At 38.3% G+C, this 58,272-nt stretch overlaps 3 protein-coding genes and 1 long non-coding RNA gene across 7 annotated transcripts; 2 read left to right on the top strand and 2 right to left on the bottom strand.

Moving 5' to 3' along the window:
• The first annotated feature begins 7,742 nt into the window (after positions 1 to 7,742).
• On the top strand, positions 7,743 to 9,640 carry LOC106399655. 2 transcript variants are annotated; one of them, XR_007327618.1, is made up of 5 exons: positions 7,743 to 8,043; positions 8,249 to 8,323; positions 8,429 to 8,560; positions 9,057 to 9,242; positions 9,356 to 9,640. It is a non-coding gene; the product is annotated as an uncharacterized LOC106399655 (long non-coding RNA). The 2 variants fall into 2 exon arrangements; XR_007327617.1 differs by having other exon boundaries at positions 8,429 to 9,242.
• Positions 9,641 to 22,424: 12,784 nt separating this feature from the next.
• On the top strand, positions 22,425 to 23,117 carry LOC106366791. The gene has a single exon (XM_013806456.2). The coding sequence runs from the start codon at positions 22,425 to 22,427 to the stop codon at positions 23,115 to 23,117; it is 693 nt and encodes a 230-aa protein (XP_013661910.2).
• Positions 23,118 to 24,788: 1,671 nt separating this feature from the next.
• Positions 24,789 to 27,149, bottom strand: LOC106397682 (ATP-dependent DNA helicase 2 subunit KU80-like). Of its 2 annotated transcripts, XM_013838303.3 has the most exons (5): positions 26,933 to 27,147; positions 25,602 to 26,518; positions 25,436 to 25,519; positions 25,148 to 25,291; positions 24,789 to 25,085 (listed from the first exon to the last, which is right to left on the bottom strand). In XM_013838303.3, exons 2-5 carry the CDS (start codon positions 25,614 to 25,616, stop codon positions 25,038 to 25,040), a joined length of 291 nt encoding a protein of 96 aa, XP_013693757.1. In that variant the 5' UTR covers positions 25,617 to 26,518; positions 26,933 to 27,147; the 3' UTR covers positions 24,789 to 25,037. The 2 variants fall into 2 exon arrangements, 1 of the variants encoding a protein (XP_013693757.1); XR_001279789.3 differs by lacking the exon at positions 25,148 to 25,291 and having other exon boundaries at positions 26,933 to 27,149.
• Positions 27,150 to 42,732: 15,583 nt separating this feature from the next.
• On the bottom strand, positions 42,733 to 50,320 carry LOC106433903 (glutamate--cysteine ligase, chloroplastic-like). Of its 2 annotated transcripts, none has more exons than XR_007327323.1 (13): positions 50,186 to 50,317; positions 49,666 to 49,989; positions 49,428 to 49,578; positions 49,232 to 49,339; positions 49,044 to 49,136; positions 48,836 to 48,919; positions 48,686 to 48,754; positions 48,529 to 48,599; positions 47,181 to 47,220; positions 43,617 to 47,036; positions 43,430 to 43,528; positions 43,103 to 43,342; positions 42,733 to 43,019 (listed from the first exon to the last, which is right to left on the bottom strand). XR_007327323.1 is itself a non-coding variant. In XM_048765494.1 (13 exons), the coding sequence occupies exons 2-13, from the start codon at positions 49,860 to 49,862 to the stop codon at positions 43,165 to 43,167; spliced, it is 1,317 nt and encodes a 438-aa protein (XP_048621451.1). In that variant the 5' UTR covers positions 49,863 to 49,989; positions 50,186 to 50,320; the 3' UTR covers positions 42,733 to 43,164. The 2 variants fall into 2 exon arrangements, 1 of the variants encoding a protein (XP_048621451.1); XM_048765494.1 differs by having other exon boundaries at positions 42,733 to 43,342; positions 43,617 to 43,707; positions 46,901 to 47,036; positions 50,186 to 50,320.
• Between the last annotated feature and the right edge of the window lie 7,952 nt (positions 50,321 to 58,272).

The raw sequence follows: 58,272 nt of genomic DNA, 5'->3' as shown, positions 1-58,272 counted from the left end.
ATCCAGTCTCTGTAAGGAGATCAAGAATATACTTTCGTTGACACAAAGTAATGCCAGCAGATGAACGAGCTATTTCCAGACCAAGAAAGTAACGGAGTTGCCCCAAATCTCTGAGCTTGAAAGATGCTTGCAGAGCACTCTTGAGAAGTTCTGTAGCACGATCACAACTGCTTGCGATAATAATGTCGTCAACATAAACCAGTACAGCCATGTAGACATTACCAGCGTGTTTGGTGAAGAGCGTATGATCACCGGAAGAAGTAGTAAAACCCAACTGGAGTAGAGACTCAGAAAATTTTAAGAACCATTGACGAGAAGCTTGTTTCAAACCATAGAGTGATTTCTTCAGTTTGCAAACGGCGTTAGGTGGAAATGATTCCCCCTGTTTTGGTGAGTATCCAGGTGGTAGAGTCATATAGATTTCTTCCTCTAGATCCCCGTTAAGGAATGCATTAGAAATGTCTAGTTGAGTTAAAGACCAACCTTTGGCAGCTGCAACCGCAAGAAGAAGCTTCACAGTAGCTGCCTTTGCAACAGGAGAGAAAGTCTCAACATAATCCAAGCCTTCTTGTTGAGTGTACCCCTTTGCTACAAGGCGTGCTTTACAGCGTTCGATTGTTCCATCAGCGTTTAGTTTGATCTTGAATACCCATTTGCAACCTACTGCTTGCTTTCCTTCAGGTAAAGAGCAAATGATCCAAGTTTCATTGTCTTCAAGAGCTGTAATCTCAATCCCCATTGCATCACACCATTCTTTGAACTTGACAGCCTGGGCATAAGAGGAAGGTTCAGGGATGCTGTTAAGCGCGTTGATGAAGATCATATAAGGATCTGATAAAGCAGCATAAGACAGAACGTTTGAGATAGGGTGTTCTGTAGAAGATATTGCAGAAGAGCAATGATAGTCTTGACGATGACTTGGTGGTCGTGAAACTCGTTTAGCCGGAAGAGAGACCTCGTCTGGAATTACTTGAGGAATAGAGGCAACATGGGAGCTGGGGGAGGGTACAGAGGTCGTTGAAGGCGAAGGACTGTACAACCGAGGAAAGAAATCCTCATATCCAGTAGGAGGAGACGCTTGGAGATAAGGAAATAACTCCTCATGAAAGACCACATTCCGAGAAAAAAAGACAGAGTTGCTCTGAAGATCAATCAGTTTATAACCTTTATAGCCAGAGGGATAGCCAAGAAAGACACAAGCACGAGCTCTATCTTGAAATTTGTGACGTTGTTTGGGAGAAGTGCTCGCATAACAGAGACAACCAAATGTCTTCAGATGTGTGTAGTCAGGGAGCTTGCCAGTTAATAACTCATATGGGGTCTTGTTTGAGATCACTGGAGAGGGTGTCCGATTGATAAGAAACACCGAAGTAAGAATGCAATCGCCCCAAAAGGTTAAAGGAACTCCAGACTGGAACATCAACGCACGTGCAACGTTGAGGATATGTTGATGTTTCCTCTCGACGACTGAGTTCTGTTCAGGAGTCTCAGGGCAAGAGTGATAAGAAACAATTCCTTTGGCTTTATAAAGCGCATCAAAACGAAGTTCAGGTGCGTTATCTGAGCGTACTGACTTCACTTGAGCAGAATACTGTCTCTCCACCATTTGAATAAACTCTGGGAATACCGTAAGAACATCACTTTTCAGCTTTAACAAGTAGATCCAAGTGGCTCGTGTATGATCATCCACTATCGTGAGGAAGTAGCGATATCCCTCTTGTGTTGGCTCAGAAAATGCCCCCCAAACATCGATATGTAGTAACTCAAAAGGATGAGAGCGAAGCTTAGGATTTAAAGAATAAGATAACTTCTTTTGTTTAGCTCTATGGCAAATGTCACAGTGTAACAATCCTTTATTCTTAGCTTTAGAAATCCCAAGTACATCTTGTAGAAGCTCAAGTCTTTTAAAAGAAGAATGACCAAAACGTTGGTGCCATATAGAAGCATCAACAACAGCATTAGAAATAACAGAAGAAACAGCTGAATCCGTATGTCCTGCAGCATCCAGATCCAATACATATAAGTTTGCTGTCCGTCTACCCTTTCCAATCATCAACCCCTTGGAAGGATCCTGTATTTCAAAACAGCCAGAATCAAATGTCACTCTAGCTCCAAGATCAGATGTCAAACAACTGATGCTCATGAGATTTAATCTGAATTCTGGTATAAAGAGAACATTCTGCAAAGCCAGAGTTGTAGTGAGCTTTATCTGTCCAATACCACCAACTTTAATCGTTGAACCATTAGGAAGGTTCACAAAGTGATTAACAGAGGTATCAAGACTAAGAAAAGCGCCTCTATCATGTGAAACATGGTGTGTTGCACCGGAGTCAATGATCCAGGTATGTAAGTCAGTAACGCAGTTAGCGAGACTTAAAAGACCAACAAAACTGAAGGTAGAGGAGGAAAACGTTATACCAGAAGAATCATGACGTTGAGAGACATTAATAGAACCAGACTCAGTAGGTTTAATTTGAAGTTGGGAGCTGAAGTAGGCAATGAAGTTCTGAATCTGATCTTTGTTTAACTGACCAACAAGATTGTCCAGACCAGAAACAGGGGAGGGACGGTCCTGAGAAGAGACATTTGCTGCCACTGCAGATGATTTAGACTTATCTGAACCCCATTTACCTTTCTTCCAACCAACTGGGTAACCATGGAGTTTGTAGCAACGATCCACAACATGACCGGTGTTGTTACAATGAGAGCAGATTGGTCCTGGCTTCTTGTGAAAAGCATTCAAAGCTCCAGACTGAGAGACATTGACGTCACTAGAAACCACACCAGGAGGCTGAGCTGAGTTAGGTGGCTGAAGCATCGCAGAGGACGAAGCTGAGTCATGACTAACGTGAAAAGCAGCAGGAGCAACAACCGAGTTAAACTGTCGTTGGCTATCGTCTTGATCAAGGATGTTGCAAATCTCAGCAAGGTCAGGAAGGGGCTTTTTCATTAAGATTTGGCTACGAATGATGGAGTATTTTTCACTCAAACCAGAGAGAAACTTAATGATACGGCTCCGCTCGACCTTTGCCTTGGCAGAACGTTGACTGGCACAGTTGAAAGTGTTGCAACACAAGCACATCTCAGCGGGCTCGGCACCATCTAGATTGTCCCAAAGAGTCTTCAGTGTCGTGTAGTAACTGGAGAGATCCATAGAGCCCTGGCGGAGGTCTTGGATCTGCTGTATCAGCTGAAAGGTTCTAGGCAAGTTTGTCTTGTGAAAACGATTATGCAAATCATCCCAGATCTCAGTTGCATCATTAAACGATAAAATACTGCCATAGATCTGTTTAGTAACAGAGTTTAGAAGCCAAGATTTGACCATGCTATTGCAGCGTGACCAGATCCTGAACAGAGGGTTACCTGAGTCAGGACGAGGTAAAGAACCATCGACAAAAGCGATTTTGTTCTTAGCGTCAAGAGCGATCTTCATGGCTGAACACCACTGGGTGTAGTTGGATCCATCCAGCTGTACGGAAACGATCTGCAAGCCTGGATGATCCGCGTGATGAAGAAACAGCGGAGAGTGAACGTTGTCAGGGTTCATAACGGCGGCAAGAGCGAACGAATCTTCAAAAGACGGAGCTGCAACGGCTTCAGGAATAGAAGGGGAGCTACCAGGAAGAGGATTCGAGCTACCAGCACGTGTGGAACGACCGGAACGGCGACCGCGACGGAGATGAACAACCATCGTGAGATAACCGACGATCGGAGAAAGAAAAAAAAAAAACAGAAAACGAAGATCGAGCGAAACAGAAAACAGAGGAGAAAACCTCGAAATTGAGCACGATCGAACCAGAAAACGATGTTGAGCTGTGCTCAACGCTCTGATACCATTTTAGTAAAACAAACGAACAGAAATTGGAGCTTCTTGCTCAAGCTATCATGGAGAAAACGAAGATCGCATGACAGAGAGAAGAAGACAAAATAAGGAAACTTTTCTGTTAACCTTTATGTGTGACCAAATGGTCACGTATATACACTTGATGCTACTCAGCTAACCGGGACAGACCGGATGTAATATATACATTTAACTAAACCAATAAATAATGATAAACCAAAATAAACCAAAATACTAAATTGGAAGCGTCCGATTCCCTGAAGACGACGTCGGCGGCGACAGCCCTCTACCATGTCTAGAAATCAACTTACCAAGCAAGAATTCAAACCAAGGCAGCCAATTCCTATCAATCTAGCATAAACAATGAAGAACAAGGGAACATATACAAAAAGAAGTAAGAATCAAGAGGAAACATGGTGTGGTGGTGGTGGTGGCGGTGGGACGGCGAGCGTGATATCGAAAGGAGGAGGAGGATTCGTCAAAAGACAGAGAAGCTGCTCGTTCGATTCTTCTTTCATCGAGTTCATCGACTGATTTCTCGTAATGTGACAGAGGAGAGAATTATTTTTTTATTTTTTTGTGTATAGCCTGGTCAAAGGTTAAAGTATTTTTTTTTACTAAAATTTGATATATTTAACATTTAGCATAACGTTTAATTTTGGATTTGCAATGGTAAGACGGTTGCACTTAGCAAATTAACACAACTAAATTTTTTTATTTTCCGCGATATCAAATATAGCGTTTTAAATTTATAAACGCTATTAAAAAAAAGTGTTGGTATACAATAGCAGAACTGTCATAAACGCTATAATCTGATGCTATTAATACCCACATTTCCTGTAGTGTGCTGTTTGCTAGATTTTCTATCAGTCTCAAAGCTTCCACCGGATTCCTGGTGTTGAAGTTTTCCTCGCTAGCTGTATCAAGAGCCATCTGATACGTCAAGGTGATACCTCTGAAGAAAGTGCTCAGCAGTTGCACTTCGTTGAATTCGTGGTGTGGACAGTCTCGCTGGAAGAACTTGAATCTGATCCACGCATCTTTGAAAGACTCTCCAGTCTCTTGCGAGAATGTATCAATTTTGCTCCTCAAGTCTTCAGCGCGTGCCTCATCGAAGAAGTTTCGCAAGAAAGCATTCTTGATGTCAGCCCAGGATGTTAGAGATCCTGTGGGTAGCTGCTTAAGCCAGTGCATCGCTTCTCCAGTCTGAGAATACTTGAAGAGCTTGCACAATAGGTAGTCCTCGGGGACTCCATCCATACGAATAGCAGCGATAAGATCCTCGAACCTCTCTAGATGGTCCATAGGATGCTCGTGCGGTAACCCATAGTAGGGTATCTGCGACACGAGTGTGTAGTACTGAGGCTTCAGCTCGAAATTCTGCTTCTGAATCTCTGGAAGTCGAATAGCTGATCTGTTGGCGTAGTACTCATCTGGACGATTGTAGTCAGCCAGTGCCCTTGGTCGAGCAGCCTCTTCTACAGGTTGAGCAGCTCCTGTAGCATCATTATCAGGGATTACATTCCCCTGAGCGTCTAGTTTCTGACCTGTTGCATTATGCAGATGACCATCCTGGTCATACAGATTTCCATTCTCGTCATGTCTGAGAATAACAATCGCAACCATGTTTCGCGACTGATGATCGATCGATGTACGTGCTGTAGTATCGATAGATGTCGAACGATGTAGATCGGTCGACGATGAAGGTCGGGTGTCGGTCGACGGTTGGGTGTGAGAATCGGTCGACGTGAAAGCTGCTGCGTCGAGCGATGTGGAACGTTGGTCTTTGTGGATCGTTCGTTCCAAGTGAGCAGGATCTTCTGAGAATAGCAGGTGTTTGTCCTTGTTGCTTCTGGTACTGATGGGCATGAACCTGAAAAGACAAGAAAAAATTTTGTGTCAGAATGGGGGTAGAGAAAAGAATAAGAATTAATAACACTAAATCTAATGGCGATCAAAACTCTCCGGCAACAGCGCCAAATTTGATACTACTCAAATTACCCTAAGGAGTGAATTACTCTCTCAAATAAGAGGTTCAATTGCAGTACTTAGAGATCAAATCCACAAGGAGCTAGGGAACCTATTAAATCTAGTCAAGTTATTAATTCTAAGTGTTGGTTGTTTTATGGTTTAAAAGTAAATACCAATCATAATTGAGCAAGTCTATTGCTCAACTAACAAGATGATTGGGGGTGTAACTTATTGGAAGATATTAGAAGCAGGGTTTCTATACAGGTGTTGGAGATTATAATCCTATAGATGCCTAACAGTTGCATGCATGATATATTAGAGCTCAACTCCTTAATCACAGAGATCAGCGATGGCAAAACTAACTAGATCTTGGATCTCAACTGTCTTCTTTTGATCACAAGAAAGTGTCGATCGATGATCCTATAGGGATATCGATCGATACACCTTTCGCAATATTGCTCGATTGTCAGAAGACAATATCGATCGATGCTTCTAGCTAAGCCCTAGGCACAGGTTGATAATGCTCACTAGTCTCCTAGATCAGCGGTTAGCATCTCTCTAGCAGTCCTAGCATGACAGATTAGATTCAGAACATGATGGTCAAGGATGCTTGACTCATGCTAATTCCTAGGTTCATGTTCTAGTTAGCAAGGCTAAAACAAGCATTAATGAACAATCAATCAATGAATATCACAACTTAGCAAATCTATAGTTGGGGCTAATCCCTCTAACCTATTTGAACCCTGAATCTAACAAGTGAACTACTCAGACATAGCTAAGTAATTCATGACACAAAATATAGATAAAAACTGCATAGAATAGAATAGATGAATAAATGGAGTTCCAATCACAAATCTCTCTATGATTTTTTCTCCTAAAACTCTCTGCTGAAAATAAGAATACAATGGTGGCCAAAAGCTCTATTGCCTCCTAACACTTAGGCAAGTATATAACTATTAGGTTAAAAACTCTTCAGGGGTAATCTTGTAATTTGGTGAAGCCTTGGGTTTAAAGTCGGTTGGAACCAAGTCGCGCATCTCGCGTCTCGACATCGATCGATGGTACAGGATGTACATCGATCGATCCTAATCTTCAATCGTCGAGGCTTCTCTTCTGTATCGATCGACGGCACTGGATGTGCATCGAACAATTGCTTCTTCTTCGTATCGACCTCTAATGGCCAGCTCGGATGAAATCTCTTTTAAGCTCCTAAATGCTCCATAATCATCACTTTACTCCAAGATACTCCTGAACCTGAAAACATACCTAATAGGATAGAATATATAATATATAGATAGTAAAACACTTATATACCATGGATGAAAATGGGTCAAATCCATGGTATATCATTAAGTTATTCTAATTAAATAAATGTAGAATGTATTTTAAATATTTATGTCAAGGATTCTAAAAATAACTATAAACATAGATCCACAACTGTGTAAAAATAAAATATATAGTCATATAGTCGAATAAAAGACACACGATATAAAATAATGTAATTGAATAAATAAAACTAGATAACTTCAAATTAAACAAATAAATCAACAATACTACACCATCAAAATTAAAACAAAACAAAATTTCAAATAAACAATCTTATTAATCGTAAGAAAAATTTTAGTTAATTGTAATAAGAATAAAACTGAATAAAGAATAACAATCAATAAAATAATGATTCATACTAATATAGAACAAAACATTTTAAAATAAAAAAAATTATTAAACAAAATCAAAAATATTTACTATAACTATTTATATTATTTTTAAATTATCATCCGCCCGTAGGACGGCCGACCCTAATATATATATCTATCTAGTTATATAAAATAGAGTTTGCTCTCTCCTGATGCTGTCACATAGGATTCCAGCTAGATAAGTAGACACTTCTTATTGCGACACGTGTCAATAGAGTTTGCTCTCTCCTGATGCTGTCACATAGGGTTCGTGTTTTACTTAGATCGTCAAGACCAGTTACGTTCTTCTTCCTTCTTTGACACCAAAGCGTGGTTCTGTAGCACCAACGATTCGTCTATGTGATCCCGACTCTTATATCCGCTCAGTCTGCATTGCGGCTGTCAGCGATCTCTTCTCAATGCACAGATCATAGTGGCGTTGTGTCTTGCAGCGGCGATTGATGCTGTGGAGGATCCGGTTCGGTTAAGGCATGTGTTTCTTTCTAGGCTGAAGAGAGGTGATGAATCAGAAGATGAACAGACCTGACTTTGTAGGTATCATAATTTTTCAAGATCTGTAATCGTATTATATTTTTTCTGGATTCGTAGTTCACTAAACAACTTACTAGATCATTGGCCCAGCGTTAATTGGAAAGGTGAGTGTTACCTTGATTTATGTTTAACGCTTCAAGTTTGCTCCTAAAGCTGTGTTTTTTCTCCCTCACATTCATGTGTTTTTTGTTGTTGTTGTTTCTTGCAGTATCCAACTCAGCATACTTTGATTGGTTGGTTCCCCTCTCATATTCATCATCAAATTGCTTTCTGCAGTCTCCAAGTAAGCTATGAACATCTTTCAAGAATAGTACGTTACTTTTACTTTGAAATTTTTTAATCCTTTGTATCAGAAAGTAGTTACTAATTTGCATCTTTTGTTTTCAAGTCAAATAGTCCTAAGGAGAAGAAGAGATACAGCCATAAACAAGCATTGGATATTGACGAGGCAAACACCGTCTCTATCACCATCAATCATCTGCCACCTCGAATCAGTTTAGGACTTTATTAGGATTCTGGAGTTAAGTTTTTGGTTAGACCATTTTTTTTTGTTGCTTGCTATGTGATACTTGATGTAATCTTTGCTTGAGACTGCTCCTACTTACGAATTATATGATTCCAGTCACTGTGATGTGTTTGCCTGAGTGTGTTAAACACGTCCTGTCTATTTCTATAGCAATGTGATACTTGAGAAGAAACGTTCTATGTTTTATGTTACTAAAGTGATCTTGAAGCTTTGTTTCTTTTCTTTATTTCAACCTTATATTTAAGTCTCTCTCTCTCTCTCTCTCTCTCTCTCTCTCTCTTGTTCTGCTCAGTTATTTTAGATGAATATAGCGTATGTATCCCTTCCTTCTTTATGCTTAGAGTGTTTTCATCTTTACTTGGGCAACTATCTGCAGTTTCATGTTAGAATATCTTTATACACCTTGGAGAGAATCCTTTTTGATTTGCTGTTTCCTTCAAAATGATAACATAACATTCTTCTATTTACTTCATTACTTGTGGTGTTACAGGCTCAGCTTCTTAAAGCTTGCGGCACAACACCAGCTACACCGACCTGGAAACTCCTCAACGTGAAAACAATTTACATCTTCCCAGTTTGATTCTTGGATCTCCAGTTACTCTGATGCAGTGTTTCACTTGGATGAGAAAACACCTGAAGCCTATGGAGAGGAGGTTTCAGAGCAAACTCCTAGCAGGTGAAGACGTGCCAGATGTTACTTTTCTCAGCTAGATTCTTACATAACTTAATAAGTTCTGAAGGTTTCATAGATCTTGAATTTACTCTTCTTCTTTTTTTTTCCAATATCAGTTGCATAACGTATTCCCAAAACAATGCAAAGATCTCCACTGGATTTAGCCATGCTGGTGAAGAAAGCTAAGGAAGCATTGGTGCTGCATTCAGGGATGGGGTGGATATAACCACCAAGTTGCCACTGACAGCAACGGGAAAGAGAAAGTCAGTGCGGTTTGAATGTGATTTTGATCAGTTTTACTTATATATAGGTTTGGGGTGTCATTATTATGGAAACGAAAGGGCGCAAGTAAGGATTTTAGTCATACATCATTTTTCTCATAAGTCCATTTTCCACACACCCTATGGGCTCTTATTAGCGGAGGTTCTATTCGTTCTGTTCGCTACACACCATCCAAAATGAACCTAGAATTTATTTATATATGCTGAATTATCATCTAAAAAAAAGTTTGACGATAATTTCGTTTGATAAAATATGTGTAGTACAGTGGTTATTAAAATATGAATTTTGTATATATTGTAACATATGTATAACGTTTGATTTAAAAATATTCAATAGATACATAGTAGGGCAATTTTTTAAAATAGCTATTTTTTAAGTTTTTGTCACAAAAATAGCATTCAAAAAATAAAATGACCAAAATAGATTTTTTTTTTATTTTGAAACTTTAAATATTTATTTTTTATTTTTTTTTAAATTTGAAATTCTATCTCCAAAACTCCACTTCTTGACTTTAAACCTTAAATCTAGATTATTAATCCTTGGATATAAGTGCATATTTAATTTTTAATAAAACTTATTTTGGTCATTTTCCTACTTGAAGTTTATTTTTGTGAAAATAAAATGAAAAGGCTATTCAAGGAAATTTTTCATAAAAAAACCACGTAAAACTTCAACATATATAATATATTATACGCAACCACTTCTAAACACAAACATTAAAATAAATTTTAATAAATTTAATCTACATAATCTCTCCACACCTAAAGATTTTTAACAGCTATAAAAATTCCAATACATTTCTGTTGCAAATGCTAACACAAAACACATGCAATCAAAATACACAATAAAATTTTCATACAAATCACACCTAAGTTATATTCTGTGCGAAGCGCGGATCGATCCTAGAACGTTTATAGTTGGTTCAACCATGAACCGGTCAAGTAGTCTGATTGGATCCATGCTAGGTAAAGTTTACTGTTTTACATAATTAAAAAATATATTTCAAAGAGAGTAAGAAATAAAATAAATATTAAAAATAAATATATTTCAAAGAGAGTAAGAAATAAAATAAATATTAAAAATATATAAAACATAAAAAAACTTATATGTTAAATCTCAACCGCAATTCTGAATAATACCACTACCAGTATTGAAAAATGTAAAATAATGACATAATAAAATGTTTTTATTTAGATAAACATATGTTTTTTAATAAAATTAACAAAACTAAATAATAAATAAATTTTAAAATTATTTATACATTATTAAAATAAATAAACATATATTTTTATAGCATAATTATTATTTTTAAGAGAAAGTAAAATATTTTTTATTTATTAATTATTAGTTATATTCAAAATTGTTAACATAATGAAAAGTTATTAGTTATATTTAAAATTGTAAAGACTTTTAAAATATATTAGAAATATGCATCGATGTAAGAAAAGTAAAATATAGTTTCATTTATACAATTTCAATAAACCTATTAAAAAAGTTAGTCAACAAAAAAAAGGAAGCTGAAAATTAACACAAAAACTACATAAATAATATTAATGATTAATATATATATTATTAAACTAAACATTTAAAAATTTAAACAAATATTAAAAAGTATAATAAAAGTCCCGCCCGTAGGGCGGGCCGACCCTAGTATACTATATTATGATTATAAATGGAATAATATATTACACAAAACTAATGTTTATCTTTTCCAATTCAATCAATTATCTGACTATATATCTTCTTAAACTCATAAACTGACAAATGCACTATTTGTTCAAAATGGGGACACTTGAACAAGGCTTGCAAAGCTAAGATTAAGTTACTCACGAGAACAGATACAGTTGTGGTGGAGAAAGATACTACAGAGAATAATGAAGTTCGGGTTGTGGAGGAAACAGACGCAGTTGTGGTGGAGAACGGTGCATTGAGTAGTGATGCTAGCAGTGGGAAAGGCATTACACCAGAGAAACAAACTGAAAATGTGAAGAATGTAGAAGCAGGAAAAACTGTAGAGTGGAACAATCGAGATGAGACTCTTGCCCCAACTACTAATGACTTGGTGGAAAAGATAAAAGAGAAAGAAGATATAGAAGAGGAAGAAGATAAGTGGTTGGATGTCTCACCAACTAAACAATGAAGATCAGGGAGTAAATCCTTATCTTCACCAGAGATGGTGGTTTCACCATCAAGATTTGCAGTGTTAACAGATGAGGAAAACAGAGAGGACCAAACAGAACCAATTGGAACTAACCTGAAAATTAACAAAGAGAAAGAAGAAGGAGAAATTTTAGAAGAATCCGCAGAGGCATCTATTGATAACTCAGAGGATGAAACTAAAGTAAGCGAATCACGCAACCACAAGGCAGAAGAACAAGTTAAGCAAGGTGAGAGAGCCCTTCGTTCAACTCTACATCGACTTACAAAAACTCAAATCAAGCAAGCTAAAGACACCGTGGCAACTAAGGAATCTATTCCTAATGCTACTGGTAGAAAACGTCCCTCCAAGAAGAAATAATGTCGGGATTCTTCTGGAATATCCGTGGTTTCAACAAACCAATTAAACATACGGTTGCCAAGAGATGGATTCATAATCAAGGGTTTCAATTTGGTGCTATATTGGAAACCCGTGTAAAGGAAGGAAAAAGCGAGAGGGTATTAAACTCAGCATTCAAGGATTGGTACATGATGTCAAATTATGAACATAATCCTTTGGGGAGAATATGGCTATTATGGAGGCAAGAAGTTCGGGTTACTCCGTTCTACAAGAGTGATCAACTGATCACAGTTTCAGTACAGTTGCAAGAGAATGCTGAAGAGTTTTCACTACAAGAAAACACATGCTTAACGACGAAATTTAACGAGGAAAAACAATCCTCGTAAATTTGCGTCGAGTTTACGAGGAATTTACGTGAAAAACTAAAGTCATCGTTATTTCCTCATAACGTAACGACAAAACTGTTTCGTCGTAAAGTGGATGTAACTTTATGAGTATTTTACGAGGAAAAACTATTTCCTCGTAAATACGACGTAAACTTTGCGTGTTATTTACGAGGAAATAGTTTACGTGTATTTAGCGAGGAAATTTTTGAATCCACCAACTTTATAGGTGTTACACGTTTTTTTTGCCCACCTAATAAATTTTCGTCGTAACTTCATAGGAAAATTACAACTACCAGATTCGAATTTTCCTATAAATATGGATGTTTGAACATCATTTTAAACACACCAACAACAAAAAACGTGAAAGAAAAAAAATGGCTGGCTCCCGGACTATTTACGAGTTGCGGAAGTGGATGTATATGCATAGAGATGCTAACAGGAGAGTGACGAAAGAATACCTTGCGGGTCTGGAGACATTTATGCATCTAGCAGATTCAACACCGCTCGCCCAAGAAAGTGGTAAGATGTTCTGTCCTTGTCGGAAATGCAACAATTCGAAACTGGCAAACCGTGAAAATGTTTGGAAGCATTTAATAAATAAAGGTTTCACGGCAAATTACTATATCTGGTTTCAACATGGAGAAGGTTTTAATTATGATCAGAACGAAGCTAGTAGTAGTAATAGCAATTTTCAGGAAAAAGAACCGGTTGATCATCATTTGCATAATGAACATAGTTACCATCAGGAGGAGATGGTAGATTATGATAGGGTTCATGATATGGTAGCTGATGCATTCGTAGCTCATGATGAAGATGAAGAACCTAATATAGATGCAAAAAAGTTTTACGAAATGTTAAACGCGGCGAATCAACCACTTTACAGTGGTTGTAGAGAAGGTCTCTCTAAATTGTCGTTAGCTGCTAGAATGATGAATATTAAAACTGATCATAATCTACCTGAAAGTTGCATGAACGAATGGGCGGACTTGTTTAAAGAGTATTTGCCAGAAGACAATGTGTCTGCTGATTCTTATTATGAGATTCAGAAACTGGTTTATAGTCTTGGGTTGCCTTCGGAGATGATAGATGTTTGCATCGACAACTGCATGATCTATTGGAGTGATGATGAGAAGTTAGAAGAATGTCGATTCTGCAAGAAGCCACGATTCAAGCCGCAAGGACGGGGACGTAATAGGGTACCGTACCAAAGGATGTGGTACCTACCAATTACAGACAGATTGAAAAGATTGTATCAATCAGAGCAGACTGCTGGAAAGATGAGATGGCATGCCGAGCATACTCAGACGGATGGTGAGATGACTCATCCATCAGATGCAAGAGCCTGGAAACATTTCAACAAAGTACATCCAGATTTCGCTAGCAATATCCGGAATGTGTATCTCGGATTATGCACAGATGGATTTAGTCCGTTCGGAATGTCAGGGAGACAATATTCATTGTGGCCAGTCTTTCTTACTCCATACAACCTGCCACCGGAGATGTGCATGCAACGGGAGTTACTATTCTTGACCATATTAATACCTGGTCCGAACCATCCAAAAAGGTCCCTGGATGTTTTCCTACAACCACTGATAAAAGAGTTGAAGGATTTGTGGTCAACAGGGGTGAGGACGTATGACTGTTCAACGAAGACGAATTTTACGATGCGAGCGATGCTTTTGTGGACCATAAGTGATTTTCCTGCCTATGGGATGTTGTCTGGATGGACTACACATGGGAGATTAGCTTGTCCATATTGTAATGGAACGACAGATGCGTTTCAACTGAAGAATGGTAGGAAGACAAGTTGGTTTGATTGTCACCGTCGATTTCTTCCCATTGGCCATCCTTACCGAAGAAACAAGAATTTGTTTAGGCACAAAAGGGTTGTGAGAGACACTCCTCCTCCATATCTAACTGGAGAACAAATTGAAGCGCAAATCGACTACTACGGAGCTAACGAAACAGTTCGTTGGGGTGGTAATTGGCATGTCCCTCGTAATATGCCAGATTCTTACGGTGTTCATCACAACTGGCACAAGAAGAGTATATTTTGGGAGTTGCCATATTGGAAGGATCTTCTTCTGCGCCACAACCTCGATGTGATGCATATAGAGAAGAATTTCTTTGAGAACATCATGAATACAATATTGAATGTCCCAGGGAAGACAAAAGACAACATAAAATCGAGGTTGGACTTGCCGGATATTTGCTCAAGAAGCGAGTTACATATTAAAAGCAATGGACAAGTTCCCGTTCCGATATTCAGATTATCTTCAGAAAAAAAGTCGGTGTTGTTCAACTGGGTGGCATCAGAAGTGAAGTTCCCCGATGGGTATGTTTCGAATCTCTCTAGATGTGTTGAAAAGGGTCAAAAGTTCTCCGGGATGAAGAGTCATGATTGTCATGTATTTATGCAACGACTACTGCCCTTTGCATTTGCGGAGCTACTTCCAACAAACGTACATGAAGCACTTGCAGGTACGTAGTGTATTATATCACAATAATTTACAAAATAATATATGACTAACAATGTGTTTAATTTTTTTTTTAATATAAAAGGCATTGGAGCATTTTTCAGGGATCTGAGCACACGCACTCTTAAAGAAGAAGTTGTGGAACAGCTTCAGGAGAACATTCCCATCTTATTGTGCAACTTGGAGAAGATATTTCCTCCCGGATTTTTTGACGTCATGGAGCATCTAGCTGTCCACCTCCCATATGAGGCATTGCTTCGTGGACCTGTACATTACGGATGGATGTATCAGTATGAGCGAGCCATGAAATATTTGAAGGGAAAAGCAAAGAACCTCGCCAAAGTTGAAGGTTCTATAATTGCTGGAAGTTTGACGGAAGAAGTTTCTCACTTCACATCGTACTACTTTGCGTCAAAAGTACGTACACGGAGAAGAGCTCCAAGAAGATATGATGATGGTGGTGTTGCGCCAACATATGCAGTTGCTGGTGTTCCAGACATCTTTAGCCAGATTGGGCGACTCGGTGGGAAGTCTAAAGAGGTTTGGTGGTCGAGTGAACAAGACGCTCATAGTGCACACACCTATATTCTACTCAATTGCGAAGATCCATTGATGCGTTATTTTGAAAGGTAACATATATTGACACTTCGAAACACATATAAGTATAATTAATTGTATAATTGCGAGAGATTCATTCCTATAAAATGTGATTTTACAGCCTATTTGTTTCTCAAGTCGAAGAAACATTTCCTGGTATATCCACAAGTGACGTAGACAAAAGGAAAGATCAACACTTCATTAAGTGGTTGCGGAATCAGGTATTAACTAAAACTTTTTTTTCATACATTATCTGTATTTCATTAACATTCTCTTTATTTTTGCAGGTTGATTATGACGACGACGATGCAGATTATCTTAAGTGGTTACACGAAGTAATTCAATCTCCACTTGTAAAGGTCACCACATCACAGATGTATTTCACACGAGGCTATACTTTTCATACATATGACTATGGTAGACAGCGGGCGACCAGTAACTATGGAATATGTGTGAAAGGGGAAACAGATTTCTACGGGATCTTGACGAAGATTATTGAAGTCGAATTTCCAGGGATACTGAAGCTTAAATGCGTCCTCTTCAAATGTGAATGGTTCGACCCCGTCGTCAACAGAGGTGTTCGGTCTAACAAATTTGGTGTAGTTGATGTCAACGGTGGACGAAGGTACAACAAATTCGAGCCTTGCATCTTAGCTTCACAAGCAGACCAAGTTAGCTTCCTTCCATACCCTCGGATGAGAGATTCAGGTATAAATTGGTTAGCAGTAATCAAAGTTACACCTCGAGGACGAATCATCAGTGGAGAAGAACCACCATTGCAAGAAGAACAGATAAATGAAGTTGAGGAACCTGAACAAGAAATTGATGACATCCTTCTCATTGATCCGCATAATCACGAGTACGAAGATCTTACCGATGATGCCACAAACGAAGCTGTTGAAGACGAGTTTAATGAAAATGATGATGTTTCTAGTGATGACGAAAATGTCGATGTATCCGATTGATGTATTTGTTTTATGAATAAGATGAGGGAGTTTGTTTTATGAATAAGATAATGTGGGGTTTGTTTTATGAATAAGGTAATGTGGGAGTTTGTTTTATGAATAAGCAAATGTGGGAATTGTGGTTTGGAATGGAAATAAAGATGGGGTTTGGAATATATGAAGTAGAAAATAAGGAATATGGGGTTTGGGGTTTCGGGTTTCGGGTTTCGGGTTTCGGGTTTGGGGTTTCGGGTTTCGGGTTTTGGGGTTTCGGGTTTTGGATTTCGGGTTTCGGGTTTCGGGTTTTTGGTTTCGGGTTTGGGGTTTCGGGTTTAGGGGTTCGGGGTTTGGGGTTTCGGGTTTTGGATTCCACGTAAGTACAAATCGTCGTAAATATCTCGTAGTGTACAAACTTGAAAAAAAAAGGAAAAGGAGAGAAATACCAGATTAACATGTGGCAAGACTTCCAGCAATTATAATACGTAAGTCTCGCCCACATGAATTCTAATATCTTCTCCTTTTCCTATTTTTTTCAAATATTTATAATTTGAATAGGATTTTTTTGAGGATTGTGATTTGAGATAAGGTGTGATTTGGGAGTTTGTGTGTGGTTTGAGAGTGAGAGTTGTGGGTATATTTATAGGAAAGCAAGCCTCGTTAATTCCTCGTAAGGTAAATCGTCGTTAATACCTCGTATGAAAAAACACGGGCCTTTGTGATTCCTCGCAATTTCCTCGTAAAAAAAAAGACGGGCCTTTGTAACTGCTCGCTATTTCGTCGTAAACTTACAAGGAATTTGCGACGATATGTAATCTTATATATACACCTGAGCGCTCACTCTTTCTTTCCTCTCTACTTCCTCTCTACTTCCTCTCCATTTCGTAGCAATGGTAAGCCTCTCTGATTCCTCTCTAATTTGGTTAGTTTAGGATAGATTAGGTGGTTAGTATAGGGAATTTAGATAGGTTTGCGGATTTTATGTTGTTTAGTGTTGATTATGTGGATAATGTTGGGAAATATATTGTTGATGTTAATTTTAAAAATTTCATTTTTTTCCCAGGTTCGAAAAGGAAGACTTACTGCCCATTACAGAGAGATCTTCGGTGAGCCGGGTAGTCGTTTAGACCCGGCCTCTTCTTCCGCTCCCCGTTCTTCGGGCCAGGAGACTGTTCCCGAGACTCAGTACACTCAGAGAGTCTCTGGGTCTACTTCTTCTACTGCACCATCGGCTCCTCATGTGCCTCCTCCGATGCCTCCTCCTGTGCCTCCTCCGATGGCACCTCCGATGGCCGCCGATATTCATCCTGATTTGATGGTGCCTCCGAGTGCTCCTTACTCGCAGTACACTGTAGAGGACATTCTCAGTCTGCCAGGCAGAGAAGGTTTACCAGTCATCGACCCAGACCGACCGGACGGAACTTTGTGGTATGTTGCATTAATTTTTTTTTAATTCGTTTAAATTTCTTTTATAACATTAAAAAATAATTTATATTTTAAATTTGTATTTTCCAGGTGGGGGGTTGACGGATGTCTTGCATCGGACGTAACCGACACGATCAAGGGTTACTTCTCCATGCCACATCCAAACTGGAGTAAGACGCCTCACTACGTCAGAAAGACGTGGTTCAAAATTTACGCTGTAAGTTTCTATTAATTAATTATATATACTTTAATTTTTTCATGATTTATATATATACTTTCTAAAAAACTAATTGTTAATTTATTTTTCCAACAGCAAAAATATACTTGGGCCTTGGGGATCACTGAGAGGGTGAGGAAGAAGTTTAACGCGAAGGCGAAAGTTCGCTTGTTGGACACGGTCTCCAACTGGAAGGGTGACTGGATCGTGAAGGGGTATGAGCGTGGCAAACCCGCTGAGCTCACCACGGATGTGTGGGATGGCCTCATCCGTTATTGGCGCCTTCCTGATTCCATTAGAATCGCCCAGGCTTGCTCTAACTCCCGTAACACGGTCGATGAGCACGGGAACGGGCCGATGCTTCACACTACGGGCCAAAAACCCCACGCCGGTGTCCGTTTGGAAATGGTAATTAAATATTTTATTAAATAATTTTTTTAATATATATATTAATTTATTCTAACTTTCTTAACTGTTTTTTAGGCCAAAGAGACGGGACATCTCCCGTCTCTTATGGAACTTTACGAGAGGACCCACAAGAACAAGGCGGGCGTATTTGTAGATGGCAAGTCCGAGCAAATCTACAACGACGTAGTTGCTCGGGTTGAAGACCGCCAGACTCAGCTGACCCAACAGTCTACCAACGGATTACCCGTCACCTTATCCACACTTGACGTGGATAAGATTTACGAGGAGGTAAATTTTCAAAAAAAATTAATTTTTATTATTCATTTAATTTAACTTTAAATTTTTACATACAATATTTATTTTTTGTTTTTAAGGTTGTCCCTAAAAAAAGGGACGGACGTTGGGTATTGGTTCCGTCAATGATGTTCCGAGAGCGACATCGTCTTATGGTCAGCGATGGGATGATGAAGTCACTAAGCTGCGTAGAGAGTCCGCTCAGCTGCGTAACGAGTTGACCGCGACAAAATCTCGTATGGGTGGAGTCGAGGGCTTCTTGGACGTTATTGCGGCCACAAATCCGGAATGGGAGTCCATGTTGAGGAACATGCGACAACAACATCCCATTCAAGGCGAGTCATCCGACGTACATAACGAGGCGGATGTTACGAGGAGGAGTGATGAATTCTACCGGGCGATGAACGACCCTTAGTTTTTTTTTTGGTTGTTGTATTATATAAATTCAAAACTTATTTATATATAAAATATTTTCATATTGATTTATTTTTATTTTAAATTTTAATTTATTATTAAATTAAATAATTTTAATTATTTTTTAATTATATTTTTAAATTCTGTAAAAATAATAAAAACGAAGTAAATTCGTAGCTAATGTACGACCTCTTTACGTGGAAACCTTACGAGGAAATGACGAGAAACAGTTAACGACTATTTTACGAGGAAACATTTGCGAGGAAATAACGAGGAAAAGTTTACGAGTATTTTACGAGGAAATCGTTTCGTGGTTGTTACGTGTATTTTGCGAGGAAACTCTTTCAAGGTATTTACGTGTAGGTTACGAGGAACTCATTTCGAGGTATTTACGAGGAATTGTAGCGACGTCCTTGCGTGGAATATTGACGTGGTCTTTACAACGAATTGCCCTACTTCGTCTTTACGACGAAATATATTCCTCGCTAAGTTACGACGAATTAGCGAGGAAATATGTGTTACGACGGACGAGTAACGAGCAAACGCGCTTCCTCGCTATTTCGTCGTAAAACCTCTTTTACGACGAAATAACGAGGAAAACCGCCCTCGTTAAGGTTATGTTTTCTTGTAGTGTTTTCTACACAGTTGTATACGCTCACAACACAGAACAGGAAAGAAAGGAGCTCTGGAGTGATTTAAAAACCACCAGAACTCGCCAATCATCAGAAACCAAGCATGGATAGTTGTAGGAGATTTCAATGAAATCCTTGACGTAGAAGAACATTCAATGCACGATCAGAGATCCACAATAACCTCAGGGATGCATGACTTTCAGAGCGCAACTCATCATTGTAATCTGTTGGATCTTACGTCCCATGGCCCTCCATACACATGGACAAACAAAAGAACTGAGGGGCTAATCTCTAAGAAGCTAGATCGTGTGCTGGTAAATGACAAATGGTTTCAGTTATTTCCTCAGTCTTACAATGTTTTTGAGGAAGGTGGATGCTCTGACCATCTGAGAAGTCGGTTTCATCTTACTGAAACAAACCGACCGAAAAGACCATTCAAATTCGTGAATGCTATTGCTGAGCTAGAAGGGTTCCGACCTCTTGTCGCACAACACTGGCAGGAAACAGAACCTATCTTTCTATCTACCTCATCTCTATTCAGGTTCTCAAAAAAGCTAAAGGCTCTGAAACCAAAAATCAGAGTGTTAGCGAAGGAACGCATGGGTAATTTATCTCTAAAAGCAAAGGAGGCATATGATGATCTTTGTGTGAAGCAAGAAGAGAATGTAAGAAATCCATCACCTCAAACTCTTGAAAGAGAGAACACAGCTCATGCTCGCTGGGAACATGTCTCTAGACTAGAGGAAGGTTTCCTGAAACAAAAATCTAAGTTGCACTGGTTGAAGGTGGGGGATAGAAATAACAAAACATTCCACAGAGCTGCTACAGCTCGAGAGGTGCAGAATTCGATAAAAGAAATCACATGTGGAGATGGGCGTGTAGTGAAGGAACCGGATGAAATAAAGCATGAGGCTGAATCTTTTTTCCGTGAATTTCTTCAGCACAAACCAGAGAACCTTGAAGATATTGAGGTAAACACCTTGAAATCTATCCTATCATTCAGATGTTCCAAAGCTACGCAAACTATGCTGACCACAGCAGTAACGGCAGAGGAGATTACTAAAGTGTTATTTAGTATGCCGAATGATAAGTCACCAGGACCAGATGGGTACACAGTTGAGTTCTTTAAATCTGCATGGTCTATCATTGGAGCAGAGTTCATTACCTCGGTTCAATCTTTCTTTGTCAAAGGTTTTCTCCCCAAAGGAATCAATTCCACCATTCTAGCTCTGATACCGAAGGAAACAGTCTCTCGGGAGATGAAGGACTATCGCCCTATATCATGCTGCAATGTTATCTATAAAGTGATTGCAAAGATCATTGCTAATAGATTGAAAGCTACTCTCCCAGAGTTCATTGCTCTAAACCAGTCAGCTTTTGTGAAAGGTCGTTTGCTCATTGAAAACCTGCTACTTGCTACCGAATTGGTGAAAGACTATCACAAGGATAGCATCTCATCCAGATGTGCTCTGAAGATAGACATATCCAAGGCTTTTGATACAGTTCAATGGAGTTTTCTTCTGAAGACACTTGAAGCAATGGACTTTCCTGATACATTCATACAATGGATCTCACTATGTGTAAACAGCATCTTTTTCAGTTCAAGTGAACGGTGAGTTGGCGGGTTATTTTCAAAGCGCGAGAGGGTTGAGGCAAGGATGCGCTCTATCACCATATCTTTTCATCATCTGTATGAATGTGCTATCGAAGTTATTGGATAAATCAGCAAGTGATCACAACCTCGGTTACCACCCAAAATGTAAGAATATTGGTCTTACTCATCTGAGTTTGGTGATGACATAATGATCTTAACAGATGGAAGAACAAGATCAATTGACAGCATCATTGAGGATTTTGATTACTTCGGGAAGATTTCTGGCCTAAAGATTAATATGGAGAAGAGTACTATCTATTATGCTGGGATGCAGGAAAATGTAAGACAGCAGCTAGAGCAGAGATACAGGTTTAGCTCGGGCACCTTACCTGTAAGATATCTGGGACTACCATTGATGACACGAAGAATGAGCAAGTCAGATTATGCTATTTTGATAGAGAAGATCAGGAACCGTATCAACCATTGGACAAATCGATCCTTATCACTTGCCGGTAGATATCAACTCATTTGTTCAGTGATTCTCAGCATGGTAAACTTCTGGATGTCTAGTTTCATTCTGCCAGGAGCTTGCATTAAAGAAATCAATAGTATATGCTCTGCTTTCGTATGGTCAGGGCCAAGTCTGAGTACTTCTAAAGCTAAGGCTTCGTGGGAAGTGATTACAAGAGAGAAGAGTAAAGGGGGTTTGGGATTTCGATCTCTAAAGGAGTTGAATCAAGTCTGCTGTCTAAAGTTAATGTGGCGATTACTATCCTTTCAACCATCTTTATGGACTCAATGGATTCAATCCTATTTGATGAAGAGAAAATCATTCTGGTCAATAAAGGAAACAACAACAACAGGCTCATGGATGTGGCATAAACGGTTGAAACTTAGGGATAAGGCAAAAGACCTACAAAGAATGAAGATAGGTGATGGAAGAAAAACCTCGTTTTGGTATGATTCTTGGTCAACAATGGGCAGACTTTATGATCTTTTTGGATCACGAGGATGTATAGATATGGGCATTCCTTCGGAGTCTACGGTAGCAATGGTCATGACCACGCAGAGACGCAGACGTCACAGAGCTGACATACTGAATGAAGTGGAAACCATTATTGAAGATCAAAGGAGTAAACTGCTGAATGAGGATGATATATCTCTTTGGAAGCAACCAGATGGTAAGTACAGACCGGTTTTTAAAACTAAATTCACTTGGGAAGTGATTCGAAGGAAAGAACAGAGGGTTTCATGGTGGAAAGGAATCTGGTTCAAGCACCATACACCAAAGTACGCTTTCTTCCACTGGATAGCAATCCACAATAGACTTGCTACTGGTGATAGAATGCAAACTTGGAATAGAGGAGTCAACTCAGCTTGTATTCTCTGTCGTGCGTCGCAAGAAACAAGGGATCATTTGTTTTTTGAGTGTAGCTACTCGTCTGAGGTGTGGTCTCTTCTTATGAGTGGACTATTACAGACCTCTTTCACTTCGAAATGGTCTGAGCTCTTGGTTTTAATCATGGATAACATCGGTGATTTTCTCACGAACTTCCTCACTCGTTATACACTGCAAGCCGCCATTCACTCAGTTTGGAGAGAAAGAAATGAAAGAAGACATGGTGCAATAGCCACTCCGGCAAGGGAACTTGGAAAACTCTTGGATCGTCATGTAAGGAACCGATGCTGCTCTATTCAACAATTGGGAGATTAAAACTATGCTGAAAGCTTATCCCGGTGGTTTGCCACTAGATGATTTTCCTTTGAGTTCTTTATAAACAATGTTGAAAGTGTGCCAACTTTAAAAAATGATGCACTTGTTGTAAAAAAACTATTTTCTTTTGAATAAATTTAACATATATTCAAAAAAAAAAAAGATAAGATGATTCCAGAGATTTCATATGAATCAAAAACCATAAACCAACTACTTCCTGTATAAGTCAAATAACGGCTTCCTATGGCTTCCTACGTCACTTTTTATTAATAAATCCAACTTAAAGGTAACTGTTTTTTTATCAAAGATAAACATAACATGATTTTAGACACAGTTATAATAGTCAGTTTTTTAAAAGTAGGTCCAGTGGTTAAGAGTGATTCTATTTTAATAATATTGATATCTAACTACGTAAAGTATATGTTATGCATGATAACATCCATCAACGTAGTTAATATCACGAATTAAATTTCATTCATCCAAAAGCTGATGTAGATATCAGATACCGTTTAAATATCTTTTTTCATCAGTTAAAATATGATCGACCCGACCATAATTTAACTAAAATTAGAGGACCGGTACCGAACCCGGTCCAAACCGTGATATTTTAGGTATCCGAATATATCTGAACAAGATTTAAATACTTAAATATATTAGTTATTTTCAAAATTAATATCTAAAAAAATATACAAAATATATAAGACGTTTTTAGGTTGTCAAAAATACTTGGAAATATAATACAAATAGTTATAAATACATGTTTAAAATAGCTAAACAATACTTATAATACCTAAATACTTAAAATATCTATTAATTTCATAACCAAATATTTAAGTTAAACCAATTTTTATGTTAAGTTTAAGTATTTTGGCATACATTATTAAAATTTATATGTTATATATTATTTTGTTTTTATATTTTTTAAAATTTAAGTATATATGAACTTTAATTTAAAAAAAAAATTAAATAGGTTATTCGAACTCAAATCCGAACCAAACCTTCATAGATCTGAATCGAACTAAATGGTACTCGAATGTCCACCTCTAATCAACTGTAAAAAAGGTTATTGATAACAAAATATATATTGTTTATAATATTTAAGTACAATATATTTTGAAAAAAATTACTCCCCGCAGGACGCATGTCATAATCTAATCAGATATGTAATTTTGATTAATTGAATATATAATCATGTTTTATTACGTTAGTAATTTTGCCAACAATTTTAAACAATTGCCGACGCTTTTGAGTCCTTTATGGATGCCTTCCACTTTCTTTTCCAACTCACTGATTCTCTTCTCCGTAGTCGATGCCGTGCCTTGGTGTCGAAGGGCCAAAGGCGAAAATATTTTTTTTTTCTCCAGAAATTAGTAATAAACATTTCACATATATTTAATATATATAAATATCTATGAAGAACCAAACATAAAATTTCTTAAAAATTATATAAGCTATTAAGTTTTCTCAACAAAAAGTAAAAACATATATACAAATATTCAGAATTATCTAAGACGATTTGTAATATTTAATTAAATATATAGTATGTTGATTTAGATAGGCTAAACTAAAAGGCAACTTAAAAATGTATTATAAAAGGATTGCAAATAAAACTACATGAGCTAAGATTGATATACCTCTAAACTCCTCCGTAATCAACCTCAACTTCTTCCAATGAATCCAACTCTTGTATTATTGATTAACCAAGCAATCACAACCAGGAAACTAGTCTCAAGAGCTATTGAAATCAGTCACCAGAATGACATATACGATCAACTGTCTAATACAAATCTTCCATAGGTTGCACACTAATTTCTCAGTTCTAAATGCATAAGACGACAAGAGAGAAGAAACAATCTATTCAAAACTTCCGCTTCCTCTAACAGCAAACCTTCTGATTCAACTTTACATGTCAGCATTTTCTCACTTCTTCCTTTGACCCGCGTGGCCGAACGCATCATCTTCTTCAACCTGGAATGGTTAAGAACATTAGTTCATGTAAGTGCACCAAGTCAAGATAGATAGAGGGAGACCTGTTCCAAGACCAAGCCTTTAAGTACTATCTCCATGTCACTGAATGCTCTATCGTTCCAAGCATTGCCAACTCTACGGGATATCATGCCTTCAAAATCTTGAATTGGGTTTGCATATCCAGATATCGTAGAAGCCTTTCTCAACTGCATTTAAAGTCACATGTGAAAGCATTAAGAATGATAGATTAAGTCAGGTTCTTTGCTGAATTCAAGATAAAAAAAAAAGAAGAAGTTAAACATGTGATGCAGATTTCTATTATACTATAACCAGATTAGGTTGTTGATTACCTGAGCGAGCTTACACCATCCGCTATTAATGTCACTCACAGAGAAAGCCTTGTCTTCCAAAACGGGGTCTACCACAAAGATGTTCTGCAGGGTGATGTTAAGATAGATTAGAAACTGAGAAACAGAGTAAAAAAACAGATATCTATGTAGAATAAGAACATCAAACCTTGGTAAGAATCATTACTGCACCATCTGGTGTGAAAGTTTTGACGTTTGACAAGAATTGAGAACCGAGATTGTGGTTTGCAACATTTGATGTGGTAGTTGTAGACGTGGTGGACTCTTTGCCTTGATTCTTATCCCTTCTCCACTGCCTTCACCTTCCCCTTGAGCATCATCACTAGAGTCGGGAGCCTTTGTCTTTGTCGTTTTTGAAGATGGTCGAGCAGGTTTTGGTTCTTTGGGGGTGACTATGTGTGAAAGGCAGTACAAGGAAAGGCCTTTGTACAGAAACTGATATAACCTCCACTCACCATGTCTTTCTTTCTCCTATTTCTGATTCGTACGGAGGTTATGAGTAGTGGATCTAATATACTGCTGGTCAAAGGGTATCAGTTTGTGATGCTGTGCATGCCACTGGCAGTCCATACCAGACTCAGAGGTCAATCTCTTGTGAGTTGGAGGAGGTTTAGCAAAGAAGAACCAATCCCGGCTTGTGTAAGTTGGTACGTAGCTTTGCCGGAAGACATCTCCCGTCTCCCAAGGAACCTTGGAGAAAACAAGGTCTGTATCCAGAGTTGGAATCCCAGAATCAACTCCATCAAGTTTGAGAAGGAGGCAAGCAAACGACAAGGGTTCTCTTCTGTCCTTTTCCAAGCCATCGTAAACTTGGTATGCCTTTGTTTCAGAGGAGGACCATAGTTCAGAGAACTGGAGATGGTTGCTACAGCAGTAATAGACCTCTTCTTGAGGAGACTGAAGAGCTACTTCACAACCAAACAGGGCACACCTGTCTCTGAAGTTACTAGGACATGTGTATTGCCCGTTGATGGTCTCTTGTGGTTGAGGTTCCACAGCTTGTGGTGGATCTTGTATTGCTTCAGCAGCTGCTAATAGTTCTGCAGGCTGATTTAGATCAAACAGCTGCAAAGAAAAATGAATGAAACTAGCTCAATCAATCCTTAAAGCTTGCGACGAGGAAGAGGAGACATAACAAAGTAACCTAATTCAGGTCTGAACCGGGTCAATGACCGACCGAACCAGTTTTTCGACCATTGATTAAACCGGAACAAACCGCAATTTAATTGTCAAAACCTGTCGAAATCAATAACCGGAACAAAGAATCTACGCGCCAAACTCCATCGATATCATATTCACAACCTTAACGAATCCCTCACCAACAAATCCTAATCGAATCCTTGTCCACTCTAAAACCTAATCGAACAATTCAACATTCAAATCTTGGCTACAAAAACCTAATCGAACAATTCAAGATTCAAATCCTTAGCTACAAAAACCTAATCGAATGAACATCTATGAATCGATCGATAAACTCACCAAACACCTCCTCTTCTTTGGAGTAGCTGAATCCATGGCTTGGATTAGAAGTAGATTGAGGGAAAAATCGTGGTGGCTCTGAGGAGAAAATCTGCAGAGAGTACAACGATTTGTGAAGTAAGTAACCGTTTTGTTTCGGTGCGTCTAATGGCGAGGGAGATACAAGAGGGAATGATTTTGTATCTTTGGAAATTTCCTAGTGTTTTTTTTTTTTTTTTTAAGAAATTAAATGGATGATCGTAACATATTGCCAATCCTACAAAGTTAAACCATACCATCAGTGGTTTTAACTAAACCGATTCTAACCATTTAAACCAAATAATTGCATAACAAATTAAACGTTATTGCAAATATATATAATACCTTGCATTCTGATATAAAATATTAAAATAATCGAAAACAACTTAAAATTTAGATTTGATTTGGTTTATTCTTAACAATTTTAACTCTAAAAGATTTTTAGGTAATATCAAGTTTTCATTAATTAAAATTATATACCCTACTCTTAATAAACAAAACAAATAAACCGCAAATACATGAAAAATCTATATTTCAACATAAAATAAAGAGAAATGGTCTTAGATAACCATTTATCAACTTTTTTTCCCATTTTAGACCCCAAGGCCCAAAATCACAAAAATGTTTCATTTAATATGGATATTTACCATTTTACCCTCTTCTTTTCTAATTACCCAATACATTTTTTTTTTGAAAACTTACAAACACGACGGATCCGCCGTTTCTCATCTCCTCCATCATCATCTCCGGCATTGCTCATCTCCGGCGTCGCTAATCTCCGTTGTCATTATCTCTACAGTCATCATCTGCGTATGTCTCCCTCAGCCCCAATCGTTGCGCCGTTATAGCTTTTTACGTTGTTTTTATCAAAGGTATTTCGTAGGCACGACAAAACTGATATCGCCATCTGCGATGATGTCGTCTCCAAGGTCTTTTCATTTATTTGCTGCTGCTAAATCTAAATATGTGATTTCTCTATTCTCAAATCACTCATATGTAGGGTTTCTTCTCACTAATATTGTAATCTGTCTAAATTGATTGTGGAACATCATCATATTGTTTCTTGCATTGTATTGAATCTCAATGGTCTAAACTCAGAAATTCTGGATCATGGATTCATTTATGATGTTTAATGAGGAGAATTGGGTATTACTTCATCTTGACACTGTCATTGCATCTCTGTTTTTTCTGGAATAATTAAATCAATCTATGATTCAGTCATTGTTAGTTTTTTTTATGGCTACTTCATCTTGAGATTATATTGGATCCTCAATCACATATAAGGATTGGTGCCTAAGCTGTGTGAAATTGGTTGCGGGGCTTGATGCTTAAAATGCAATCGTCTAATTCAGTTTAAGTGTTTATGGTTCACACTGTAGGACTCTTAAAATATTTAAAATGTTTTTGCATTTTATTTGTCGATAGAAGATATTAACAACATGTATTGTTTGCTTGGTTTCTTACAATTTTTCAATCACGCCATGGGAAAGCTTACCTCTTTAGGTGTAAATCAATCTACTTTCAAGTTTTATTTGGGCTTTAGTCATCCTCCTCATTGAACATTGCCTTATTTTGTGGTTAAAGCTCGATAGGACTAGTTATTTGCTAGTAGTCCTTTGAGTTTTGTGTGGACAGAGCCAATTTGTATGCTGAGAAGAAAGAAAATAGAATGATGATGACTGGACTGCACACTGTTGCCGATATTTACTTCGTTAAATGCGGTTCTTATGTTGGATGGAGATATGTAAGAAGAAAACATTCAATGCTCCTGTTTTTGTTTTTAGCTTTTGCCTTTGCTTATCTAAATGTTTTTTGGCATCAACCTTTTGTTTGTAAATCAGGAGTTTGGTTTTGAGAAGAACCAACAGTACAAGGAAGGAAAATCTATTCTTGAAAGGTAAGTAACTGACTAATCCCAATCCATGGTTTTATCTTGTTTTGTTTTAATAAAGTTTTTTCTGAGTTGAGATGTGAATGCGTTTCATATTCTTGACATGTACAAGATTTGGTGCCCAGATGGGAACAACTGGCTAATGACATTTGTTTATAGTCAATGACATGTGTTTGTTTATAGCTAATTACATTTGTTCGTTTGTAGATCAATGTTCTCTACTTGTAGAAAATGAACTCTATTTAGTGACTTTTGTACCCAGTGAATTTGTTCATAGAGTTTGATTGTACCCAATTAACTATGTTTGTTTGTAGATTAATGGTTTTTGTTTAATATGTGTTCTCTGTTTTGTAGACAATGAAGTATATTTTGTTACCTCTATAGCCAATGAATTTTCTTATAGATTTTGATTATGTTTTTTTGCCTTGCTTGTTTTGGAAGATTTAGTTCCAATTAAGGATAGCCGTCCAGAACAAGGATTGCCTTATACATTCCCTTACACGCTTTTTGAACTATTTTGGAAGATTTATTTCAAATTCAGGATAGCCATCCAGAACAAGGATTGCCTTAAAATTGTCTTACATGTTTTTTTGAATTGTTTTGGAAGATTTAGTTCAAATGTCTCTCATTTACAGTTGGTTAACATATCACATCCTTTCTAACATTCATCATATATAACTTAGGTTAAAATAAATTTATGGGTTTACTATAACCGACGATTCACCATAGCTTAGCGGGTAAATTATTACTCTTACTATAAACGACGATTCACCATAGCTTAGCGGCTAAATTTATGGGTTTACTATAACCGACGATTCACCATTACTCTTCTTGCATGGAAACTCATCAAGAATATATAACATGCTTTCTTATTACATTCAAAAACCTTAAAATGTTCAGTAAGCTACTTAAACTTAGGCAGTGCTAGCCTTGTAGGGAATGAATTTCCCATCGTATTCCTATCATGTGTAACCAAGCAAAAAATATTAATATCAGATCTTTTGGAGTGCTTTCCTAAAACTTTACAAGAAGTAGATATCAAATTCTTAGTTTTTGATCTCATTTCATTTTTACTTAAAACTTTGCTTAAAACACACTAATATATTGTTTAAAAAACCCATCCAGAACTTATCACTTCCTTTCCAAAACATACATCATATATAATTTAAGTTTAAACAAATTTATGTTTTGATTATAATAGACAAATCATCGTAACCTAGCGGCTAAACCACTAGTCTTACTAAACTTGGTTGGCACTTGCATCTGTCTCGATTCCCCTCGGAATCATTAATTTTTTGTTCTTGGCCCTACTGGAAACTAGATGCAGAGGAAACTACCAGAGATGAAACTGGAAAAGAAGACGAAGAAGCTAGATACTACGGATTCACCAACACAACACTTAAGCAAAAGAAAACCCAAAAAAGGAAGAAGCTTTCTATTGCTCAGGCTTGCTCTCAAGGAATAATAATGAGCAGAACTGTTGATGCAGAAACTTCTTTATTGATTAAGACACATGGTTAATGGCATGTAAGGGCAATGGTGATCGTTAACCCCAGAAACCCGACTGGTCAGTGTCTCAGTGAAGCTATCTTAAGAGAGATATTGCGATTCTGTTGTGATGAGAGATGTTGGGGTCAAAAACGGTTACGACGGAATTACCATCCGAAAATCCTCGGAGATCGTATTTCCGAAAAAGATAGTAAAAAGAAGGATACAGCTTTCGTAAAATATAACCAATACGAAGTTTTTACGAAGAAGTATCCTTGAAGATTCAAACCAAACAAACCAGGCTCGGTCGTTGCGTAATTACTGCGCATACACGCCGTCCGGTCGCTACGATGTTTGCTTAGATTAATTGTGGGCCATGTCTGCTTAGTTTGTTAAAATTCATGTCTTGTGGGTTGCTCATTATGGTTCTCAATCCCCGAAATCCTCGTCCGAGTATTGGACCGTTTCGAGGTTGCGATAAGATTGGGGCTGCGCCTTATGACGGCTGCCTACATACCCTTGTTGAAGGGATCAAGCCTTTCGTAGTTCGTCTTGGAGTTAAGGTTCTTATGACTAGTTTTCCAGTAGGACCTTTAAGGTCTAGTTTTTATGTAGCGGTTATAAGGCGTGTTGCTGCCGATGGCATTTTGTATGGGTGTAGAGGGAAGACTACGAGTTCTCGTAATCTAACTCTGTGTGAATTGCCATATCCATAATCTGTTCGAGAGTTTTCCGCAGTGTGTAAACTTGCGGGATTTTCTGAAGACGTTCGAATATTGGCAAAGAGACAAATTTTGGGATCTCGTATCAGGGTGTTTGATACTATGCCTAGAGATGTTAAAGACCAGTGCGCTAGGTTTAGGGCAAGACCTAGGTTTACTTTCGGTTTAAGGATTGTGCGGTGACTGGCCGGCTATCGTTTTTCCTGTTGCGATTTCTTCCTGATTCGTATCGATTTAAAGTCCGCGATAGGTTCTCGGCTTATACGACTTGTTTGATACGAATCGAGCATCTCTCCGGAGACCGGAACTGCTGGACCAAAATTTCGGATTTCTTTTAGAGCGCTATTACCCTTGTGTCGGATGTAAGAGAGTCATCTTCGTGAGATGGCTATGTCTGTTTAGGACGTTGAGAGTTTGTTGTGATCAGCAACAAAATTAATGGTAAAAAATACCGTTTCGAGTCTTCGCGAAGAATATTTTTTGAGAAGATGTTAGTGCGTATGACTGTCTGGTCTTCCAAGAAAGTGTTTTTATCGAGGAAGGAAATTTCGTCGAAGAACGAATCTTCAGGCGTCTGCGACGTCTCGCGATGCTGAAGATTTGTTATTCTTTCGTATGCCGCGTTTCGTGCTTGAAATGTTCGCGGGCTTGAAGATGTTTCGCGATGTTGCAAGGGATTAGTCTTAGCCCTGCGTTTGGGAAACATTCTGGTTTGACTACGGATGTTGGCAGCCAGAATTGTTGTTCCTGTTTGGATTTGATTTGCGATCGAGGAGTTAGGACCAAGGGGTCGCGTAGATTTGTCCCCAGAAAGAGGCATCCTCCTATACCGTGCTTTGTGTGGTGTTGGCCTTCCGAGATTTCTTTCGTGTCTATTTGAGGATGTTCCGTATAGCTATAGGAGCTCTGTTACGAGTTTTCCTTACATGCCGCATTTTGCGAGTAATACACAGCGGGCTTAAAATGTTTCGTAGTAAATGGAACTTGGTCGATTTTTGACAAGTGGAACATTTCCGTTAACTGTTTGGTTGTTAGGACTAAGTTTCGTTATGACGAATTTACCGTATGATTCCCATTTTTGGGTGGTACGATAATTGTTTGTGGGCTCGAAGATGTTGCGTGGTGTTGCAAAGGTTTTGTCTTAACCCTGCTTTGCAGGAACACTTCGATTTGTTTGCAGACATTCGCAGCCAAAACTTATGTTCTTGTTTGGATGTCAAGTAGTTTAATTCATGCTAGAGCAGTTCGGAAATAGAGTGAATTGTGAGAATGTAAAACTTAGTCGATTTTCGACATGTTTACATTGTCCGTCGAATGTTTTGGCTTGGCGTGAAGGTTGTATTCAGCCGCAACTTCTTCTTTCAGTAAAGGTTCTCTTAGCAAATATTGACTTGGTGGCGTAACTCCCGAGCCAAACTGTCCTACAGCTTCAAGCATCAACTTAAATTCATCGTTTGCAGTAGCATGGAAGGGGACACCAGAAGCAAAGACCCATCTGCCAATATATTGGTGAACTTTATGTAATCTATCTTTACAAAGAGCATCACTGATATTTTGTTGTCTAGTCTCCACGGAAGAGAGTCGTGGGTTGATATCTGATGCACATTTATCCATGGGACCAAGTGTCCGAGGAATTTTTTTTGACCTCAACTCTTCAAGTTCAGCACCAGCCTCATCATCTTCATCTCCAACATCACATATCTTCACAGAATTTCGCAAGTCAGCATCTGAGCTCCTCTTGCTCTTCTTTTTCTTCTTAGCTTCATCAATAGCATTTTTGCACTTTTCTTGATCATCTTTTGTTGATAGTGGACAAGCAGAAACATTTCCTGGAATCTTGGCAATATGCTCTTTAATCCTAAATGCACCACCAGAAAATAATTTTCCACATAGTTTACACTTCACCTTATCTGGATTACTTGGGTTACACAACATCCCATATTCCCAAGCAACATCCTTTGAATTTCTTTTCAAAGCTGGTGTTTCTGAAGTTCCTGTTTGGTTCATATTTGAATTTGCAGATGATCCAGCCATACCAAAATGGAAAAATCTCTTGAATGATTTTCTGCAGTTTTTTTGGAAAAAAGTCAAAAACAAATCTTTAGTAACTAGTAAGAAAAACTGATCGTACTTTAGAACTATTGCAAACTTCAAAATAAAATAAAAACATGTGCAGAGAAACAAAAAAGACGAGAACATAAATCAAAACAAAAACCTTTGGTAGATAAGAAAGCGATAAAGAGGCAAAGTGAAGGTGGCAGCCTAGCAGGGCTCTGTGGTATAGACTTTAGAAGACAATGAATTGAACGTGAATTGCTAATTAGGGTTAACAACTTAAAACTTTAGCTAAACTACGTAGTTTTTTTTTAGCAAAAAAAAAAAAAAAACTACGTAGTTTTATGTTTTTCAGTTTTTACTTTTTTTAATTCAACTTCATTTAATTACGTAACTTTATCTTTTCAAACAAAACAATGTCTAACGCCTAGACGCCACCACCGTATAAACGTCCGCGTAAACCGTATGTACGCCCGTTTTTTAACAAACCGCATATAATGCCGTATACGATGAATTTCGTACGTTACATAGCCGCATAGCGTATAGTGACCGTATCGGCGGCCGCGTAAGCCGTATTTTTGAACACTGCTTAACTTACTAGGTGTGCTTTGTATATCGTTGAAAAATCCATCTGATGTTTATCATTAGATATTTTCGACTCAACGAGGCAGAAGTTTATCAAAACCGGATTGCGTTTAGAGAGTTCAAATTTCTCGTATAGTTTAGGCGACTTTGGCGTTTAAGTCGACCGTTGCCGTTTTAGACGATCGATTCGATCTTATACGAAAAACAAGTCTTTGCGGTTTTAATCGTAAAATCGAGACGAAACAAAAATTTGCGCGATGGAGACTTGAGAGAGAAGCTCGAGGAGTGGTCCAGCTCGCCATTGGGCGAGCTGTGTGAGCTCTCTCAGCTCGCCACACGGCAAGCTGATTCGGACAGTCTCGATTCGTCGAGCTGGCTTGTTTTCGTCGTAAAATCTCAACGGAAATTCTAATTGAGACGAAACAAAAAGCTGTACGATCGAGACTGGAGAGAGAAGCTCGAGGGGTGATCCAGGTTGCCATAGGGCGAGCTGAATGAGCCCTCTCAGCTTGCCACACGGCGAGCTGATGCGGACAGTCTCGATTCGTTGAGCTGACTTGTTTTCGTCGTAAAATCTCAACGGAGACCGACGTAGCGACCGAGCTGTTCGTGCTCGGTCGCTACGTAGTGACCGAGAAGGGTGTGCGTGCTCGGTCACTATGTAGCGACCGAGCAGTGTGCGTGCTCGGTCGCCACGTAGCGACCGAGCAGCGTGTGCGGGTTCGGTCGCTACGTATCGACCGAGCCGTGTGCGTGCTCGGTCGCTACATAGCGACCGAGCAGCGTGCGCGTGCTCGGTCGCTACGTAGCGACCGAGTAGTGTGCGTGCTCGGTCGCTACGTAGCGACCGAGCAGCGTGTGCGGGCTCGGTCGCTACGTAGCGACCGAGCCGTGTGCGTGCTCGGTCGCTATGTAGCGACCGATCAGCGTGTGCGTGCTCGGTCGCTACGTAGCGACCGAGCAGCGTGTGCGTTCTCGGTCGCTAAGTAGCGACCGAGCAGTGTGTATGATCGGTCGCTACGTAGCGACCGAGCCGTGTGCGTGCTCGGTCACTACGTAGCGACCGAGCAGTGTGCGTGCTCGGTCGCTACGTAGCGACCGAGCTGTGTAATCGTTTTGTTGTGTTTCCTTTTTCTGCGATTAACGTGGGGGTTTTTCAGCGGTTTTTTTGGGAGAACAAGTTTTATCCTTCCGAAATGTTTTCGGAAAACGTGTTTTGGTAAAATTCTTATGCATCGAGATTTCTTTTGTTCGGTAGTGAGCCAAACTTACGGGGTTTTGATAAGATTAATCGTTTCCCTTCGTGTTTGCAGGGAGAAATCGCGAGCTTGTTTTAGTGCTCTTCTTGTGGCGGAAGGTCGCGACTAAGTTTTCGATTTTGTTGAAAACTACAGCGTTTGCGTAAGCGTTGGCCATAGGAGCAGTCAGTGCTGCGAGTTTGTCTTTCATATATCCAGACATCGTTTCGATCAAGCGTTTTGTGGCCATGAGTAAGAGTAATCCGTTACCCCCCCCCCTCCTTCTAGCGCCAAACTGTGGGAACCGAAATTTGCACTGTCGATTTCCGTTTAAATAAGGAAACTAGGAAAACCCTAATTTTCCAGAGGTCCCGGATCTCTGCGAGAGCCAACGACAAGTGACCAAATATATGCGGAAATCATGAAAAGATAACAAACGAGTTTAGAGAAAATAGTAGATCTTATTTCGAGTCCGCGTAAGAGCGTTGCGATCATTACAAGAGATCATAAAAGCTTTGGCTGCAAAGACTGTCAGCAAGTTACTTAGTTCTAGCGGCCTAAAAGCTCAAACCTAGTTGAGTCACAGCTCGATAACAAAAAACAAAAAAGATACATAAAAGGTTTTTGATTGATTTCGGACTGAACCTTGTTAAAGGCTGCCTACGTACCCCTTTCGAGGATCAAGCCGAACGTAGTTCAATTGATAGAGCTGGACAAGAGACCAAACTGCCTGGGCCGAGTTCGTCTAGTAATTGAGTGCCAGTCATAGAAACCTAACTTGTCGAGAATAAAGCCTAAAGTTTCTAAGTGCAGAGAATTCCGAGTCTAAAAAGTCCTCCCCCATGCTCCTCGCCTAGGACTTCTTATATACTAGCTCCAAGGTCGGTTTACGCTTTTACTCTTCTGCCCTTAAGCCGTCATAGCATAAAATGGAAATATTCCATTTTCCCGATCTTCACAATTATCTTCAAAACTTCCATATTTATCCGCGGAAACTTGACATTTAACCTTCCTTGTGGGCCAAGCGTAAACCATGCTGTGGTTTACGGGCTTTTGGTTAGAAAATCGTAGGATGGGCCTCGAGTCGTGTTTTAGGTACTTTTGGGCCGTCTACCGACTCGACACGTTTACTACGAATTTTCCGCGGTTTCTAATCCGCGAAGTTTGATCGATGAGTTAGAATAGCGGAAAACATGGACTGAGCTTGCTACGGTCTTCGGGAGATAGCATTCGAAGGTTTGACGAGAATGCATGGATTGGTGTCGTATCGATGTTCGGAAGGGTTCAATCGCTACACAGCGACCAAACTTTGGCTTGAGCCCGATCGCTACGTAGCGACCAAGCGGGACGAGCGCTCGGTCGCTACGTAGTGACCGAGCTTTGGCTCGAGCTCGGTCGCTATGTAGCGATCGAGCGGGACGAACGCTCGAGCTCAGTCGCTACGTAGCGACCGAGCTTGGCTCGAGCTCGGTCGCTACGTAGCGACCGAGCTTTGGCTCGAGCTCAGTCGCTACGTAAGCTCGGTCGCTACGTAGCGACCGAGCGGGACGAGCGCTCGGTCGCTACGTAGCGACCGAGCTTGGCTGAGCTCGATCGCTACGTAGCGACCGAGCGGGACGAGCGCTCGGTCGCTACGTAGCGACCGAGCTTTGGTAGATGCTAAATTGTTTAATATTATGGATTATACTTGCATGTTGACTATTATTGTCATGCAAATCAGTAAGTGGATGTCGGTAATATGTTAAAAGAAATTGAATCCCTTAAAAAAATTATTATTTTAAAATGGAGAGGGTGAAGCCAATATTTGCCCATAGCTTAACGCTTTAGTTTACTTTTCGTATTAGTGATAAAGTCAAGCTATTCTTTGGTTTTTCTAGAACCCTTGGTTTATTAATGTATTAAAATTTATAAATTAGTTTTAATTAGTTTTAATAGTTTTAATGGTTCATAAATGATAATAAATATTTTAAAATATTTAATGACTTTTAGTGATAAAATTCTTTAACTATTTTTGAATCGTAAAAAAAAAAACTTTCAACTAAATTTTTAACATTATAAACCATCAACTTATAAACTGTTAACGTATGTCACCCTCCGTCACGGTTTTTTAGACGGAGGGTAAAATATGTTAACGAAATTAAAGTTGAGGGTTTATTTCACATGATTTTTAGTTGATGTTTTTTTTTACGATTCATCTTTAGTTGAGAAGTTTAATTATTAAAACCTTTATTATAAATTGCTAAAGTAAAAAATCTTAGATCAAAAGAATTAGTTTCAGAAATATCGCTAGTCATCAGAATTTATTTATTAATCACAGGTCAAAGTGGATTCTTATAACTCCTACCAAAAGATGTATAACTTTTCAATTAACTTGAAATGCCAAGCTAACAAAAATTTCATTTATTGTATATATAGAATAATTTTCTGTCATCAAAATTGTACATTTTTTTTGGCAAAATAATTTATTCATCTGAAAAAAATATTTTACAAGGATGAATTAGTAGAATAACTACTATGTAAAACAAATTAACTACTCTTTCCCTCACTGCGTTTGAATGGGAGTGTGAGTGTGCTTTACTCTCAACCACATACTATTCTACTTTTAATGTACATATAGAACAAATTTAAACACATACTATAAATCTTACTAGGGCTGGACACGGATCGGATATCCGGATTTTTGAAGGTATTTGTGATTTGCTTCGTATGTTACGGATATCTAATTTTTCGATTTGCTTTGTGTTGTAGCCCTAAAATCCGTGGTTCAACCAGAGTCTCACCAAACCTCCCAAACCGACCACCTAGGAGACACCAGCGACAGACGTTCAGTCCAAGGAGCCTATCTCGACAACCAGAAGGAGTTTATCTATGAAACCAATTTTCCAAGAAGACTAACTCATGAAGGAGTCATTGAAGCTTTGAATTTCAAGAGAAGCTTCACGGACCAAAGAGTTATGAATTTTAAAAGTCAGAGGTTTCTCAGCCCATCCATCTGTGAGTACCCGACTTTAGAAGGAGATTCAAGCCCAAGGAAGGAGCGGCCTGAACCAAATCCCATCATAGGATTCAAGAGGGAGCTCTCATATTTCCAACAAGCCCAATTTGAGGAGAAATGGACACGGAAATCAGAAGTTATGATCCATTCTCCAGAACCGGCCAAACCAGTTTTACACTTGCCTCAATTGGAAGCTAACCGGTTCAATCAGCTTCAAACCAGACATTGGCGACAAAGAGATCATTTCAACCAATCAGGAGACATCATACACGCCCAAGAGGAGTTCTACAAGTTCATACCATACACCAGACAACATAGGATCAAAAGGATCTTTATTAACTCCAACTTGCCTTATTTGGAAGCTCTTGCATTCAAACTCCAACAGTTCTTTTTCTTTGAGTTTATGCACGACATCAGAACCTTCCAAACCATCCAGAAGATCCCAAGGAAGCTCTCTTATCCCTTTAAACCGTTCAGGTTCAAGAAAGATCATATTCTTTACTTGGAGCCAAAATCCCACAAAAGGCTCCAACGACTAGTTTTCGATTACTTTCTTAGTTTTGATTTGTTTCCTTTCTATTTTGTTTTAGAACGTTAGAAACTTTGTCTCTGAGCATTATATAAGCTCCTAGACGTCCATTGTAAAGAATACCCTTAATCATCAAGTTAATAAAAAGTTTATTCAGTTTTTATCAAAGATTGTTCTTTGTATAAAATATCGGTCTTTAGGATTCAAAGAGAGATTTTTTGTTGTTCTATTGATTTCGTGAGTCTAGTTTGTTAAAATTCATGTCTTGATCCAATTAGATTAAAATTATTCATTGCTTTGATGTCACCAGAAGCAACAACCATTAATAAAGGAGACTTTTCTCCCACCTAAACCCTCCACATCAGCAAACAGCACGGGGCTTTTACTGACACATGTCTGAAACTGAATTTTGTTTTCGTAAATCAAATTTATACGGGCCGTGTATGTTACTTTTGTTTTATTTGGTTAGGCCATGTTATTACATAAACTCGGCCCGACATTTGTCTTAGGGTTTTCTAAACTTCATCATCTTTGATGCTCAGCTATGGCAATGGTTTCAGATAATTTTTTTTGAAACGTTTGTACCTCCTTTAACTTCACCATAAATCCAATCATTAGACTACACTCACCTACCCTCCCACTCCGTCTTATTAATTCGGTCTCATTATTGGCAAAGGTAACGACTTGAAGCTCGACCTTCCTCTTCTTCTTTGATTTTCTCTTTCACCCAAATCAGGCAAACCAATTTTTCAGAGAAATCGATAGTATCCAGAATGGCGAAATCTATATTCAAATCTTTTGCTTTACATTTGTGTGTAGGTGGAGCAAACAGTAGGTGAGATCATGCTCCCTAAATTTAAAAGCTCTCTCAGCAATTTAATTTAGAAGGGAATCATTTATCGTTTCTCTAAATTGACTCCTTTGATAACTCATTTTGACAGGTTCAAAATCTTGGACGTAAGACACATCTTCAAGATGCAGAACTGAAAATAACAACCAAACAACTAAAATAGACGCTGGAAATTTCTAGCGAGATGCAAGACATCGAAATAAATTATTAAATAAATCACCGCTCAGGTAAATTTGTCATCTCTGGTATTTAAGTGTGTGCAAGAAAAACAATGATGTATGCAACTTACTGGTTGTTTCAATGAAACTAGGAAGTTAAAAGAGATGGCTGAAGGACACCTTTTAAATCAGCTCCGGCTATCAAGTGTCCTTGTCATAACTCATTTGGTTTCGTTCATGATTACGTCGCCCCTTCTTCTACCACATTAAACCGTCCTAACAGTCGAGAAACTGACATGTTGTCAAACACTGCTGTCCCAGGGTTTTCTGAGGACCAGCACACCTGTGTTTTGGTGGTGAAATTTACCTACATCAATCAAATCAAGCCACTGAACGATAAATAGAAACAACACACACACAGCCTTAGCAGGAGGGGCAAGGGATCTCAAAGGCGTCCGTTTCGGGTACATACTATTCTATTTCATATTTGGAGGTATTAGGTTGAACATGAAAGGAACTAACTCGGTGATGATGATGTCGATTGCAGCTGAAGGCGGTTTAGCAAGAAACAAGCAGAAGAGTTGTGTGCAGAGAACAAAAGATGAGTTTATGAACAATACAAAGTACGGATAATCATTGACAAATCAAGTGTCAGTGTAGGAAGTGAAGACTTGGCCCAATAAAATCATTTTCCAGTGGATCGCATGGTCGCATTCAACATCTTCTGGGAGGCATGGCATAACCAAAGAATCTTCAGATTTTCTTGGTTTGGTTACACTTTGCTTACTGCATTTTATGCACTTTATAATAAAAGATTTTATATGATGCAGGACAAAGAAACCAGATTCCATATAAGATCAAAGCTTTTGACCGGTCAAAGGCAAAGCTGCTTGAAAGATTTCACTCACAACTCAGTCTTGTCTGAGCTTGAAGCGAACACTGTGGTAATTGAGTTAAGACAAGTTCAAGTTCCATTCATTCAAAGCAAATTGTGGGTCTCAGAGGTCAACTCCATGGTGAGTTATATTATGTTATATCTGCTACCATTAAATCTGGAAATAGTTTGTTGTTTGATTGAAGTTCAAACCACCCTCCCAGTTGCAATGTTCCTCCTCTCATGCGGTCTACCAAATCGATTGCCCTTGAGTTTGCTGATTCTTCTTCTAGAGTCCCTGTAAGATTACTTTGTTGTTTCTTCGTCAAACCTTTGATTTTTATACTCAAGTTTGGTTTACAATGTTGTTTGAATGAAATAAGACCAATCATAATAACCGGGAACCTTCAAGCGTTATCTTTTTGTTCATTTAACTGATATTCTGATACACAGTAGAACGCAAGTATCTTATTACGTTATGTTAGTTTAAATATCCCAGGAGGAAGTTAATGTCGATTTCGTGTTTTCTCTTATTCACAGACGCTGGACGAGAGGGAGAGTGAAAGCAGCTGCTGGTTCAAGGATGGACCAATACGGTTCTGCTGTTCTTATCAATGTGCCAATGACGTTGAGTCTTATCTCGACATGGTTTCTGGATGTGCTTCTGGACTACTTACAGAAATGAGAAAAGATGGTCATTGTCCTATAAACCTTTTTGTAAAAATTATAGTCTTACTTCAGTAATTGTCAAGTTTTGCGTTGAACAACCCTTTTCTTGATGTTGTATTAGATTATGCTGTTAAGTAAACACATAAGTTTACACGTAGTGTAAAAGTTCAGTCAACAGATAATGAACACGGATCAAGGTTGATTGATTTTTTTTGTTTTGTCGACGATTGATATTCTTATTTTGTCGTAAAAACGAGAAAACTAGAAAAGTATAAATGCGTAATAAAAAAAAGTTGAATTCCAATCTTTAGGCAAGTGTAGAAAACAAATCTGCCTACTACGTGTTGAAAACTATTAAAAAATTGATTTTATTCGATACAACATTATATGTATTTTGTTAAAAACTATTAATTTTTATTTTAATGTTTTATAGGTAAATAGTGAAAATTCTAACTGGAAACTTAATCCTTAGTATTTTATAAAGTTTGTAAGCCTCATCGCCATTGAAAGCTACATATACAGAAAAGTAAAGTTCAAATTCAAAAGATTTTTGTTATGTATAGGTTATGTAAAAAATGTCAATAAATGTATATAGATAATGGTTTTAGAATAATAAATATGAATGATTAATTTAAGAATAGTTTAGGTTTGCACCAAACATATGTTATATTTGTTTATATATATCGGGGCCAGTGTGTTTTAGGGTTAAGCTATGTTACATGAAAAAAAGCGGTTACACGGAAACGGATATGTCTTGGAAGAGTATATATATATATATATAAATATAAGTACATTTTATAAGACTTATAACTAAAATTATATGATTGAAACTAAAAATAAAAAAAAATCATTCATTTATAATAATTTTAAATGATTTCATATTTAAACTGCGAAAATACACATAAATTAATTTTATAAAAGTTATTATATTAATTATTTTAATATTTCATAAATAATTGACACAATATATTTGAATATGTATGTTATATCTCTAATAAAAACTTCAATGCATAAAGATAATTTATAATATTAGTTTTAATATTTGTATATTTACATTCTCTCTGTTTAATTAGTATTAAATTTTAAATCTTATATAAAATATTATTTGTATTTTCTATTTAATTATAGCTTTGTGTATTTTTGAATGAAAGCGTGATTCCAACATGGAATCGTAAGCTTCCAAAGTGTTTTCGAATAGGATATTTTTGAAGCGTTTTGGAATCGCGATTTCGTAAGTTTCCATAAGGTTTCGATTATGATTCCGAAGCGGGAAGTGATCGTCTGATGAAGCTTCCGTGCAACTTAGGGGTTAAGTGAATTTCAGTTTGAACTTAGGTAAAATATAAATTAAAATTATTATAAAATTATTTAGTAAAATATGCTTATACCTTTTCCCGGTTCATACTTAAAAAATATGGAAGTTAAATTATGCTAGATTATTTATCAAAAGCCAATGTGATTTCAACCAATATTCGGTAAGAAGATTTGAATAAAAACATTACAATCATTAACCACAATCAAACGAATCAATTTTTTTTTTTGAACCCACTAAAGAATAAAAATATCAAAAACAACTCATTAGAGAATAAAATATACGAACCCGGAAATAATGCACCAATTCACATCCAACTTATAATTAGAGGAACCAGGGTAATTAGTTTATCATCAACAAATAATGTTTTTTTTAACAAATAATATGATTTTGACGTAAAACATTCAGACACTACATAGAGAAATGGTGTATATAATCAAAATTTGAAATGGCTTGACATCTATATTGCATCTCTCCTCTTATACAAATAAAAATACATGATATTATTGCATTGTGCTTCTTTTCTTCCTAATGCGTTAATTGAACCTGACAACTCCAACAACACTGGCATTAAAACATGTTGGGCATGTGAAAGATGACATTCCACGCTGGAGCTTCATGGATCACTTAACACAGGAGATGTAACACCAGCCGTAGTTTTTTCCAATTAGGCAATCTTGGATTTGCATAAGAACTCAATAGCCTGAGTTTGTTGAGGAATCTGGGCGATAATGTCATAATCCACTGTATTATGAGGTTGAGATAGTGGTTGCAGTAAAAACTTACTCGTGAGGGTGACTCCAGTACATAGTTCTCCAATTCGCCTAGTGAAACCTGTTCCAGCTTCTTCACACCACGATACTGCTTCCCACTGGTGGAGTCATTGTCGGGTTGACAACCTGCAAATTGTGTGTAATCCAAATGTGGCGTCGTGGTTTTAAGTACTCCTCAAATAGATTATGGTTTGCGGCCACCTCATTGTTAAAATAAAATGGTTCCCAGAAGTAGCATTGAGGTGAAGACGACCTGCAGTGACATTAATTTTTTTTCTTTTTCTTTTTTATTTGTTATAAATATATTATTAGGTGTGAGAATAATTCAAAAACTGGTTACCTCCTATAAACTTGGGGTTGATGTTGGTTACCAGCTTCCAATCTCTTGTGGAGGAGTTCAGCAAGACTGTCAAAAACGCTGACGCAAACAGTTGCATCCCTGAGAAGGATGTACGTGTTTTTTTCAGTTATTATATATTCTGGTTATAAAGTTAATTATTCGAGTAATAGGTGGGTAGAGAATTAACTTATCTACTCGGTCGTTAACCATAAGTCGTTGAGTAGTCTGAATGTGGTCATTGTATGTTGTCCTGATGTCGCAAACCTCGCCAAGAATGTCTGAAAGAGAAGGGTTATCTTGGATTAACGACAGCTGGGACTTCGACCATCTTCGTAGACTGGTTTAGACGGATGGCAACATTGGAATTACAGAGCTTGAAATGGTTGTTGCTTCTGGTGACATCAAAGCAATGAGTTCCTGGTGAGCCAAACCCAAACTTCATTGGATCATCATCTGTCATTGACTTAAAGTTCCACATATCTTTTTAGCAGGTGGCGACACTGCAAATTCTGGTGACTTTTCTCCTGGTTAAGAGTTGTTGCTTCTCGTGGCTTTGAAACACTATAGATACACATTAGTTAAAAATCTAACATATAAGAAAAATATAACATATAAGGTGACTTTGTCGGTCTACTCCGTCGCTCTTTCAGATGGCTCTCACGATCTATTCAACTTCCAGATCAACTACCGAAGTAATTAACTTTCTCACCTCATCCTTCTTTGTATTAATCTCTATTAGGGTTTTGATTGATCATATGACTAAAGTTCAAAGGTGAATCCCTTTTTTATTTTCTTATCAGGTAGTGTGAGGAAGATTTCTCTATCGGCTATTCTGGAGAGGAAGAAGTCTCCCAACAGACTCTATCGGTTTTGATTGATCATATGTCTAAAGTTCAAAGGTGATTTAATTAGGTGTTATGAATATGAAGACACTTGTTTTTGATTATATGGTTCTTTGTTACACTGTGTGCTTTGCTAATTTGGTTTACATTGATGAAATCATGCGAGGAGGGAAAGATCATAATGCACAAATTAGTGAGAACTTGAGGAGTGAAACACAGGAGGCGTATCAAAACCGGTAGCTCTCAAGTCATCTCAACGCCACTCTTCAAGCTCTTGGAGGCGTATCACCCCCTCTCGGTTAGGTTAGTGTGCAAACTTGATCTCATTACTTATGTTAATAAATGCTTAGAGTTAGGTGATGGTTAGAGTTAGGTGGTGGTTAGAGTTAGGTGATGGTAGTGAATATGCTTGTTATATTGTGGTTGTGGTGGTGATGAATGCTTCTGATAACTCTCAAATCTGATTAATGCGTGTTAGGAGAGTCTGCTTGGTAATAAATTTGTTAGAGTTAAGGCAATCAAATCTAATAAATTTGTTAGAGTAAAGGCAATTAAAAGCCAACCAGTAGCTCTTTTCATTTATAAAATCCGGTAGCTTTCTCTCTTTCTTTTCATCTTCAAACACGATCTCCCATTCTATTCTTCCTCAAACACATCTCTTCTTCTTTCTCTCTGTTCTCACATAATACTAAATGGATTCAACAAATCCCTATAGTCAGACAACAAATTTTGTTGACCTGTTGAACAGTCAACAAGATCTCGTCCTTCCTGAACCCTTTAATTATGGGAGTTTTTCATCACAAGTCCCTCTGTTCAGTACTCAATGTACTGAAACCTCAAGCTTCTGTGAAGACTCATGCTAAATGACGCAAAGAAAGAAAGAAATGGACTCCCACAGATGATCTGGTGCTAATTAGCGCATGGCTAAACACCAACAAGGACCCTGTCGTCAGCAATGAGCAGAAAGCCGGTACTTTCTGGAAACGCATAGCAGCTTACTATGCAGCTAGTCCAAAGGTGGTGAAAGGTGAAAAGCGAGAAGCCCTTCACTGTAAGCAAAGGTGGCAGAAGCTGAACGATCTTGTTTGCAAGTTCTACTGCTCCTATAATGCTGCAACATGACAGAAAACTAGTGGCCAGAGTGAAAATGATGTAGTCAAACTGGCACATGAAATCTTCTACAATGACCATAAGAAGAAGTTTAACCTTTACCACGCTTGGGAGGAACTGCGGCATGACCAAAAGTGGTGTGAGCTTGCAACAAGTAAGAGGGATGGAACCACTAGGAAAAGAAAGTGTGAGGATGGAGCACAATCAGCCAGCTCCCAAGCAACTGTCGATCTTGATGATGAAGCAACAAAACGTCCTCCTGGTGTGAAGGCAGCGAAAGCAGCATCTGGTAAGAGAAATGTGGTAGATCAGCAGGCTGCCTCTCAGTTTCAGACCATGTGGTCTATTAGAGAGAAAGACTTGGTTGTGAAAGAGAGATTCTCGAAGATGGGTTTGCTAGAGAGGCTCATTGGCAAAAATGAACCACTATCTGAATTTGAAGAAGCGCTCAAGCAGAAGCTAATAACAAAGATGTTGGGTTAATGTTCTTTTTGATGTCTACAAACTAGTGTCTTTGGTTAAATTTTCGGTTTGATGTTCTGTGTAATGGTCTGTTTCATGTTCTGTTTAACATCTATCTGTAAAATATTGTATGCTTCAATGTTAAATGTGAAATGCTCTTTTTTATTTATCCGCTTGCCACATCCTTGTTTCCTTATATATTTGAGATCACTGATGCATTTACATGAACTATGTTGAACATTGGGCTGACTCACTGATGCATTTACATGTATATGATTGTAGGACCATTTGAAGCATAGAGACAGAGGCAAGAGAAGTCACGAGAAGCACGAGATGTCATGTTCGGTTTGGCAAGAGAAGTCACGACAGGTTATGTTTGTATGTATGTGTCACGAGATTGTTTTTGGACGTGCATGAGAGGCGATGGTTTTGTTTGTATGCATGTTTTGGTTACGAGATGTTCTACTTGTCTGCACGTTTTGGGCACGAGATTATCCAAGGTTTTGGACGTGCATGTCACGAGATAATGCATGATTTCAGTCACGAGATTATTTATGTGTTTGTATGTTTTGGACAAAACAACTCCTCTTACTCTATATAAAGTTATTCATGATACAAGATTTCAAAACCACTTCTCTCGATCAAGATTTAAAAGCACACAAGATTTAAAAGCCACTCCTCTCAATCAAGATTTCACTCTCCCATTTTTCCTTATTTGCTCAACTTCTTCACTTATTACTACGCTCACATTATTCAACATTTTGATCCTTCTTCCGCAAAACACTTTTTTACATTTTCATCACATATATGGTTCCATCTTCTAATAACAATTTTGAGGGAGTAGATGATGAAAGTTTTGATCAATATTTTGATCAACATTTTGAACAAACATTCGAAAATTTGGCGGAAAATTATGGTGATCAACAAGAAGAAAGGAAAAGAAGGAAAAAACGAATTCATATCGAAAGAAATCGTGAAGAAGACGTTTGGGAAAAAAGTATGAACTTTATGCAACAGGAGGTTACCAAATGAAGAAAAATCAAACATAAAAACTTACCAAAACGCTCAGATATGTTATGAAAGGGCGACATGAGAAAAGACTCCGTCAGAAGACTTCCTGGAAGTCGTCTGGAAGACTTCTTGGTAGTCGTCTGGAAGTCTTCTAGCCCAGAAATCTTGTGGATCTGAAAAGCCTGCATATCCAAATCCAGAACTGAAAAACCCGCATATCCAAAAAACGTTCAAATGGCTTAAAAACAGAGAAAATGAGTGGAAGATTAGATAGATCTACATTTATATAACAAACAAAAATACATATCTAAAATTAATAGATCTACCTTTAAATAGATGGAAAATGAGAACCATGTGATTAAAAACCTGCAAAACAAGATACGTTAGTGAGAAAGACATGACACAAAAACAATAAATTGATATAAAGTTTGAGGTTTATAAGTTCAAAGAGATTAGAGAGAGGTTGTAGAGTTTTAGAATGAAGAACATTACATTTTTGTTGCAGCCATTTGAGAGGAACAGAGAGAATGTGTAAATTTTTCTTTATATAGGTAGACAAAAAATCCAATTAGGTTAAATATTTTCGATTCAGAAGACTTTCAAGTAAGTCTTAAGTCGTGCAGAAGACTTCAATATTTTTAGCGGGAAACTAAAATATTTTTAGCGGAAAACTAAAATAGAAGACTTCCTAGACGACTTCTAGACCCTAAACATAACCTCTAAACTAAATTAACTAACTAAACACTTCATAAAATCAAATTAAACTTAAAAAGTGTTTACTATACACATAAATAAACACATATAAGTAAAATTTTAATTTTTCAAAAAAATATTTAAGATTTCCAAAATCTAACCCTAAGAATACATATAATACTACAACATATGCCAAACCCTAAACCAAAGAATATCATGATTAACTACTTTCACTCATCTATATTGAAAACCATTCAATTTTATTATATCTTAATTTACATCACTTAAAACTATTTATAGTTACATGATTTTAATTTTTCTCTTGTCAAAATATTTTTTAAACAATTTATAAACTATTTTAAGATCAAGAACACCAGACGACTTCCAGTATCTCAGAAGACTCAGACGACTTACCGGGGCTATATTCGTAAAAATGAGTTATGTTTTTTTTTTTCGTCACAAGGGGCTGGGTGTATTTTCACAAGGCTTTTAGGTTAGTTTTGAATTTGATTCAAGTTTGGTATATGTTTGCATTTCAAATCAAGTTTTGAATCATATTTGGCAAATTTCCCATATTTTAAATTTGTTTTTATAAATTCAAAATTTTCACATAAAATTTAAATAAAATTTTAAAATAAGAATTATAATATTTTAAAACTAGAATTAGACAACATGAATACTACAAAGAAACTTAATAAAAACATTTTAAAAAAATGCATGAAGACATGATTATTACACAAATTTAAATATTACAACAACACTAATACTTAGTAAATTTTCTTAAGAACCTCCAAAATCTCTAAAATATTGTCAAATAAATTTTGTGTAACCAAAAAATGGAGCATTACAAAAATAATTTTATGGAATAATGTAGTATTTTGCTTGTAGTTTAATATTTAATTTTCTATTTATATTTATAATTTTATATTTTAGTGTAAGATTTTATTAATTAATATTACTGTAATATTTGCATCGACGAACCTCCTCATGCTGAGGAACCCGTTTGGCTTTCCTTCGGTGAAAGGGGAATTGGCAAACAGAGCTGTTGCTATCTGTTGAATTTGGATAACAATTGGTTAGTCATAATCGTTAATAAGAAGTTTATGGCTTATGCCATATGAGAGCTTGAGGTTCTCACAGGTTGCAAGACAAGACCAACACGAAACTTCCTGATCATATCAGCTTCTGAGCTAAAATCCAGATTAACCTGTCAAAAAATGTATGTAAGGCCGTTTTCTATACGTTTCAAAATTCTGAAAAGATGTAAAAATCAGAATAGTCATGTAACCTGAACAGTACAGGTCCGAAGCATCATATCAAGTCCAAGGGAACCAACTTTCGGCATGTAGTTTCTCATAATGTCGTACCTCCCCTGCACATAACAACACATTATAGTTTAAAGACATGATCAGGCAGTATACTAATACAAAACAGCGATGAAGTTGTGACAAAGCCTGGGTCATGTAGAATAAAATTAGAGAAAGCCTAAATAATACCTTAGGCATCATGGGAATGTCCTCACGACGCCATTTGGGCTGGAAACCCATTCCTAGGAAACCAATTCCCATTTCCTCAGCGACAGCTTTGACCTGTTAGCATCCATAGAGAGAGTATGTGTATGTTGTTTGAAAGCCTTTCAGGGTAAAGCGTATTGATCAATTATTATTATCATCTCTCAAGATACCTGATAAAGGTGTGAGTTGACTTCAGCACAGGTTTGGTGCAAAGTCTCAAGAGGCGCACCACTAAGCTCAAATTGACCACCAGGCTCAAGTGAAATGCTTTGTTTCCCCTGATTCAACAAAACCAAACAAAGATAACAAATAAACCTCTAATATCTAGTATCAACTATCAATATAACAAAGATGAGAATGTTTTACCTGCTTGAGACCAATGATCTTGTCACCTTCCATGACTTTCTCCCATTCAAATCTCTCGGCGATACTGTTGAGCAGCTCGGCTATTTGATCATACTTCATAGGGCGTGAAGTATTAACCTCAAACCCAAACTTCTCATGTTCTGTACCTATCCTGCAAACTCACAACCTTCAAGTTAGCGGAAACAGAATCCAATCTTTATGACCTCAAAAATAAAATAAAATAAAAAAAACAAAGTACCTCCATTTGTCCTTTGTTTTGCAACCAGAGGCAAGATAGGCAATGAGATCCTCTCTCGTAAGCGGCTCAGTGGCAACTACAGCTTCCTCTGTAGGAGGACTTGCCGCAACAATCAACTGATGACCTCTCTTGCTGCTCTTAAGCACTGAGTTGGTATATAGAGTCCTAGAGTAGGAGCTAACAAAACCTTCTTTCATCCTCAAATTTCTTACACAGCCAGAAACTGATGTAGTCCTGATCTTTGAGCTTACGTGTTACGTGTCCGGAAGGGACAGTGTATGCTCCTCCTGCTTGAGACAATAACGCCATCGTGTATACACGTTCCTGCAACAATTAAAAACTACACAATCAAAACCATAAACAATCATCTCGGTTTTAATTACAAATCAAAATCCGGATCACCAAACCAGAAACAAGAAAAAAATAAAAAGAAATCTGAATACGATATAATCAACAAAACAATTAAGATTCAGAACCTAAGACACGAGAAGAGGAAGAAGGAGGAATCACGCACACGAACCTGAATCTCGTGAAGGGAGAAAGGCAGAGCTTTTCAGAAAGTTCGCATCGGCGACGCCATTTATAATCCTATCAGTGGAGCTGAGCTGTCTCCGGAAGAAAGCGATAAATTATAAATAATGATTAATGATTGTTATAAAAAAAGATTCTTTCCCATTTTGCCTCTTACTTCTCCTTTATTCATAAATTCGACACTGTACTTCATAAAACTACCATTATTTGTGATCTAATTTTATGTTACAACTACTATTCAATTTTATTTTTCTCATAATTTTTTATATGTAAAACATACATAGTCCGTCGTATGTGATTAACAGAAAATGATTTTTTTATTACTTCTATATTTTCCAATGTTTCTGTATATTTTCGAAAATTTGTTACGTTATATATTAACAGCTCAGTTTATGACACATGAATATCAACAAATCATTTCATATACTGAATTATCGTTTTTTTATTGAGCCGTCGGATTTTCTTTTTTTTGTACTGTTAAATTATGAACTTCGCATCTCTTTCCAAATAATTTATTAGAACAAAAAGTAGTGAAAATAATGTGTTACTAACCACATTACTTCAAATAAATTACTGCGATATCAAATAACCATAATATCATCATCATAAATCGATATTGGATTGGTTGTGTCCATGATAAACAGCTCGGTCACTACGTCGGTCTCCGTTGAGATTTTACGACGAAAACAAGTCAGCTCGACGAATCGAGACTGTCCGCATCAGCTCGCCGTGTGGCAAGCTGAGAGGGCTCATTCAGCTCGCCCTATGGCAACCTGGATCACCCCTCGAGCTTCTCTCTCCAGTCTCGATCGTACAGCTTTTTGTTTCGTCTCAATTAGAATTTCCGTTGAGATTTTACGATGAAAACAAGTCAGCTCGACGAATCGAGACTGTCCGCATCAGCTTGCCGTGTGGCGAGCTGAGAGAGCTCACACAGCTCGCCCAATGGCGAGCTGGACCACTCCTCGAGCTTCTCTCTCAAGTCTCCATCGCGCAGATTTTTGTTTCGTCCTGATTTTACGATAAAAACCGCAAAGACTTGTTTTTCGTATAAGATCGAATCGATCGTCTAAAACGGCAACGGTCGACTTAAACGCCAAAGTCGCCTAAACTATACGAGAAATTTGAACTCTCTAAACGCAATCCGGTTTTATAAACTTCTGCCTCGTTGAGTCGAAAACATCTAATGATAAACATCAGATGGATTTTTCAACGATATACAAAGCACACCTAGTAAGTTAAGTAAAACCAGCAGTACGAAGAAACAAGAACATAAACTCGGATGTTGAAATCCCTTTTTCACTCCGAAACTCTCGTTGGTATTTCGTCAAAATCAATTCGTACGAGAATAAGTCAGAAGACACGAGAATAACGAAGAAGAGGCAGCCCCAAATCATCGATGAGACTAAGGTATGTCTGATTTGAAAATTTTATTAGACTCCAAATTTCTCGTAGGAAAGGAATGAAAACGTCTTGGAAACTGCCGAAAACCCTAGGGAACTTAGAATTTAGGTGGATAGTCTAGCAAGCTAAGTCGTAGGCAATTTTTCTATCTCGATCTATTGTTCTCTAACTGTTCAGGCAAAACTCGCAAACCGATCCAATCTCTCGTACAACCGAGAAACGATCGCCACACATTCAAGCACACTCATCTCACTTCCTATAGAAAGAAGAAACTAGAGACACGAACGTCGTCTTAAACCCGACTCGCTCCTAGAAATTTTCGTAAAACCAACATATTCCAAGTCATCATCAATTAGTCGCGGTCTTTAATTGACCCAGATTGACGATCATCCCTTCGAAGGGATGAAACCACCCCGCGACTGACTCCGCACGGGCTTTGCATCGAGCTTCTTAGGCTTTGTCTCCCTCGGATAAAAAAGAAACAACTTCCATACAAACAAAGGAAAGATTATACGAAACTTTCATCGTATAAATCAAACCTAAAAACGGAAAAACGTTTCCTACGACCATGGACATACTTGGCATATCAATTTCGACAAACGCTACTTGGCCCTCAGATGCTGACTTGCGAAATTCTGTGAAGATATGTGATGTTGGAGATGAAGATGATGAGGCTGGTGCTGAACTTGAAGAGTTGAGGTCAAAAAAAATTCCTCGGACACTTGGTCCCATGGATAAATGTGCATCAGATATCAACCCACGACTCTCTTCCGTGGAGACTAGACAACAAAATATCAGTGATGCTCTTTGTAAAGATAGATTACATAAAGTTCACCAATATATTGGCAGATGGGTCTTTGCTTCTGGTGTCCCCTTCCATGCTACTGCAAACGATGAATTTAAGTTGATGCTTGAAGCTGTAGGACAGTTTGGCTCGGGAGTTACGCCACCAAGTCAATATTTGCTAAGAGAACCTTTACTGAAAGAAGAAGTTGCGGCTGAATACAACCTTCACGCCAAGCCAAAACATTCGACGGACAATGTAAACATGTCGAAAATCGACTAAGTTTTACATTCTCACAATTCACTCTATTTCCGAACTGCTCTAGCATGAATTAAACTACTTGACATCCAAACAGGAACATAAGTTTTGGCTGCGAATGTCTGCAAACAAATCGAAGTGTTCCTGCAAAGCAGGGTTAAGACAAAACCTTTGCAACACCACGCAACATCTTCGAGCCCACAAACAATTATCGTACCACCCAAAAATGGGAATCATACGGTAAATTCGTCATAACGAAACTCAGTCCTAACAACCAAACAGTTAACGGAAATGTTCCACTTGTCAAAAATCGACCAAGTTCCATTTACTACGAAACATTTTAAGCCCGCTGTGTATTACTCGTAAAATGCGGCATGTAAGGAAAACTCGTAACAGAGCTCCTATAGCTATACGGAACATCCTCAAATAGACACGAAAGAAATCTCGGAAGGCCAGCACCACACAAAGCACAGTATAGGAGGATGCCTCTTTCTGGGGACAAATCTACGCGACCCCTTGGTCCTAACTCCTCGATCGCAAATCAAATCCAAACAGGAACAACAATTCTGGCTGCCAACATCCGTAGTCAAACCAGAATGTTTCCCAAATGCAGGGCTAAGACTAATCCCTTGCAACATCGCGAAACATCTTCAAGCCCGCGAACATTTCAAGCACGAAACGCGGCATACGAAAGAATAACAAATCTTCAGCATCGCGAGACGTCGCAGAGGCCTGAAGATTCGTTCTTCGACGAAATTTCCTTCCTCGATAAAAACACTTTCTTGGAAGACCAGACAGTCATACGCACTAACATCTTCTCAAAAAATATTTTTCGCGAAGACTCGAAACGGTATTTTTTACCATTAAGTTTGTTGCTGATCACAACAAACTCTCAACGTCCTAAACAGACATAGCCATCTCACGAAGATGACTCTCTTACATCCGACACAAGGGTAATAGCGCTCTAAAAGAAATCCGAAATTTTGGTCCAGCACTTCCGGTCTCCGGAGAGATGCTCGATTCGTATCAAACAAGTCGTATAAGCCGAGAACCTATCGCGGACTTTAAATCGATACCAATCAGGAAGAAATCGCAACAGGAAAAACGATAGCCGGCCAGTCACCGCACAATCCTTAAACCGAAAGTAAACCTAGGTCTTGCCCTAAACCCAGCGCACTGGTCTCTAACATCTCTAGGCATAGTATCAAACACCCTGATACGAGATCCCAAAATTTGTCTGTTTGCCAATATTCGAACGTCTTCAGAAAATCCCGCAAGTTTACACACTGCGGAAAACTCTCGAACAGATTATGGATATGGCAATTCACACAGAGTTAGATTACGAGAACTCGTAGTCTTCCCTCTACACCCATACAAAATGCCATCGGCAGCAACACGCCTTATAACCGCTACGTAAAAACTAGACCTTAAAGGTCCTACTGGAAAACTAGTCATAAGAACCTTAACTCCAAGACGAACTACGAAAGGCTTGATCCCTTCAACAAGGGTATGTAGGCAGCCGTCATAAGGCGCAGCCCCAATCTTATCGCAACCTCGAAACGGTCCAATACTCGGACGAGGATTTCGGGGATTGGGAACCATAATGAGCAACCCACCATGCCTCGTTCTCGGCGAGATGTATCGAGTGAGGCACGAAATCCATCTTCGGAACAATGAACTCTTCGTAAGCACTCGCGGATGAAGACCCTTTTTTTTGCAACCTTTTTCTTGCTCGACATCTTTATACTTCTCTTGAGAAAAATAGAGAAAAAGGGTGGGGAGAAAGGAAGAAAGTTTTTTCTTAAGAAAGATCTTAGAGAAAGACAAAGAAAGTGAAAAAATTAGAAAACAAGTTACCTCCCTTCTTATAGGCATGAGGATTTATTATTCAAGCTCGGACTTTCGGATATTAATTCTATCCATCACGCCTAACTTGCCAAACATGCCTAACCGCACGCTAGGATCCTACGATGCATGATCCTAACGGGCTGGGGGGCTAACTGTTGGGGTCAAAAACGGTTGCGACGGAATTACCATCCGAAAATCCTCAGAGTTCGTATTTCCGAAGTTTTTACAAAGAAGTATCCTTGAAGATTCAAACCAAACAAACCAGGCTCGGTCGTTGCGTAATTACTGCGCATACACGCCGTCCGGTCGCTACGTAGCAACCAAGTCCGGGCCGATATCGGCCGCTGCATAGCGACCAAACGTCTGACCCACTCGGCCGCTACGTAGCGACCAAGCTCGAGCCAAAGCTCGGTCGCTACGTAGCGACCGAGCTCGAACCAAAGGTCGGTCGCTACAAAGCGACCGAGCGCTCATCCCGCTCGGTCGCTACGTAGCGACCGAGCACTCGTCCCACTCGGTCGCTACGTAGCGACCGAGCGCTCGTCCCGCTCGGTGGCTACATAGCAACCGAGCTCGAGCCAAAGCTCGGTCGCTACGTAGCGACCGAGCGCTCGTCCAGCTCGGTCGCTACGTAGCGACCGAGCTCAAGCCAAAGCTCGGTCGCTATATAGCGACCGAGCGTTCATCCCGCTCGATCGTTACGTAGCGACCGAGCTCGAGCCAAAGCTCGGTCGCTACGTAGCGACCGAGCGCTCGTCCCGCTCGGTCGCTACGTAGCGATCGGGCTCGAGCCAAAGTTCGGTCGCTGTGTAGCGATTGAACCCTTCCGAACATCGATACGACACCAATCCATGCATTCTCGTCAAACCTTCGAATGTTATCTCCCGAAGACCTTTGCAAGCTCAGTCCATGTTTTCCGCTATTCTAACTCATCGATCAAACTTCGCGGATTAGAAACCGCGGAAAATTCGTAGTAAAAGTGTCGAGTCGGAAGACGGCCCAAAGGTACCTAAAACACGACTCGAGGCCCATCCTACGATTTCCTAACCAAAAGCCCGTAAACCACAGCATGGTTTACGCTTGGCCCACAAGGAAGGATAAATGTCAAGTTTCCGCGGATAAATATGGAAGTTTTGAAGATAATTGTGAAGATCGGGAAAAATGGAATATCTCCATTTTATGCTATGACGGCTTAAGGGTAGAAGAGTAAAAGCGTAAACCGACCTTGGAGCTAGTATATAAGAAGTCCTAGGCGAGGAGCATGGGGGAGGACTTTTTAGACTCGGAATTCTCTGCACTTAGAAACTTTAGGCTTTATTCTCTACAAGTTAGGTTTCTATGACTGGCACTCAATTACTAGACGAACTCGCCCAGGCAGTTTGGTCTCTTGTCCAGCTCTATCAATTGAACTACGTTCGGCTTGATCCTCGAAAGGGGTACGTAGGCAGCCTTTAACAAGGTTCAGTCCGAAATCAATCAAAAACCTTTTATGTATCTTTTTCGTTTTTTGTTATCGAGCTGCGACTCAACTAGGTTTGAGCTTTTAGGCCGTTAGAACTAAGTAACTCGCTAACAGTCTTTGCGGCCAAAGCTTTTATGATCTCTTGTAATGATCGAAACACTCTTACGCGGACTCGAAATAAGATCTACTGTTTTCTCTAAACTCGTTTGTTATCTTTTCATGATTTCTGCATATATTTGGTCACTTGTCGTTGGCTCTCGCAGAGATCTGAGACCTCTGGGAAATTAGGATTTTCCTAGTTTCCTTATTTAAACGGAAATCGACAGTGCGAATTTCGGTTCCCACAAGAGATTGGTTCTTTTTAGAGACAAAGTGTACAGCAGAACATATACAAAGATGAGAGACCCTTATCAGCTCCAAGAAAGTAATCATTATCCTTTGTGATCATTATTACTCTATGGAACACATGTGAGATCAATACTTTGTCTTTAAAATATTTTGATGGATATCTTCGATAACATATATGCTTTATAATAATATCGCATTAAGATTTTCTTAATAAAATTTCTGAATATGCTTCAAGGCATACTGAAACTTCTGATACTCTCAAAAATTCTTGATGTTTCTACACTAACTAATGTAGTTTTATGCATCGTTTAAACTTTGTTAGATAGAAATACACTAATATATTATTTCTGGAAGCTCATCCAAAAATTTACAAATGCCTTCCAATGTCTATAACATTTTTCCTATATTTTGGTTTTGTGAAGTCATCTAGAATATGTAAAATGATTTCTTGTTACATTCAGAAGTCTAAAAATTTTCAATAAGAAACATAAATCTCAAACAACCTTGGCTTAGTGGCCGCACACAATGATGCCATTTCCTAGACTTTTCGGGTTTGACTGGTGGGAGATGTAAATTGTGATAGACCATGGATTTGACCCACTTTTACCCATGGTTTATAAATGTGTTAACTTCTAATTATTATATTATAGAGTCTATTTAGTATATTTATAGGATCATGAGTGATTTGGAGGAAAATAATGATTTTGGAGCATTTTGGAGATATTTTGGAGCATTTTGGAGGAAGCACCCGATATGACCATCGAGCTCGACCATCGGTCGACATTGAGGAAGAATAGTCGATCGATGTTCACATCATAACATCGATCGACAGCGAAGCGCGCAGAAAGCCCGTTTGGTCTCAACCGACTTAGAGCCCAAGTCTTCACCTATTTACAAGATTACCCCTGACGAGTTTTAACCTAATTATATAAGCTTTGCCAACATGTTAGAGGAAAGTGTGCTTTCTTGTTTTATTATTTTCACAGCAAAGGTTTTCTAGGATTTTTAGTAGATTGGAGAGAAGATCCAAAGAGATTTGTGATTGGAACTCCATTGATATCTATCTATTTATCTATGCAGTTTTTATACCTTATCAATGTTATGAATTGCTTGGCCATGTTTGAGTAGTTCTCTCGTTAGATTTTAGGGTTTAAATAGGTTATCAGGGATTAGCCCCAACTATAGATTGCTAAGTTGTGATATTCATCTTTAGGATTTTCATTAATGTCTGTTTCTAGATTAGCTACCTAGAACTTGCCCTAGGAGTTGTAGACATAAGCGATAGCTTGCATCACACCCTGAATCCATCCTAATTGAGCTAAGATTACTAGAGTAGGCGAGAGCTGATCTAGGAAGCTTAGCGAGCATATTCAATCTGCGCATTAACGCTTAACCAAGAGCGTCGATCGATATTCCAATTGAATAATCGGTCGACGTTTCAACAAGTGTATCGATCGATATTCCTATAGAATAATCGATCGACACTGGTCAGTAGACAAACCTAGAAAGCGAAAGCCTAATGGTTTGTTATTAAGTGTTGAGTTCTATAATGTCATGCATACAACTTATTAGGCATCTGTAGGATTATAATCCTCATTACCTTAATAAAACCCTAAGTCTAGCTATTTTCATTTAAGTACCAAAACCACAATCAATCAATCGAGCAATTACTTGCTCACAAACCTGCAACTTTACATTTGAATCATTAAACAACCTAGCTTAACTAATCTGATTAGTTTTATTAGGTTCCCTAGCTCTCTATGGATTCGATTCCTAAGTACTACAACTGAACCTCTTATTTGAGAGAGTAATTCACTCCTTAGGGTAATTTGAGTAATAACAAATTTGGCACCGTTGCCGGGGAGCTTTGATTGCCTTATAGATTTAATCTTGTTTAGTCTAGGTTTCATCTTAAAACCACTTTCTGACACAAATTTTTTTTCTTGACTTTCCAGGTACATGTCCAGCAGTA

Source organism: Brassica napus, chromosome C8, assembly GCF_020379485.1.
Source record: "Brassica napus cultivar Da-Ae chromosome C8, Da-Ae, whole genome shotgun sequence".
NCBI lineage: Eukaryota > Viridiplantae > Streptophyta > Magnoliopsida > Brassicales > Brassicaceae > Brassica > Brassica napus.
This window is presented reverse-complemented; position numbering and strand designations above follow the sequence as displayed.

Bases quoted from the DNA above. Each gene is read 5' to 3' on its own strand.
- LOC106366791 (XM_013806456.2), top strand. From the start codon at position 22,425: ATGGGCATTCCTTCGGAGTCTACGGTAGCAATGGTCATGACCACGCAG.
- LOC106433903 (XM_048765494.1), bottom strand. From the start codon at position 49,862: ATGAAAGAAGGTTTTGTTAGCTCCTACTCTAGGACTCTATATACCAAC. The intron at 48,755-48,835 runs GTTACATGACTA...ATTTTTTGACAG, and splicing joins TTCGGACCTGTACTGTTCAG to GTTAATCTGGATTTTAGCTC. The intron at 43,343-43,429 runs GTAACCAGTTTT...ATGTCACTGCAG, and splicing joins CAACCCCAAGTTTATAGGAG to GTCGTCTTCACCTCAATGCT.
- LOC106397682 (XM_013838303.3), bottom strand. The intron at 25,292-25,435 runs GTAATCAACAAC...CTTTAAATGCAG, and splicing joins GATGGTGTAAGCTCGCTCAG to TTGAGAAAGGCTTCTACGAT. The intron at 25,086-25,147 runs GTCTCCCTCTAT...TAACCATTCCAG, and splicing joins AAGGCTTGGTCTTGGAACAG to GTTGAAGAAGATGATGCGTT.